This window comes from Coregonus lavaretus (genome assembly GCF_964263955.1).
Source record: "Coregonus lavaretus genome assembly, chromosome: 5".
Lineage (NCBI taxonomy): Eukaryota > Metazoa > Chordata > Actinopteri > Salmoniformes > Salmonidae > Coregonus > Coregonus lavaretus.
This window is the reverse complement of record NC_139992.1, coordinates 42,134,266-42,206,354: the sequence shown is the minus strand read 5'-3', so window position 1 is coordinate 42,206,354 and position 72,089 is coordinate 42,134,266. Positions and strand designations below refer to the sequence as shown.

The 72,089-nt window shown below is 44.7% G+C and overlaps 1 protein-coding gene across 3 annotated transcripts; it reads right to left on the bottom strand.

Moving 5' to 3' along the window:
• Window positions 1-18,108: 18,108 nt before the first annotated feature.
• LOC311130017 (monocarboxylate transporter 2-like) lies at window positions 18,109-37,153 on the bottom strand. Of its 3 annotated transcripts, XM_084162618.1 has the most exons (7): window positions 35,660-35,773; window positions 30,990-31,048; window positions 28,193-28,342; window positions 25,672-25,923; window positions 21,532-21,675; window positions 20,370-21,179; window positions 18,109-19,351 (listed from the first exon to the last, which is right to left on the bottom strand). In XM_084162618.1, the coding sequence occupies exons 4-7, from the start codon at window positions 25,886-25,888 to the stop codon at window positions 19,077-19,079; spliced, it is 1,446 nt and encodes a 481-aa protein (XP_084018744.1). In that variant the 5' UTR covers window positions 25,889-25,923; window positions 28,193-28,342; window positions 30,990-31,048; window positions 35,660-35,773; the 3' UTR covers window positions 18,109-19,076. The 3 variants fall into 3 exon arrangements, with proteins under 3 accessions (XP_084018744.1, XP_084018745.1, XP_084018743.1); XM_084162619.1 differs by lacking the exons at window positions 28,193-28,342; window positions 30,990-31,048; window positions 35,660-35,773 and adding an exon at window positions 36,754-37,153; XM_084162617.1 differs by lacking the exons at window positions 28,193-28,342; window positions 30,990-31,048 and having other exon boundaries at window positions 35,660-36,143.
• Window positions 37,154-72,089: the final 34,936 nt, after the last annotated feature.

Below are 72,089 nucleotides of genomic sequence, written 5' to 3'. Positions count from 1 at the left end.
CTCCTTCTCAAAGGGGTTTGGTTCAATCAAGAAAATGTGGTTATGTAACTCCCTTGCCTGTGCCGTTTCTGGATGTGTATCAAATGCATTTTTGGAGGGAAGATGCTTCACCGGGAAATCATTTGTTTCCTCTTTGCAATCCACCCTACAGTGGGACCTTCACATGTCCAGCAAAGGCAGTCGTTAAGACTGTCTTTTTTCTCCTGCATTAAGGTCTAATATATCACTTGTGCAGTCAATTATACTTGACAGGCAGCTTCTTGAACTTGAACTGGGTCATCTGGTGACAGATAGCACGGCCTGTTTGTTCAATTTCCTCTTCTGCAATGGCATCGCTCTGAAGTGACTTATTATAAATCACTGTGGTTGCGTTCATCATGTATCTTGTCAGCGCCACTGCGCCAGGGAAAGGCAAGGTGTGCGTGTGTGCCTGTGTGTGTGTAAGTGTCAGAGAGAGAGAGAAAAGACAGTGAGAGAGATTGATTTAGGACACAAATAGGGAGAGTATCGTGGTATGAGGATATTAAAGAGAAGGTAAGGGTATGTTTACATCAATGTGAGCTTGAAAGAGACAAAAACCTCATGCATTGGATTCTGAATAATACCGCATATGCATGAGTGTAGGTGTGGTACCTTTAAGTTGATGTGGCAGGTAATACCAAGAGGATATATGTGTGTGTGTGTGTGTGTGTGTGTGTGTGTGTGTGTGTGTGTGTGTGTGTGTGTGTGTGTGTGTGTGTGTGTGTGTGTGTGTGTGTGTGTGTGTGTGTGTGTGTGTGTGTGTGTGCGTGTGTGTGTGTGCGCGCGCGCGTGTGTGCGCGCGTGTGTGCGGTGCACATGTGTGTCTGAGTGTGGGCGCGCTGTGAGTCGCATGGTAGGTTGAAAGAGATGAAACCCTTTACTTGGCCCTTTGCCCCTCATCACCTTGAGCGGGTTCTGCTGGCTGCCGCATATCAGTTTTAATGTGACGGAGAGATAATGAGGATCTTTCCATCCCAGAGAGAGCAAAAGAGCGAGAGAGAGTGAGGGGGAGCGAGGGGGTGGGGGGGAGACGGGGAAAGAGACTGGGAGAGAGAGAGCGAGTGTGTGTAAGAGAGAGAGAGAGAGAGGAGGTCAAAGGACAATGTCTGAAGTGGAACGCAAATCCCAAAGGAAGATGGAGGAGCTCCTGGCAACAGCATCCACACATGAGATGAGAGAGAGTGTTGCACTGCCAGCACAACAACTATTTGTTCCCCTTTAATAGTGCAGCTGGTATTTCAGCGAAATACTGGTGATACTATCAACTAGACTGGCCTTGCCTCCTGACTTCAGCATGGTTAGATAATAAGGCTTACTGTCACTTTCAGACTGTGTCAAATGGATGTATCTGTGCTCATAGGTAAACATTTGAGTGAAGGAATGTATTTATCTAGAAAATATACAAATTTTTTGTTGGAGTGTTTGATATTGAAATAGTTTTTTTTAAAAGTCTGGTTGATGCCAAGCTGAAATTTCGATTGAACAAAGAATGGGAGCAATAAACAGGGTAATGAACGAAATCCAAAGCACTCTTCGGATCATGTTCGTAGTTTCTCAGTTTCCATGGAAAAGGCTATCCGTGCATTACAGGTATCAACCAATAAGTGAAGTGTCAATCTGTCTTTGACAAGTGGACTTGATCCTATTACAACATGCAGAACACTCAAACCCAATGATGTGACCCTTTGTGAAGCTGACATCCCAAGAAGTGCTTTTTCAGATTTAGTTACCGCAGCTTTGAAGCTTCTGACCTTGCATCGGTCCAGTGTCACAACAAAGTACATTATTCAAAAGGCATTGTCTTCCTCTTCAGGGGTTGCCAAATGGTAACGCTAAACGCTAATTGACTGAATGGTGCAGAAGTCTATCGCTCATATCTGTGTTTATGGGTGAATTGAGAGGACCCAGCTGGCTAATATATGACGTAGATTAGTGTCTGTGCCAGCTGTCCCTTACACTACGCTGATAGGGATGCCCCTGATGCCCCATTCCAGTTGTGAGCAAACCTGTTCCCAAAGCTAGTCAAGGGCATGTTCGCACACACACACACTTACTTGCTTGCTTATGGTAGTCCATCACTTATGGTAGTCCATGATGACATCCACTTCTGAGGTAACGGTGAAGTCTTTGGTGGCTGTAGAGTCCAATCCGAGATCCACAAGCTTTATTGCAGGTGGGGCATGTGTATTCTGTGTTGGTGGGGGCAGGCATGGTTGTTTTTGCTGTCTCTTTGTGTTCCTCTCCTCCTCACACCTCTGTACACCGCTCTGACAGAGCTGCCTCCAGGTGGGATGGTCGGCAGCAGCGTCCTCCAGGTCTGTGGGTTTGATGTTGCACTTCTTCAGCGATGTCTTCAGCTGGTCCTTGTAGCACTTCTTCTGCACCCCTGCAGACCGCCGGTCACGGTGTAACTGGCCATACAGAATCTTCTGCGGCAGGCGCTCCGGAGACATCCTGATGACATGCCCGAGCCAGAGCAGTTGGTGTTGGGTGACTGTGGCCTCCATACTCTTGCAGTTGGTCTTGGCAAGTATTTCTGTCACGTCAGGTGATTCCCAGGATAGGAACACACACACACACTCATACACACTTCACTTATTGCTCACAGGTTATTTCTAGAGCAACAGGAGTGAGTTCATATAAACAACACGGACATGACCACAGTAAAAGCTGAAGGATTCAACCAGTACACATTGTACATTCCAAGGCAGTCACAAAACTCTCACAGTAACTAAAAATGAACTCTACACTGCCATTTTGGTTGATCATACCACATTGTCCTGGGATTACAGTGAACAAATAGGTCTGAGATGAACAAGTGCATGATAATATTCTGGACAATTGGCTTTTTAGAGACAGGAGATGTAGAGGAGAATCCTTACTCTCTGATCAGGTTAATATGTATTATGAGGGGCTCTGAACAAAACTAATTACAACGATTACAAGAATAAGTCACCATGTTTATCTGATTGCTTTGCGGGCCCTTTGATAAAATCAATTTTCATGGTTTCAATTGCATCCCTTAATTAAGAGAGGACCTCTCCATGTAACAGCAGCCCTTGGCTCCCATTGATTGATGCCTAATATAGCAATTGTGTGTGGGGGGGGGAGACAGCGCCAAAGCAGCAAATATGAAAAATGGATACTGCAGCAGACAGGACAAAGTGAGAGATTAAATTAAGTTGCACCGCCACTAGTGTGAGTATGTGTGAGGTCTCGTGTGTGTGATCTGTGTGTGTGTGTGGTGTGTGGTCTGTGTGTGTGTGTGACAGAGTATCCCTCTTTCTAACACGTTCATACTCTACATGACCTTGACAGGTTATTTCCTCGCCATCCTTGAGTGGAGGGACAAAGAGGAGTTATAGACAACACAACATCCAGTTTGATATGCTGTACACATTGAAGTCTCTCTGGAATATTACGTCTTCATGACTATGACAGTGTTTTGCTAATTAACAGTTATATACGCACACACAAATGCACAATAATAATCAGAGAGGCCTTACAAATCTGTGTTTCAGAATTCATCAGCATCGTCACAGTTTGTACAGATTATGAATGCATGTAGATTAATTTGGCTTGGGTAATAATTATCCACAGCCTACAGTACATTTCATTTATGTAAATGTTTTCATGCGTGAGCGCTATTTTCAGACGCTCTCTGTTTGGAAAACAAATTGGTGAAGCAATCAGGCTAATATATTCCTATTTGTGAGGCAAGTCATTAAGGGAAGGGTTTCCAAAGGCCAATGTTTGCATTTGGCAAATTCACCTAAGTGAATGTAAGCCTACAGATATCATTAATTGCAGTCAGTTTTCCTTAAAGCACTATTTTCTAGAAAACACTATTTGTATTGAATGATGGACTGGTGTGTAGGACATGGCTCAACCTCTGTACACCCACCACACACTCTGAAGAAATGATCCAGAGAGACCTACTGCAGAGACTGTCTCATCATATGTTCATCAGGGATCAGGATCGCACACCACTATCTAAATATAGAGATGTCATTCACTTAGAAATTAAAATTGGAAAAGGAGCCTGAAAGAGTTTAAATGAGCTGCTGGATAGACAGTCTTCATGTGGAAAAAGTTATTGTCCCCATTTATCCGACAAAGTCCAGAACTTCATTATATTACTGTAATAGATAGGAGAGGGTAATATTTGATTAATGGCCAGTGCTGTGACATGTACTCTGAATTGATTAGAGAACTTTCCGGGATAACTTTTCCCTCTCTCTCTCTCCTCCTGCTATCGGGCTTTAAAAGATGTAGCCGACCCGAGGTGGTACTGTAGGCTACTAGGATGTCAAGAAGCATCCTCCAACGCAAAGCTAGCTTTACAGTCTATTGTTATGTACAGTCAGTTCTGACAAGTGGAACACTGAAAACCAGGGTTCAATGCCAGTCGGTTACACTCCCATAAGCTTTTATAAATGCAGCACATTTTGGGAGATGAATAGCTGAACACATGGACCAACAATGAGGAACTGGATGTCGCAGACTAGTGGAATGGCTTTATGTGACATCAAAACACAAACAAAGCGTTCACTTGCTATTTTATACACATGATATCATATAGATCATGCTCCTTGTAAGTATCATATGTTATTAGCTGTAGCTCAGTTGGTAGAGCATGGCGCTTGCAACGCCAGGGTTGTGGGTTTGTTTCCCACGGGGGGCCAGTATGAAAATGTATGCACTCACTAACTGTAAGTCGCTCTGGATAAGAGTGTCTGCTAAATGACTAAAATGTAAAAATGTAATTAGCTAGTAAATTATCATTCATTAGCTAATGCATAATTTATGACACGAGCTGAGCGTAGGCCTATATGACATCACTCACATGTGGATAATAGCATACATTTATTTTGACCTGAAATGATTGCACATTTAGGATATAAGCATGCCCCTGCGATAACAAACAAAAGCTAATCTAGCATGAATAGCTCATGAGAATAACATTAGCATGAATTAGCTTTGAAATATGGTGAGCCGTTTGTCTTACACAGCTGCACGAAAGCAATCTTGTGTAGGCCTAGGTAACACTGAGCATTCCTCTCAATTACACATTAAATATGATAAGCAAATACAACTTATAAATGCAACTTAAGGCAGAAATAGGGACAGGAAAGGATAAGATAGCATTTACCCTGACATTTAGAACTGAGCTAGGCAGAGTCATTGAACTGTGAACCATAGATGACACGACCCTTTTAGCTGACCAATGCAACACAGTAATGGCAGAATTTACATGAGCCTCTGAATGTTTCACTTAGATGGCAGCAGATTTGGAATGACAAGACCAGACAAACAGAAAACAATGAATCCCTAGTGTAGCACCGTATGTAACAGCATATGTTCCCCCAAAATCAACAAACCTCTCTGAACAATGAAGAAAAAAGAAGGAATACGGAAAGTGCAACAGAAAAAGTCAGAGTCTTTGAGTCAGATTCTTTGAGTAGAAGTCAGATTTTTCTTGTGGAATAGAGTGGAGGCCTCTGCTCTGCTCACTCTAGGGAACCTGTTTGGAGTGTAACTTTATTTTGGCCTGTGGACACATCAAGTTCTGCCTCAACAAGAAGAGAAAGAGAGCCGAGGAGGAGAGAGAGAGGCTTTTCAAACAGCATACATTACATGTCTTCTCTGTACTGTCTTCACCTTCCGTGTTTGCCTCTCCTTTGGGTCTGTCTCACGTCCTAGGGCAATGGCACTAACAAGACTCCCTTCTATGGTCTCTGGTCACACCAGATTTACCTCACTGTCAGTTCAGCTCCCCTTCAAGGAGAGGCTATCAACACATTGGTCACAGTGTAAGCAAAGGCCAAGTGTTCAGATAACAAACTTTAAACTGAGAACCTGTATCTAGTGGAAACTAGTGCTAAATGGAGGTTAAACATATATTTTAAGAAGATTTAGCTATAGACATTCCAAATGGACAAGAATTGAGTACCAGCTGCGAAACATGTATTTCCAGAAAACGAAAGGTTGACTTTTGAAGAATGTACTGTATACCTGTATATCCTTCCAGACATCCCTTCATCCCTACTCTCACATTGTTCTTACACTGCTGAGGACAGGCAGCGGTTCAGCTCCATTTGAAGATAAATCCATTTGAATGCATGGTGTGCATCATAGCCAGATAATACTTAGTGACGCATCGAAGAGGAGCGTTCCTTGCTGAGCAGAGTGCACAGACATTCTCCTGGGAGGTAGTATTAACAATGGGTGAGCTCCTTCCAGAAGAGGACCACGGTGAAAACATGAAAACCACCAGCAGAACCAGGGAGGAGCTGCTAGCATGGGGTCTGGCCTGAGTCAGGGAAAAGCATGGATGCTGAACTCACCTCAACCCTCTCTAGAGTAGCTTGTGCACGTTCACTGTGTCATCGAGATCATTGGTACTACAGCACTATACATCCTGTGTGATGACATGAAGCTAAAATGAATGGGGGGGGGGGGGGGGGGGTGGAGGGTTGGGGAGATTTCAGGATGGGTTTGTAAGGTTTGTGGGACATGGTGTATTTTAGTCATGCCCCTGTAGACATACATGTGGACGGATGAGGAACAGTGCAACTCTCATGCCTGTGTTGGCAAAGGGCTTTTGCAGACACTTAAAACTAACTGATGGCTTGTAGCTAAAATGGTGGAGATCCTTCAGCTGTTTTAATGATGAGGTAGCATGGCAGGCACTAGAGGTGGAGAGGACTAGCCTCTCTCTCTGTGTTCGTTCATAAGATATACCATATAAACCACAGTAAAATATCAATAGATGTAGATATCTACTGGATAGACAGACACTGTACGTATCTCAGAATTCTGACAAGGCATGATGACATTGAGCTAATGATATGCCGTCGTGTCTCTCACCTTAGGGATGATGACAAAGGGTTATAGCCAAGTGCGCTATCAAGTAGTCACCAGAGGGTAAATGCTGCTGAATCGAGTTTGAATACACAAGGTTGTAGTTACTATGCTGCTGTTATCCACAATTACCTACTGGTTAATTAGCATTTAGTAAGTGTTTAAAATGATTCCCATGTATGCCTACAGTGTCTCCTACTCAATATTACCCACCACATTTTACATTTACAGCTCTGGGGTTGTGTCCAAAATGGCAACCTATTCCCTACATAGGCACTACTTTGACCAGAGCCCTATGAGCCCTGTTGAAAAGTAGTGCCCTATATAGTGAATAGGGCTCAATTTAGGATGCAACCTGGGTTTAATTCCAGCTTCATCCAACAGTCAACAGAGCTGTAACACCTCCCAGAGAGGTGACTGCAGACAGAGGTATAACCTTTCTACCTAATGACATGGGGAGAGAGCCAGAACCTGCTGCTAGTTGAATCCAGAGCAACCTCGCCCTGCGGAGAGGACATGCTTAAGTGTAGCCACCTGCAGCGTGATAGCAGGTCGGCGGGTAGCCTGTCTGGGTTACCTCGTCAGAAAAACTGACCGGGGCTTCCTGCCTTCTTTGATTTAGATGTCCTCTGACTCTTTTGTAAACCCAACCACTTACTGTGTTTTCACTTGGAGAATACCTGGAACATCTGAAGATTCTCCTCAATTTAATTCGAAGCTCCTACCTTGGAATGTTAAGTTGCCAAATGCAGGTATTGAATGAGGCTGAAATATTTTAGGAGAAATATCTGTTATAGCTTGGAAGGAGGGAATAAACCATCATTAACTTAGTTGAGACTGTGTTTCGAGAGGCTCAGCACTGGAGATAGCCTTTTAACCTTGCATCATGGGAGGGGGTGGAGACACGCTGGCACTTGATTCTGGAGTGACCCCATCCTGTGGATTCTGCTCGCCCAAGGTAACGGCCCCGACAGTGCAGCCATAGATAATTACCAGGGAGTGTTTGATTGAAGATCAAAATTCAGCTCAGAGCTTCCAACAAGCCTCACATTGCCAATATCCTGGTTAGGATTCTATTAAAATCTGCCAGGTTATAACTATTCACAACTAATACTGTAGCTTTTTAAGTTCTGCATGCGTCATCATGATTAGAATAGCAGACCTCACTAAGAAGCATATCTACAGGAAATAAAATGTGTGATTAGACGAGTCAAGGTTATCTGATAGCTTTTGTGACAACAATTCTGTTGTCTGGGTAGGTAGCTTGCATAATACATGCATGTGGATAATTCCTATGTGGGTGAAATAGGGTAGAATTACAAATGACCCAGTACAAACAACGATAAGGTGTTTTTCTCTCTCTCTTTTGGATGGTGCAGAAATGTTACAGAATGTGCTGGGACTTGCAGCATGTTAGTTTGAAGTCAGCAGTTTGATTGTAATTAAATAGCAGAACTGAACGGAGGTGTCCCAGTTTTATCCAAGTTTGGCAGCCGGTGAATAATCAGTGCACAGTTGAGTTGAAGGACATAATTAATGATATGGAAACGTAAATAAAAATATGTGTCATCTATCTGCATGAGAACAGTGTATTGTTATGGGAGTATTGTCTAAATGATTTATTTCCCAGACGGACTGTACCAATAATAATATAATAATAATATGCCATTTAGCAGACGCTTTTATCCAAAGCAACTTACAGTCATGTGTGCATACATTTTTACGTATGGGTGGTCCCGGGGATCGAACCCACTACCCTGGCGTTACAAGCGCCATGCTCTACCAATTGAGCTACAGAGGACCACAATTGAGCTACAGAGGACCACTAGTCTGCCTCTATAAGGCACAAAGCACAATTCATTCTCCAAATAATTATACAAATATAACTCTATCATTCCTGTACCCATATATTATTTTACCAAGTACATACTTTGATTGACCGTTTGTTATTGCAAATTTCAATTATCCCCATGCAACAGTTTAACAAGAGAAAAGGTGTTTGCACTTTCAGAACATCTCTCCCAAAGACAGCCTTTTGAAATCCTTCACAGTACTTCAAACACTTTAAATACTCTGTCTTGCCACTGATCAGTATGAGCACCATTAGTTTCTCATCATAGGGTCTATTTATAGTCATCTATGCTGATGAAGTTTATAACATAAGACAGTACTCATGGGAGCTATAAGAGGAGAGACATAAATGCTTTGTAGCTCTGCTGACATGAAGAAAAATCACCTCCCCAAATATAAATATATATTTTTACTTATTTTCCTTTCATAACGCTAAGTGTAGACTCTTTGGATGACATCCTCAGCATCTGCAGGCTGAGCTTACAGAGAGACCGTTTAAACAAGAGAGGAGTGCCCCCTGTATGTAAGCTATGTTTTCCTCCTTGGTTTTATAGGCATATTCTGAATGATTTCTGAGTGGCATTTAGTTCTGCAATAATCAAACTGCTTTCAAACATCCTATTACAATTTATTCTAAATTATCAGATAACAACTATAATTGCTTTTATTGAGACAAGGGTTTTCATTTTATGCATTTCCTGACATTTCTTGCTTAAACCAACAGCCAATAACCAATAGCCCAGATACTCAGTTTTAAACTAAACATATTTTGGTATTTTCCTCAGATATAAGGGTGTATCTAAGGTGAAAGATACATCAGAAACTTTCCCATTCAAAATGCCCTTTCTAAGTGCAGTGTCAACTGGAGTTAAATGAAGAGACAGGTCAGATCAAAGAGCTCCGCCAGCAGATCTTCACTGTCTTATCCACTAAACCAAGAGAGACCCTGTCAAGACCTCATCCACGACGTGCCTGGTAAGATAAATCACATATTCCTAATATTGATTAGAAATGAACTCATTAACCATTCAGGTAGTCTACAATAGGTGCCCTTATCTGTGAAAGAAATGCTCAATTAATATTACTGCATTTTATATCATGCCTGAGTAACCCAGATATACAGTATAGTCCCATCACATACAGGCTATTTTATATACATTTATACAATGCAGTAGAATTAACAATAATTCAACAAATGGCTGTATCCAATAAGGCACATAAGTGGACTCCCAAATCAGGTTATACAGTATTACCAGGGATCTTCTTGAAAAGCATAATGATCATGATAAGGAAATAATGGTTCGCTTAGAACATATGGTCTGTGTTGTTTTATACACAATGCAATGTGCAGACCACGATGTGCTTTTGAGTGCTTTTGTCATGTGCTCTCTAGAGGGCTATCAAACGGCTCCAAATACACGTATCACCTTTAAACATTCCCTTTTACACATAGAAGAAGTTAAGCTAAATTAAAACTCACACTGCATGGTTGATACTAGTAGGGAGCACATGATGCACAGAACCTGAGCAAACAAACAAAGAACATTGTAAGCGTTTGCATTTAAAGCAGAGGAATTAGCATGTAAACAAAATGCGAACAAAATGTGTTCATATGTTTTACCCCGGCATGCAGTAAAACTCCTACAGAAAGAGAAAAGACTTCAACAGATAGACTCAAGAACAGGATTGAGATTAATAAAAGGACCAGGAGAGTCGACCAACAGCAGAATAATGTGGCGCTTCCAGTTCCGAGTTGGAACCTGGCGCAGCAGAGGAGACAGATGTGCAGCGGAATATGCCATTGATTGCCCCCAGGCATTTCCAACAGTTCTAAAGGCTTCCACTGTCAGAAACGAAGCACAGGGGAGCGCACAACACAAAAGTTAAATGAAGGTTAAATGGAAGCACTTCAAAGTGGGAGATCCTCCACAGAAAAATAACAAAAAAGGTTAATGTGTGTCTTGTTGAGACAGCCGAGCAGCTTGTAGCTTTTGGGCATGGCAAGTCTGAGGTCCAGTTTGGGCCGACTGCCTCAGGGCCTGGCAGTACAGGTTTCATTTACCCAGTAACAACGACGACTAGCACACAAATAGGGTTTTTCACAAATGGCTTGAGACAGCTTGTTTTCACCCAATCCCCTCTTGGTTGATGCTGCAACTTTTTCAATGCCTCAACACCTGGGATGATAACTCAGCACCACTGAGGGATGGTCACAAAGCCTGTTCTACCTTAAGTGTCCAACATCCCCTTCTGCTACTGGCGATACTGACCTGTCACTATCAGGTGGGGAAAGAGGAGGGGATGATGGTGGTGTAGGGGTATCAGGTAGATGTAGTGGTGTAGGGGTATTAGGTAGATGTAGTGGTGTAGGGGTATTAGGTAGATGTAGTGGTGTAGGGGTATTAGGTAGATGTAGTGGTGTAGGGATATTAGGTAGATGTAGTGGTGTAGGGATATTAGGTAGATGTAGTGGTGTAGGGTTATTAGGTAGATGTAGTGGTGTAGGGGTATTAGGTAGATGTAGTGGTGTAGGGGTATTAGGTAGATGTAGTGGTGTAGGGGTATTAGGGAGATGTAGTGGTGTAGGGGTATTAGGTAGATGTAGTGGTGTAGGGATATTAGGTAGATGTAGTGGTGTAGGGGTATTAGGTAGATGTAGTGGTGTAGGGGTATTAGGTAGATGTAGTGGTGTAGGGGTATTCGGTAGATGTAGTGGTGTAGGGGTATTAGGTAGATGTAGTGGTGTACAGGTATTAGGTAGATGTAGTGGTGTAGGGATATTAGGTAGATGTAGTGGTGTAGGGGTATTAGGTAGATGTAGTGGTGTAGGGGTATTAGGTAGATGTAGTGGTGTAGGGGTATTAGGTAGATGTAGTGGTGTAGGGGTATTAGGTAGATGTAGTGGTGTAGGGGTATTAGGTAGATGTAGTGGTGTAGGGGTATTAGGTAGATGTAGTAGTGTAGGGGTATTAGGTAGATGTAGTGGTGTAGGGGTATTAGGTAGATGTAGTGGTGTAGGGATATTAGGTAGATGTAGTGGTGTAGGGATATTAGGTAGATGTAGTGGTGTAGGGGTATTCGGTAGATGTAGTGGTGTAGGGTTATTAGGTAGATGTAGTGGTGTAGGGGTATTAGGTAGATGTAGTGGTGTAGGGGTATTAGGTAGATGTAGTGGTGTAGGGGTATTAGGTAGATGTAGTAGTGTAGGGGTATTAGGTAGATGTAGTGTTGTAGGGGTATTAGGTAGATGTAGTGGTGAAGGGGTATTAGGTAGATGTAGTGGTGTAGGGGTATTAGGTAGATGTAGTGGTGTAGGGGTATTAGGTAGATGTAGTGGTGTAGGGGTATTAGGTAGATGTAGTGGTGAAGGGGTATTAGGTAGATGTAGTGGTGTAGGGGTATTAGGTAGATGTAGTGGTGTAGGGGTATTAGGTAGATGTAGTAGTGTAGGGGTATTAGGTAGATGTAGTGGTGTAGGGGTATTAGGTAGATGTAGTGTTGCAGGGGATTTAGGTAGATGTAGTGGTGTAGGGGTATTAGGTAGATGTAGTGGTGTAGGGGTATTAGGTAGATGTAGTAGTGTAGGGGTATTAGGTAGATGTAGTGGTGTAGGGGTATTAGGTAGATGTAGTGGTGTAGGGGTATTAGGTAGATGTAGTGGTGTAGGGGTATTAGGTAGATGTAGTGGTGTAGGGGTATCAGGTAGATGTAGTGGTGTAGGGGTATTAGGTAGATGTAGTGGTGTAGGGATATTAGTTAGATGTACTTCAATGATCTGTGCATTTCTTATCGATAATTAAGACATGGACAGATGGGTCCTTTTCATGCACTTGTTATATTTGGCACATCCAGAATGAATTTGAAAATTAGTATCTGATTGAAGTGTTTTGCTTGGAAATATGGAGCAATTGACTGTTACACAATTGCTACATGAGATACCTGGAGCCGAGTCATTGTAAAAAGCCTGTCCTGTCTGTCACACATATGCTCGCTTGTCATCGTTTCTGTGCTGATACAACTGGCCTAATGTTATTACCAAGTCAATTCTCCATTAAAGAAATGTGTAACTTGCCCCAATTGTACCAGGGGGCCCCCTTTAGTACATGAACTTATCACAACAATGTCAAGAAAATAGGTTCTGTGTCTACGTCGAAACACAATGGGGACAATTAATTGCGAACTATGATGACTAAATGAAGCTGTGGGGGAATGGTGTTGAACTGAGGCTCTGCAGCTTACCAGGGAATAGTTTGACTGTTTTGAAGGTCAATTTCTCCTGCATTCAAACCCCATACCATTCCCTTGGGGTCCCCTGCCCTGCTAAAACACCTATCACAGGAAACTAGAGAGGCTCATTGTTCTCCCCTCTCCTGTTGACCCTTACCACCCCATTAAAATCTAGCCTGAAACCCAGCCTGAGGGTCTTCAGCCATCAACGGCACGCATGCCTTGCTAAACAGTTTTGCATACTAACAAGAGGGTATGCACAGAGTTGGAGGAGACTGCGACTTGCATCCTAAAATGTAACAATAGAAATGATCTCTCATTCTTATAGGCAAATGCTGAATCAGAACTGGGGACTGACGTGCTTAAAGCTTCTATGCACTTTCACATTGACCATTGATTGAATACAAATGTAAAGTTTCCTGTATGGTGAATGTTAGGGAATAAAAGTAAATGCTACTTAACACACTATTAATTGATAGGGTTATCAGGTGGTTTGGAATGTTTCAGGCCCTAGAAGGGTGAAAGCTGATTTGCCTCTCTCAAAAGACCACTTCACATTTTGATATTGAGATCATCATAAAGTGTCTATCAAAACTATAGGTTTAAAGGGATAGTTCATCAACATTTCCAAATGACTTATTTATTTCCTTACCTGAAAACCACCCCTTATTTATTTTTTTATGGGGGGGGGTGGGGATTACTGTTATAATATTCCAGGTATTCCTTAAAGAGGTAGGGTTTCAAGTGTCTCCGGAAGGTGGTCAGTGACTAAGCTGTCCAATATTAGCATTTTCATTAACCAATTCATGAAAAATAAATGTCACATTAAAAATAAATGTCACATTAAGGCTGGGGTAGAAGGATTACTGTTAAAATATTCCAGGTATTCCTTAAAGAGGTAGGGTTTCAAGTGTCTCCGGAAGGTGGTCAGTGACTAAGCTGTCCAATATTAGCATGTTCTTTCATTAACCAATTCATGCCCAAATGATCAAGCAGAGATTCACACCAATTAGACAAACAAAATAAATAAAACACTGAGCAGTGAACAGAGGCTGTGTTCACATAATCTTTTATTTGACTATTGTGATGCAACTTCTTTATATTACAATTACAAACATTTTATCAGTCGTCTGTATACCCATGTGATACTTATCCCTGCTTTAAAATGACAATTGCAGAGGTAGTGGAATTATTGACACAATCTGACATATAGTATGATTTGCTATGCTATTACAACACTAAGACTCAGCTATAGACAGGAGCTAATGTATGCCTCAAGTGAAATCGTGGAACTGGGTATACAAATCCATATAATATACATCATTCGCTCAGAATCGGTGCATTAAACTTTCTGACGTGCTTGCATCCTTAGACTAGTATGGTAATGTATGTGTTGTTATACATACAACCAACGTGGTTGAAAACATTACCTTCTATATTCATGTTTAAGAAGCGTTATCACCAAGGTGTAATGCTCATTGACTTCTTTGTGTCCATATGTAAGGCAAACATACAGGTACTGAAATGTTATGATTTTTGTTTGTCCCTGTGGCTGGGTTCCCTACCACATAAATCAAAGGGTATGTTCTCAAAATGTGCTGAATATAACTGTGGAAGCCTGGAAGAAAAATAAATGTCACATTAATTTGTCCAAATGAATTACTCACATGAGATCAGATGATGTATGAAAGAAAATGTATGCACTCACTAACTGTAAGTCGCTCTGGATAAGAGCGTCTGCTAAATGACTAAAATTTAAAATGTTAAAGTAAAATGTAATGATGGAAAAGGATTTGAAAACATCAAGGAGTAAACGGAGAAAAAAATACTGTCACAGTTGACTCTCTCGCAAAATGCAGCGTCAACACCAATTACACAATGTTGTTTATAGCCAAACCCTTACTTGCTTATGGATGGATGATATTTAAATGCAATATTCATCAGGGTCTAATAAGGCACAGTAACTTGATAACTTAAACATTTATTGATAATACTTTTTCAATAGTGTGAAGTTAATGATAGCTTTAGCCTCCTAGTACAGCAAGACACTTCAGCAATTGCAAATCATCTGCAGTTCCTTTAAGTTTTTCATCCCTATGTTGATATTCAGATCCATCTGTGAAAACAGATGTGTGAAATAAAAATTGATTGCGGCAAAATATGTATTTTCATACTTATAGTGTTTCCCTTGCCACACCAACACTGTCCATTGCACGGTTAAGCTGCTAAGTGCTTTTAAGCCCTTCTGATTAAAAAAGAATGACAATTAAAGTGTTTTGTCACAAGTCTTGTATGAGTCATAATTGAAATGCAGTGTAAACTGTGAACTAATCAGAAGAGGATTGTTTTACTTCCAAAAACAATTTCCGTTACGCTATGACACAACCCGAGTCGATTACATTATGTACACAGATTCAGCACATCAAGAGAACTCCTTCTTTAAATACATAATTACTAGAGTTACAACCTTATCATAGTAGGCAACATTTTCATTAGCTACAGTAGAATAATAAACATGTGCGTATAAGAGATAAAAAAGGAAAAATAAACAACAAAGAGAAAAAGTATAAACATTCATTGAAATTCTTTCTGATGACGCTGTTTGGTCATCTGATTCCATGTGTACCTATTTAGGCTTAACATTTTGTTCAGATTAACCTGTACTGATTTTTTTTTAAATTCATAAATCAAAAAGTGTTAGTATTGTGATAACCCCCACCAAACATGCCCAAACATGCCCAAAATACAACATTATAATACATAATACAAAGGAGCCAAGTGTATTTGATAAGGCTAATGGTGCATAATTGTTATTCAATTGATCCTAATTTAAATGTTTACATTAATAATAATTGTCTGAAACAAGATAATTTCCTTTTGGTCCTTAAATAATACTCAAATAATTTCAACATGACACATTTAAAGTAAAATAAAATAAAATGCATCACATTGCCATGTACAGAACAATCTGAAAAGATTAATGGTATATAATGAGTATAGTGAAGTGTTATATGTTTCAATATACTTACAGATTACAGATTATACTTAATTGTGGCACAAATCAAAGTTACAGCTTGATTATTATACTGTGTTGCATTGAAATAAAGAGTAGACTATATAAGTGAAAGTATTACACCCTTATTTGATTATGTTTCCTTCACAATAAAAACAGGATATAACTTATAAGAAAAGGAAAGCAACTGTTGAATACTGAAGAGTTAATCATTCCAAAAATAGCACAACACATCCTTTAGTGTATTGTCTATGGAATGACAATAAGCTATCGATATGGTAACTAAAAGGAAAAGCAACACTATGATTTTTTAAATTTAGAACTAATGTTTCTGATTATACAAAACACAATCTTACACATCATACACATTCTACACATGGATGAAAATGGAAATGAACATGATTTTGCTCCAGAACAATCATAATTGCCTACAAATGGCTTTGCCACAGCAGCACATGAATGCAGTGTGTTTATTAAGTCAATCTACCATTAATGTACACCCTGTGAAATACTATTATATACACACGGTTGAAGCTATAGAAGGGAAATAAAAGTACAAAGAGATATTCAATGGCCATAAAAAATAAAAACTTAACTTAAAATACAGAAAATTTAAACTAAAGATAAATACTTTAAAACATATTTATTTTGGAATTTCTTATCTTTTGACATCACAAAAGAGCAGCCACTGAGAACAATGTGTTGGTTTGCTATTTGAGGGCAGCTCAGATTGTTACATTTGGCCTAGGTCTTTTGAAACCAGTAGGGGGCAGTGCTATTTGATATAAAAAAGTGATTGTACAGCACATTCCTCCTTTAAGAACTTCTGACCCCTGTTGTCAGTGACTGGGAATAGAGACCCTGCAGCCACAAACAAAAAGTAGGCTGGATAACAAGTGCCAATGTTATCCAGCCCACAGTCAAGTTAAAAACTACTAGACACGACATAATCATAATGATATAAAAAAACGTATTTCTAAATATGAAATGCTGATAGGCTACACTCAAATTGGGACAGTAAGCAAACTACCGCAATCTAACAAGTGCATAAGTCTGTTTCAAGCTACGTGTTGAGCTAGTTAACCAGAACACAAGAAGTGATGCATGTTAAGATTTCTAAAAAATATGAATACTTTTCTGTGGACAGCATCCAACCAATGGAGGATTTAGAATCAATGTCAAACAATGTTATGGTATATTGCACATTAAAATATATTGCATATAACATAATTTAGTTAATTATTGTTAATTTAGTCAATTATTTGTACAAATTCTAATTAAACATTTAAATTTACATTTTAGTCATTTAGCAGACGCTCTTATCCAGAGCGACTTACAGTTAGTGAATACATATTTATTTTTTATTTTTTTATACTGGCCCCCCGTGGGAATCGAACCCACAACCCTGGCGTTGCAAACGCCATGCTCTATCAACTGAGCTACATCCCTGCCGGCCATTCCCTCCCCTACCCTGGACGACGCTGGGCCAATTGTGCGCCGCCCATGAGTCTCCCGGTCGCGGCCGGCGGCGACAGAGCCTGGATTCGAACCAGGATCTCTAGTGGCACAGTTAGCACTGCGATGCAGTGCCTTAGACCACTGCGCCACTCAGGAGTTTATTAAACATATAATAAATCATATTGACATGTATAACCTTTTTGTGGTGCAATGAAAGAGATATTATTAATTAAGTGAAGCTCTACTTTGAATTGTGTACATACAGTACAGTACATAGTTGGTTAAACGTTGTTCATTATTGTGACAATAGAAATTGCTGACAACATTCCTCAAGCAAACATTATGCTTAGTACAACTTCCCTCAGAAAGTCATTTCAGAGAGTTAGATTTGAAATGAAGAAATACTGTACTGAAAATATAAATGTCACACAAGAAGCTGTTTAACCGTTTCACAATAGGCATGTTAATTTGTTATAACACTTCAATAAATACTTTTTAATGTATGTATGTATATATATATATATATATATATATATATGACACAACTTAGTTGCATTCTTTACATAAGGCAATGTATCATTGTTGAAAGTTAAACAGCTCCTCCCAGAAATGACCATTGACTACACAAATGAATATCCCTGTATATACGTACATCAATACAATGGCTAGGTATAGGTTATATTGCTCATGGATTCTTTATTTGGTATAAACCAGCAATATGCACATTTCTAGATGATTTTGATCATGAATATCAAGTATTCTTAATAAGGCCGTTGGAAATACAGCCAATAAAACGAATTTACATTCAACCTCATTAAATATGATTCAATTGCATTTGTTTCATTGTTTTTTTGGATGAGGCCTAAACATGGCCTGTTTAGAAGTAGTGCAGCGTATAGACTCCATGTGCAATATGCAATAGTGAATAAAACAGTGGGTGTGTTATCGTTAGAGTTGAAGCATGGCAGTAGTGCAGGTTTAGCTAAGGAACACAACAGACACAGTGCGCTAAAGGAAAGCATAATATACATGGTCATTGGAGCCACCAAACCATGAACTCATCTCTGTCTGTTCCTATGTTGCAATGATATCTGTCTCTTACCATAACCCCGGTACTAACGGACATTATGTGTCCTTACATGTCAGTTCCCAGCATAGGAAGCTGGGATATTAACCTGTATTGATTTCAATCAGAACAGTTGGATTGGGTTGCTGGTGTGGTAGGTTTAGTGGCACAGGCTAATAAATACATGAGCAGTACTAGATTTCTGTTGACAGGTCCCATTTCACATATTCCTAGATACGCGACAGATTCCAAGCCTTGTGGCCTAATAACATGCATACTGTATCTTACACCATTATCTCCGGCTAGTCTGATGTTTGAGTAGTAGTCAGGGCTGTCACCCCTTCATCCAGCAATACATACGCCTCGCAGTATCCCACGACATGGTTGTCGTTGTTACTTTGGCAGTTTGAGTGTCTCTGAAACAGAGGGGCCCCTGCGGGGAGACCCCGAGCGGAACCCTGGAGAGTGAAAGACCAGGAGGCACCCCCCTTGAGTTCAGTCTGCAGTTTGATAGTGGCAGAGGGGGACGTGAGGGTGGTGGTGGAGGGGGGGTGTGGTTGGCAGGAGGGAGGGGCTCTAGATGTTGGTCTCCCTCTGCATGGCGTCTTCATCTTTGGGGTCTATCATGTCCTCCAAGGCCTGGGCGTCCCCGTCTGCCTCCTTTTGATCCTGGTCCCGGTCAGGGTCCTCAGTTTCAGTCCGTTTGTACATCTCCTCCTGCTTGCGCTCCTTGGCCAGGAGTCTGTAGTTGATGAAGTTGCCGATGAACAGCCAAATACTGGCCATGATCACCACAGCCCCACAGCAGAAATACATGTACTTGTAGTTTTTGGTGATGTCCACCAATTTACCTGTAAATAAGAGCACATTTCTTTTATTGAGTGATGAAGGTCTGTTATATTGCTATTTTCTGCATTTCCAAATATGTCTTTATCAGTTTCTTCATGTCTACTGATCTATAATGAGGACATTGTGTTAAATAAATTAACAAACAAGCATTTTGTTAAGGACCAGTAATCACAGAATCAGTGATGTAAAGTACTTAAGTAAAAATACTTTAAAATAAAGTACTACTTAAGTCGTTTTTTGGGGTATTTGTACTTTACTTTACTATTATTATTTTTGCCAACTTTTAGTTTTACTTCACTACATTCCTAAAGAAAATAATGTACTTTTTACTCCATACATTTTCCCTGACACCCAAAAGTACTCATTACATTTTGACAGGAAAATGGTCCAATTCACACACTTATCAAGAGAACTTCCCTGGTCATCCCTACTGTCTCTGATCTGGTGGACTCACTAAACACAAATGCTTTGTTTGTAAATTATGTCTGTGTGCTGGAGTGTGCCCCTGGCTATTCGTCAATAAAAATAAAAATATAAAATGGTGCCGTCTGGTTTGCTCAATATAAGGAATTTGAAATGGTTTATACTTTTACTTTTACTTTTGATACTTAAGTATATTTAAAACCAAATACTTTTAGACTTTTACTCAAGTAGTATTTTACTGGTTGACTTTCACTTTTACTTGAGTCATTTTCTATTAAGGTATCTTTACTTTTACTCAAGTATGACAATTGAGTACTTTTTCTACCACTGCACAGAATGAACTTTCTTTTTGCTGTTAATGTAATTAGACAAATAAGCACATATTATAAGAATGCCAAAATGTAAAATTGCTTTTCCACTCTTAATCAGAAAACTGTATCACCAAGATCAAACCAAGTGAATGGCTAATAAGCAACAGCACTCCTTAAATTAATTGGGTGACTTTAAGTTATTCCTTTGGCATATCAACTGCTTAAAAAGTAAACAATGTCTCACAACTGAAGTAAGTAGCAATGAGTTGAGGGATCAGTGACATACCTGCCAGAGGTGGACCAATGAGGACAGGGCAGCACTCCACAATGGTGGTGAGCCCCACAGCACTGGAGAACCTCTGAGCCCCCACCAGGTCCATCAGGGTCTCAAACAGCACCGAGCTGACCATGCCGAAGGCAAAGCCAAAGAACACAGCGTACACCACCAGGCCTGTGTAGCTCTCCACCAGGGGGCAGAGGATGTGGCACACCCCGTTGTAGAGCACGGCGAAGCTGAAGAAGTACTGGATCCTGGGTCGGATCCACTTGGAGTTGGCCAGGAGCCCCATGGAGGGCCGGGCAAACATGTCCACGAAGGCCAGGATGGAGAGCAGGAAGGCGGCCGAGTACTCATCCACGCCTATGTCCTTGGCATAGGCCGTCAGGAAGACGATGGGCGAGAAAAAGCCCAAGAACATGATGACGTTGCCCGACAGGTAGATGAGGAAACCGCGGTGCTTGAAAAGCGACAGGTCAATGAACTTGTTGACAGTCCCCAAACATGTGGTCGTCTCCTTCTCCTTGGTGGCGGTTTTCACAATGACCAACTCCTCATCCTTCTTGATCTTGCCCATCGGTGGCCCCAGGGGCCTCATCAGGGAGCCAGCCACACAGCAGTTGAGCAGTATACCCCCCAGGATGAGGAAGCTGCCCCTCCAGCCGAAAGAGTTGAACAGGTACTGGTTGAAAGGGGCTAGGCTGCTCAGGAACACTGGGCTACCGGCCATGGCTATTCCGTTAGCGATGGGACGCTTCTTATAGAAGTACTTGCCAATCATAGTCAGGGCTGGCTGGAGGTTAAAGGCTAGGCCCAGGCCTTTGTGAGGAGAGAGGATCATGTGATTTAGAGTTAAAAAGAACATACATTTCTGACAAGATAATTATCTGATAAGATAATTCAGGCATATATGACATTAAGCATGAAGTATACATTCAGAATAATATACATTTTCTACAAGTAGACAGAGTGTGGTCATTAAACGATTTGACAAATCAAGCTTCACTGTAATCTTGTAAAGTATCTATAGTCTTTTACTATGACCTTTGTGAAACACTGAATGGAAAACTCCAAATCAGTTGTAGGCCTATTTTTAACCAGTCACTTAAGGAGTTTGATACTATAATCAAATTAACTCTGAATGGGTTTAAATGGATTTCATCGGAATTACCTCCTATAAGGCCGATGCAAACATAAAGCTCCACCACGCTGTTGCAGAAGGAAGCGGATATCAACCCGATAGAAGACAGTACTCCCCCCATGATCATGACAGGTCTGCAGCCATATGTGTTTACCAGTATACTGCTTATGGGACCTGGAAGGGAAACAAATGAGATACTAAAAACATGCTCTTCCATCCAACCCAAACATTCAGCCTGTAATAAACTAGGGTAATCATGTAGTGATTACTTAATGATTTAAGCTTGTTAGCATTGAAAGACAGCGTGAATCTTCCCAGCTCTGGAAATAGAAGTACTGTAAATGTTGATACAGGTAAACAATGTACAACATTGTGTTATGTGTGCTGCATGTATTCGTAAGGGGATGAGGGCTGTATTGAGAGATCAGTAACAAACAGGTACAGGTATAACACAGCATTATCTTAGTAGTCAAACAAAAAAATGCCTTATTGCCAATAGGTACAGAGCACGTTGGCAAAACATCTGTTATTTTCCAGCTTTGCTACATATGTATCAGAGATCCCATCATGACAAGCAATACATTTACTGTAGGACCAACAAGACCAATGACACAGAGTGCAGGTGAGGTCTTGGAAATAACTCTGCACCTAGACAATTAACCAATAGGTGCCTGTCAGCCTTGGACAGGCTGCACTGAGAGCTGAGGGCCAAACTAATAATAGAGAGTTAGTCAAACGGAATGAGTCAGAATCGATCAGGCCCGTCAAGCATCATAGACACGCTGAGTGAAGACATTGAACTGAGCTTTGGTTGGACACGCAATGGGCCCTTCTGTTTCATAAAGCTTTCATGGCACAGCTGCCATGCTTATGTAAAACAGAGACACAATGTGGCAACCAGTTATGTTATGAAATGGATAATAGACATTGACTGTATGAATACACACTGTATGGGCATAGATAGGTTTCAGATGTGATAGTGAGAGAACGCTGGTTAACGTAAATGGACTCCTTTGAATTGGTCTGGTTACACTGTGCATTAAAGCCTCAAAAGATGTATTTTCTGAAAGTGCACTGCAATGCAACGTTTTCATATCTAAAAAGGGGGGGGGGGGGGGGGGGGGTCAGGAACTATGACACACACAACTGCAAGTGATCAGAAGACCATGGCCCCATGGCCCATTTGTCCCTGAATTTCTTTTTAATTCACAATTTTCCATGAGTAACAGTAAGCACTTGATATTGGTAGTATACACACAGTTGAGCTGAGTGGGGCCGACCAGCATCACGCTACATTTCCATTTCCTTGTTACCTTCAATAAGGGCTTGCCACACACCTTCTTCTTAATGGCATACAACACAAGACCACTGGCAGCTAGTGAATCTTAGCAGATTTTGGTTTTAGTGGGTCAAACCCTGTTATTGAACCCTCTATCGTCATTGATAGTATATACAATCTGACAGGTCCAAACAGTACCTTTTTAATTTTGTCCTTGTCAAATTTCAAAAAGTTATTGTTGGGGGAAACTTTATACTTTGTATTTCTAAAGTCTTGTTATGTTTGAACCTCTGGTCTCCATTACTTGATAGGGTGAGGAATGACTCTGCTTCTATGGCACGTCACAATGTCCCCTTTCATGACAGACTTTCAGCAAAAGGAAGAGTAAATTGAATAAGAAACGATAAGAGTAATGAAAGATTTTCCCCTTTTTGAATAATGTCCCCATTAGCAAGCAGAAGATGTGCCGTATCTGTGTCGGACCCGGGGAGCGGTGCTATTTAAAAAGCAGGTTGGGGAAGAAGTCGCCTGACTTCATTTGCTCTGCGTGAATCTTTTTCCGACCTTGAGGAGAGGAGCCCTCCTCGTTTGCATACAGAGCACTTATCAGTATTCTCCTGAGTCTGGTGGTGAAACCTGGATAGGCCAAGTGGAGGGAGCCGTTGAGGTTTCATATTAGCTCCTTTTAAAAAGGAATTCATAAGTTACGTTTAATTGCTGCAATAGCTGGACACACTTTCCAGGTTACCAGAAGCAAATTAGGAGTTTGTTTTGACGGTAACTTTAAGGATAAATAATTAGGCTACTATTGACATTCAACACACCATCTTTGAACATACTGTATCTCAGCCCATTCCAATATGCTTGGGCTCATTGAAACATTTTAATGAAGCATGATCAGATACCATAACTTAACATTGCTTGAATGTGTCTAGACTTGAGGCAAAATATGGGCTCAATCATGGAATCAAATACATAGAAGAGGATGGGTACACCCGTCATTTACCCTTTCAACTGTGATTTATTTCACAGGACCTAAAAGCTAGTTTGACAGCAGAAATATGGACGTTTGTGTAACACATTTCCTACCACTACCTGATTTGTGAGGTTAGAAAAGAAAAGGTTGATAAACTGTCAAGATAGCTGACTACGCAGTAAACTGATGTTTGCAATCCATCATACTATTAATGTCACTCTCATTACGGAATAAGGCGCTGACATGAAGCTTAGAGTTGTTTTCCAGAGCAGTTATACAAGGACACAAACATGAATTCTATAAGTGGTTGATCGACTAATAACACAGCTTAGTTAGCCATATTTCTTCTGGACAGTTCAGTTAGCATTGAGGCTAATGTGCCTGGCTGTGAGAGAGCTCTGCTGTGCTGACTGTCAACAGAGGACTGTCCTGTACGTGGCCACGCTGCCTAGCCTAGCCAAGGTCAACTCTCTCTCTGTGTGGATTAGTGACATTGATCCAACACTGACACACACACAGCCTCCATATTAGCACGTCACTGCAAAGCGACACTCAGCCAGGCTAGAAGGGAGGAGGGAGGAGAGAGCAGGTCATCTGCAGTGTGCAGTAGGTGTCCATATAGCTGATGTCATTTTATGCACCCATCATTACTAACCATTCATCTCAGTGTCTGTGTTACACCCTGGGTTATAGAGACACACAACATCCAGGAAGATATGAAATAGTTGTCTTCACTTCCAGTTGTTGCGCATTTGTGGTCGTATCTAATATGTGTCATTTTGGATGTGGCCGTAAATCATAAAAATAGGTTGGCTGCTGTTGTTTGAAATCAGCAAGAGCCACACATTGGCATATCCTGATGTTTGAGGATATGGCATGCACTTCCAGTTTGTTTGCTCTGTGATTGACGTCCAATCAGCATCATAAGTGGCTATCTTATCAGTTAGGGAGTCTGCCTGATGACTGCCCTGGAGAATTCAGTAAGTGTCTGACCTCTGAACTCGTGGTGGTGGTGGCAGTTGCATCAACAACACAGATGGCAGGCGGTGTGAAAAAAAACAGATGCGTTGTAAAAGAGCCACAAGTCTCATTTCTCTCCCAAGAGGACAAATACGCTCAATAATCAGCTGTCTGATTGGGGTAAATATTTGGTGATGCGTGATTGTTTTTCCGCCATGCTATTCCTGAGAGCAGCAGATACTGCACAGGGCTGTCCGTTGCTTGCAGAAATTAAGAATGCATTAAACACTGAAAGGACAATAGCTTTATCAGCCTACAGCTGGTGCAAACACATAGGACAAGAGAGCAGGTGTTTAATGAATAGCTGATGAAGCTCTGTTCTCCCCTTTGCTCAGAGATCAATATGAATGAATTACACTAAACATTTTAATGAGGGACAAGTTCCTTGTACAGGATTGTCACATATAGTGGATGGTATTGGGTGTCCTTGGCTCTCTATAGCCAATTGGCCATCACTGTCACTGTCATCACAACAATGGTCTAGGATACAACAAACCCTGTTGACAGCAACAATTAGAAATGACTGGACAGGATGGCATTTGCTAACAGATGGCCAGCGTGGCAATGCCAAGCAAGGTGCCTACTGGGTAACCTAATAGTGAGGGGTAAAGTCATGCTGAGAAGGAGAACGTGTGATGCATGACTACTACAATATGCTGATGACTAGTCACAGAAACCATGTGTTCCTCTTGAATGTAAATCTAAATACAGTCATAGGTTATCATAGGAGACACACAATCAGATCAGTACAGGTACCTTGCCCCATACTTAGGGCCTGAGTTTTCACTGGACAGGTCACGTGGTGAGGATAAACTCAGGGCCCTACATATACATATACAGACAGACGACTGCATCAAGAGACTACCTGAACACCATCTTATTGTCTTAGTCCTACCTCCTGCGTACATGACGGCCAGCATGATGGAGGAGATCCATGCTATCTGGCTGTAGGAGCAATCGAAGATCTTCTGGATGTCCTTGAAGTAGACGGTGATGGCCTTGGGGAAGGCATAGGAGAAGCCGATGGAGATGAAGGATCCCAACACCACGGCCCAGCCCCAGCCCCCGTCCGGAGGGGTCACTGCTGGGGGACCTGCGGCAGGGGGTGGCATCTCTGGCCCGGCTGGCTCTCAGCGCTCACTGTTTACTGGGGGGAAGAGGAAGGAGAGGGTCAGTACAGGGGAAATAAGAGGAAGAGGGGAGGCACTGTTGAAAAGCTCCCTGGGTAGGGGAGCTGGACAATAATGATGATGCTGATAATTACGTCTCCGCTCCCTCTAAGATGAATTGCTGTACTGTAAACTTATGCTTGAAAACTAATAACAAGTTATAAAAATAAAGAATAAAAAAAGCTAATGGTCCACAAGGACTACTTGTGGACCATTAGGCACAATATTCAAGGTTACAGAGGTTGTTTGGAGACCTTGAATTACTGACAATTGTAGCTAACACCAATACCACATTGACAATGGCATATTTTAAGTGTATGCCCTACTGAAAATCAGTTTCCAACCGGTTGAGGCATGTCCCTTTTGTCATTTAAACTCTTGACTGCTGGGTCATAAGACCAGATCTCAGCTCCAGAATGCACGTTAGCGCACACACACTGACAGAGTTAATCACCCTTCTCACAAGGTTGAGTTTCTACCTGAAACCAGACCAGCCCTTGCCCCACCCACTTTTCACCTTGAGGGTAGCCCCCTCCACACCCCCCTCCCCATTTCCAGAAGGTAGTAATGGAAACCAGATTGGGTGGAGAGTGGAGTGACAGGGTAGAGGTGTGCGGGCAGTAGTGACCAAGATCACAGGACTTTATTGACAAAGCAAACATGTCTCTGATCGTAAATACACACAAACACACAAGCACACTTTCTAAATTGTTCAAGAGATATCATGGGTAAGAGGCAGCTGCTTTATTCCAGGCACACAATCTATAACCACTGATGAGTGATATTAATATGTGCCTTCGTGATCCAATGATCTTAATCAACAAACCAAAATATAAAAACATGATATATATAATTCTGATCTCACATACATTGACATAACACAACCACTGGTTTGTAGAAAAAAAAATGGCTTATGAAGGCGTTTCAGCATCACAAGTAAAAGCTTATTCAAATGGGATTATCGTAGTTTAGAAAAACATGCTCAGCCATACTCCAGACGATACAGCTTAACAGCGGTATGGCATGGCTTTGATTAGGTGGGTTAGAAGACTGACGGTAGACATATAGGTCTAAAGGCGACCCATAGCACACTAACTCTATTCAAGGAAAAGTGTATTGAGGAAAATGGGGGTTGTTTTCCCCAGTTTTTGAAGTTCCAACCAAACCAGAAAGGCACAAAAGCACAAAAACTAGAACCTTCCATTTCAATCTCAAGAGTGGCTGTAAAACGGACTCCATGACAACAACAAGGTGCAGTGAAGTCAGTGGCATCAATAAATTATATCGGTCTCTGTCTCTCATCAAGTCGTGGCCAGATCAGATTGCACTGCTGTGGAGCCTCATTCATATTCAGCCACGTCTCAGCTGTCAACGGCAGGCAATTAGCTAAACCAGTCGCCATGTGCTGTGATTGGTTGACCTCTCAGAAGGAAAAAGGAAAACTTGAATGAAGACAGTTACTCAATGTCACTATAAAGACCTTAGAAAGCATATTTTTATTTTATGCTAAAACTGATAGTTGAAATTCTAGATTTTATCAGCTGGTTTATGACTACTACACTACACGACTCCTGACACACACACAACATTGTTTAGGTAAGGAATACCTCCAGCCTAGCTTTTCTAAATAAAGGCGTTGTTTCATCATTACTATGTAAACACAGTTCTTATTTAACAGACACCATGAGTATTTATGGCCTGTATTATGTGGGCCTAACGGAGGGTGAAGTGTTACAGAAAATGTATTCTTACAGGCATTCCGGGCATCTTCACGTCACTCTGTTCAAGTGCTTAACTTACTTTTTTTTTTACATTTCTAATTTAAGCAAAAATGTGTGCAAATCACAAAAAAATATATAATCCTCTGTGCATATTCCCATGTGTTGCTCTTTTAATTAAACACAGAGATGATTTATTTTTCAAACATCCATATGGTAATACAGTCTAATCTGATTATTGGCTGGGGCTGATAGTGGGGTTGATTGATTGAACGTGACGACAATACATAACGGAGTCTCAGGACTCATAAAGCTGCTTAGGTTTATAAGTCTGAATAGTATACTGAAAATACCAAAACACACAGTGTAAGCGACGATAATAGTCACACAAAAATGTGCAGTCACGCACAAAAAACGTTCTGTGAGTAAAGAAAACAAGTTTGTTTAGGCTATTTGATTTACATGAGCCTACTTGTGTTTTTTTCAAGATAAGTTTATTTGGTCTAAGTGCTTCACAGAAGTTTCTCACCTCTCCCCATGATGTCATCATGTGTCCTCTGTCATGTGTCTTTCCTCTGTTTGATGTCTCAGAGTAGCAGCTGACACAGAGGGATGAGCAGATGATTTCACAGCCAGAGACAACCAACCAGTCCCGCCCAACCAGAAGGATGTGTCCCGTCTAAACCAATCACAAGACACTTCAGATGCCTGTCCTTGCCGTTGTTGAACTGAGCAAACAGTGTGCCTACCTTTGGTCTACATGTGCTCGAAACTCTCCTGTTACTTTAAACTTCAGGGAAGGTTAAATGTACAATGGAGCCTTAGAATTAGAATGCAGAGGCAGGCAGCCAACCACTACAACAGCATTCCTCTAATCAAATGATCTCAATGACAAGCTGATCAGAGCATGTAACACAATAGTGTGTGTGTGTAGTTTGTCAAGCGGGTAGGTCTGCATTTTCCGTTGTAAATCACAAGGCTACTTCCTCCAAGGTCGAACCTGAGGGATAGCTTGACAGGCTGCCTTAAGTCTGCCCTCAGACAGCCAAGGCCAAGATAAACTGATCCTAGACCTGTGCTGACTAAGGGTTACAACTTCTGAGCCTGTGTTTGTGTTCTGTTTCAGGTGAGCTACGCTGAGTAACCATGGAGCCTGACACAGAGAAGGTGTGTAACTGAGTTAACGGACACAATGCACCACCTGCAGCAACATGACTGACTGCCCAAGAGCCACATGATGAGCATGATTGGTGGCTTTGTGGCTCTTGGTACACCCAACAGGAGTATGTGGGATAGAGTGTTCAGAGCGTGGGATAGAGTGTTCAGAGTGAAAATGAAAATGGATAGGCAATCCACTCAGAGTTATCTTGGCACCACGTTGACAGAACAATTTTAGTAAATATAGAGCCACTCTGAGGCTGGCTGCAGTTTTGAGCTGTGCAAATTATGGGATAATCACACTTTGTTTGATTGAAATTGTGTTATAATCTTTGTTTTATAAATAGCAGCTACTCCAATTGCCACGGTCATAGAGGTGAAGTAGAACATTGATAAAAAACACAAATTTTTCTCATATCTAGTAACTGCATTTGACTAAATGTTAAACAGGCAGTGTAGAAGTTTCTTGTTGGGTCCTGGTACAGAGGTACAGTGAGGGGGAAAAGTATTTGATCCCCTGCTGATTTTGTATGTTTGCCCACTGACAAAGAAAGGATCAGTCTATAATTTTTATGGTAAATTTATTTGAACAGTGAGAGACAGAATAACAACAAAAAAATCCAGAAAAACGAATGTCAAAAATGTTATAAATTGATTTGCATTTTAATGAGAGAAATAAGTATTTGACCCCCTCTCAATCAGAAAGATTTCTGGCTCCCAGGTGTCTTTTATACAGGTAACGAGCTGAGATTAGGAGCACACTCTTAAAGGGAGTGCTCCTAATCTCAGCTTGTTACCTGTATAAAAGACACCTGTCCACAGAAGCAATCAATCAATCAGATTCCAAACTCTCCACCATGGCCAAGACCAAAGAGCTCTCCAAGGATGTCAGGGACAAGATTGTAGACCTACACAAGGCTGAAATTGGCTACAAGACCATCGCCAAGCAGCTTGGTGAGAAGGTGACAACAGTTGTTGCGATTATTCGCAAATGGAAGAAACACAAAATAACTGTCAATCTCCCTTGGCCTGGGGCTCCATGCAAGATCTCACCTCGTGGAGTTGCAATGATCATGAGAACGGTGAGGAATCAGCCCAGAACTACACGGGAGGATCTTGTCAATGATCTCAAGGCAGCTGGGACCATAGTCACCAAGAAAACAATTGTTAACACACTACGCCGTGAAGGACTGAAATCCTGCAGCGCCCGCAAGGTCCCCCTGCTCAAGAAAGCACATATACAGGCCCGTCTGAAGTTTGCCAATGAACATCTGAATGATTCAGAGGAGAACTGGGTGAAAGTGTTGTGGTCAGATGAGACAAAAATTGAGCTCTTTGGCATCAACTCAACTCGCCGTGTTTGGAGGAGGAGGAATGCTGCCTATGACCCCAAGAACACCATCCCCACCGTCAAACATGGAGGTGGAAACATTATGCTTTGAGGGTGTTTTTCTGCTAAGGGGACAGGACAACTTCACCGCATCAAAGGGACGATGGACGGGGCCATGTACTGTCAAATCTTGGGTGAGAACCTCCTTCCCTCAGCCAGGGTATTGAAAATGGGTCGTGGATGGGTATTCCAGCATGACAATGACCCAAAACACACGGCCAAGGCAACAAAGGAGTGGCTCAAGAAGAAGCACATTAAGGTCCTGGAGTGGCCTAGCCAGTCTCCAGACCTTAATCCCATAGAAAATCTGTGGAGGGAGCTGAAGGTTCGAATTGCCAAACGTCAGCCTCGAAACCTTAATGACTTGGAGAAGATCTGCAACGAGGAGTGGGACAAAAACCCTCCTGAGATGTGTGCAAACCTGGTGGCCAACTACAAGAAACGTCTGACCTCTGTGATTGCCAACAAGGGTTTTGCCACCAAGTACTAAGTCATGTTTTGCAGAGGGGTCAAATACTTATTTCCCTCATTAAAATGCAAATCAATTGATAACATTTTTGACATGCGTTTTTCTAGATTTCTTTGTTGTTATTCTGTCTCTCACTGTTCAAATAAACCTACCATTCAAATTATAGACTGATCATGTCTTTGTCAGTGGGCAAACGTACAAAATCAGCAGGGGATCAAATACTTTTTTCCCTCACTGTATGAATGGCATTCAGGCATTGCGAGGTCACTAACGTCATCATGCTGTGGTCTGGTTTGTGTATCCACAGACCTTCAGGCAGGTACAGGCCACTCCTGTGACTGTCTAGTCCTCAGGGAATCTTGTGTCACCTTGGATGAAACCGACAAGAAGATTTGAGCCAAGTGTTTTCATTAGCATCGTACACGACCTGATTATGTGGTCTGAATAGCCTGTGGGAGAGGAAGACATGAGGAAGCGATGGAGAGCAAATAGATTGATAGAGAGGGAGAAAATGAGTGCTTGTAAAGGTGACTTTTCAGGTGAACAAAATGGAGAACAGTTATTGATCATATCAATCAAAATCATTTTGGTTTATTACAAGAATTCAGGGAGAACATCTCCAGAGCAGAAGCCAAGAGAAAGGTCTAATCCGCCTTCTCTAAATGTCGCTGGTTCGAATACCTGAGCTGACAAAGGTGAAAAACCTGTTGATGTGCCTTTGAGCAGGTACAGTACTTAACCCTAATTTGCTCCAGGGGCACCGTACTACTATGGCTGACCCTGTTAAAACAACACATTTCACTGCACCTATCTGGTGTATGTGACAAATAAACATATTCCCCACCGCCTTTTTTTTTTTTTCTCACAGCACCAATGTTCTCTAAACAACAGCCAGAGAGTCTTGTACAAAGTCACAACAAAAGACAGTAACTTTGCCGGCTGCTTTCCACCAGACACTGGGTGACGAATTCACACAACGCTCATAAGGTCATCAATACAATATCTGTGTGCCCTCAGCTCAGTGTACCTCCAGTCTGACGTCCATCACTATCAACTTATATGAGTTTAATACATCACATACAGCAAGGAGTCTAGTGACCATCAACCTGTGACACAAATGAGTGTCACAAATAGAACACTGGAAATCATGTGTATTACATAAAGAGACTATTCATAAATATGGTAAGTATTGTGTTAATTACTCTTAACTGAATATTAACTTTATTCATCTGAAATATTCAGTGCTCTATACAACTCTGTGTAGTCTGTCAGAAGCAATTTTCATTGGCCATTGTCATATGTCCGGCCATACTGAAGGTGTCCAGCCCTGGCCCCAATCAAAACATTTTCCTATACAACATGCGTTCCATACTTCCATACTGGTTCCACACCCAAGACATGCTTTGGTTGAGGTCAAAGTGGCAGTGGAACATGGTGACATAGGATTTAAAATTCCACCCATCAGAGTATGATTTCTTTGATCCTCAGGTCTATTCACTGTACCACTACCACATGGTGAGCTCTTTTAATGATGAGCGTAGAAATAGCACACATAGAACAGATATACCGCTTCTTAGACTTGCTTTCAATGCGATTGACAGATCTATAACTCACATTTCTATGTGAATTTGGTCAGGTCGCCCAAAAAGTTACATATTGCAGTTTTAATGATATAAGCTATGCACAAAATAAAACTGTTGAAACAAATGAACTCTCATTCTCTCAATACATTAATTATAGGACTTGCCATGTAAAAAGTGTAAGCCAGGGTGGTGTTGAAGGGGCTTGTAGCCTTTTCGATAGCAGGCACCTGACCTCAAGAGGTCACCTTAAAGTAATGTATGTAGCTAACGTGTATCCTTACAACTAGTTCATCATTAACCACAACTGCCAACTCTCACTTCACACAAAACGATTCAATGTTGACATAAACATTCGTCAAGATGGCAAGTAATCGAACAGAAACAGTGATCCAGGATACAGCTGCCTCTTTGAAGACCTGTATAGTAAAGACGCAAAAGGAACAACCTCCATGGTTTCTCAATATAAGAAAGACTACAATGAGACAATGGGGCCATTGACAGCCAGAGTAGACACACCCTGCACAGAAAGACAAGCAGTCAGGGGTCTTTCCATGAAAATAATCAACAAGGTGTTTGATAACCTATTATTGTAGTTTCTGCTTTCTAACTTCTATGGCAACACACCCAGAACGTAGTCTTACAGGAACAACTGGTAATGGCAAAGCACACATTAAGTCTATCTACCACTTTTAGGAGATCTTTTGAGTAACAACAGACATGTTAATATAATGGCATTACAAGAGTAAATACCAAGTTACTACACAGGTTTACAAACAACTTGGTATAAAGTGTTACCGGATACATTTTACTACAGGTTCTCTTTACCGTTACCGAGCTTATTTTGTTCAAATGCATGGGTGGTGAATTATCTACCATTATCTACCAGTTAACCACACCCACTTAGCAGCTGAAGACATGTCTAACAAGTAGTGTAAGTAAGTACCTTTAATTACCATGGAAGGCATTGAGCGGTGCCTGTGCATAGTCAGCAGGTGCGATTGATTTAGCTCACCCAGCGCGCCAGGTGGGTGGTGTTCACTTTTGAAACCATTCCATTGGTCTTTAAGTGCCAACCCTGCCCTCCTGGTGTGCAGGGTGAGCTACATCAAGTGGTGATTTCTGTCTAGGCAGAGTGTCATGGCCCCTGGAGAAACATCCAGTGCCAAGAACCATACCCTGATGAAGACAGCTTGTCTGTCCAAACGCTGGTTATTCAATTATTGCATCTGAGCTCCTAGAGTGAGCGGCTCTCCTTTTCTTTTCAAGTGCCAAAAACCAACCTGTTAATCCATGACATTATTTTCTGCAGCATCAACGCCTAAGTAATGGTATAGGAAAACATTGCATATTACACCACAACTTTGACGTGTAAAGTTTTAGTAGTTGGATAATGGTGTGTAGATGATTATTCTAAATTATTCTACAACAAACATTTTTTAATTAGCTTCCATTGATTTGAGGGACATTTAATCCAAGCATTTGTTTGAGAGGGGGCCAAAGGGGACCACTGAGTAAGGGTTAGGTTATGTGAACGTCATAACTGGAGAAAAAGCATAAACAAACCGGGCTCTGACCGAACATGAACTGTCTCTTACAACTTCTTTTAATAAGCTACGGCTGTAGAGGACTGCTCAACTACTCACAGGGGATTAGAGTCTGAGCTCCACTTCCCTCCCTGTTTACTACTACAGCACCATGGGACTAGAGCGTTGGACGCAGCACCTAAGCTACGTTGTTGCTCAAGGGCTCTTGTGCCAGGCTAGGGACTTACAGAAGGTATGCAACCTAATACATACCTGACTCCAGTAGACATATTACACAGTATACTTCAAAGGCATTTGTATGCCTAATATACTGTGGTGAAGTACACCGGAAATTGCTTCATACTGAATCTTGTGAGCACTTATTAAACATCAAAAACACCAATACTGGACAACGGTAACAGCATAATACATTTTATAAACTGGGTGGTTCCAGCCCTGAATGCTGATTGGCTGACAGCCGTGGTATATCTCGGATATGACAAAACATTTATTTTACTGCTCTAACTACGTTGGTAACCAGTTTATAATAGCAGTAAGGCACCTCTGGGGTTTGTGGTATATGGCCAATATACCACGGCTAAGGGCTGTATTCAGAGCTTGCAACGCCAGGGTTTTGGGTTCGATTCCCACGGGGGGCCAGTATGAAAAATGTATGCACTCACTAACTGTAAGTCCCTCTGGATAAGAGCATCTGCTAAATGACTTAAATGTAGGTTACAGTACACCAATGTTGCAAAGGTTTTTCATGTCTGCCATGTCTACATATTACCCTGTCTTTAGTAACCCAAAGAAAGTAGTCCAGTACCACTGACAGAACCAGCCTACTCCAGTACCAAAACTTCTCCAATAGGCCTACCATAGAGCAAAGTAATGACCAGGGGACGAACGCGAAAACCTGAAGTGTATTATTAATTCATAATCAATATGTGCACACAGCCAAATCTATGTCCCATTGTTCTGTGTCTACATGTCTTTATACAATGCAAGCCATATATTGTCCCATTCACCATAACATCTCGCATTACCCAAGAACCAGGCAGACTTCGCTGGTCATTTATTTTATATTTTTTATCTGGTGCTGTTTCAAGTCAAGGGGGAAACAAGACAGACCAAATGTGACTGAGCGTGTTATATTTAAAGCCCACCAGCTAACCCGGAGAGTGAAACATCCTCTGCCTGGGCCAAACCTGCTTATGGAAAAACCTTCAGATCAGATCTTTAGATAGTAATAAACTTGGAGGATTTGGTAACCGTGTCATCCCTCTGTGGGAAAATGGCTACATCACATTAGGCATCGAGACGCACAGGATGAGAAGAGAGATGTATAGTAGCCCTACTGATCAGTGATGACTCAAACTATGATGCAATACGCGCGTGTAGATTCTCATCCGTGTAGTCATACACTCTGTGTGCGTGCGCTGCTGATACAAACCGGATGGAACCAGCCAAATATGCATATCATAGACTAAGCATGGCCTACATTAAAAATAATTCATAATTCTCTAGGCTAACGTACTGTAGTCTATAAGCAGCATTCGCACAATATTGGGAGTAGGCTAAAAGTAACGAAGATAATGTCTGTCGGTGCCACATTGGGTTAACTCCATGATTACACACAATATGTGAATTTCAAGCTGAAACATAATGTAATTCAAATCCAGCCTATTTTTTTTATAAAGCATGTAGCCTACGTGATGTCGTCTATTGTTGCCCGGATGACCAAGCAGCTCTCTAAATGCCGAAGCACAGCATATCATTGTAGGACAAAATAAATCATCGTAAAACACACGAAATGGCCGGAGTTTCGTAAGCATTATTCCATCACGCATAACTTTCAGTAAACGCATATTACCTTCTGTGAATATAGGCGCGGTCTATCCCCAAATGTGGTATGTGGTCCTTGGTCGCTGACCTTGTCAGTGTTGCGGGAAGATGGGGCTGTATTGTATTTGAATTCGCTTACTATGAAGCTGATGTGACGTAGCAGCGTTAAAAGAGGGCGGGCCAACCTGCTGCTACTGTTGCTGTTCTGGACCACCGGTAGCCTAGCGCTGGAGACAAAAGACCGGCCAGAGCATCAAGTAAAGCCAGCCGGCTTGCGCTCCAATACGAGTAGGGAGGATAGGGGGGCGTTCGACAATTTTTTTGAGGGAGTTTCTCATTCTTTTGTTATTGAAACATTATGTGGTTTAGCGTCTGCTTCCACTGGAGAACGCTCCGCGTGTTGTGCCCCAATTCAACACTTCAAAACAAGCTCGAAGTAGGTCATCCGATTTATCCCAGGGATTAATTTAAACAGTCACGTAATGAGAGAGTTGTCTAAACGCTTGTTTCATGGTAGTAAACTATGCGTCAAAATATTGTAGCGAATAGGATTTCACATCACGGTGTGCCTTCAGCCTGTAGATGGAAATTATGTCAGCCAATTTGACCAGTTTACCTGTTTGAAGAGCAATTGAGTCCTCGAAAGCTAATCGCCCATAAAGGCGTTAGGGGTAGCGCCCAATTTGTGATACAAATGTTTTATATATACACAGAACAAAAATATAAACACAACTTGCAACAATTTCAAAGATGTTACTGAGTTACAGTTCATATAAGGAAATCAGCCAGTCGATTTGTCTCATCTGACCACAACACTTTTGTTTCAATATGCTTTGTGTTGTAGTCACCACAGACAAATATATATAGTTGAGCAAACTTTACTAGGCATGTTGTCAACCCGCACAGTCATACAGCAAGTCCAAGCTAGTTTCTGTTTCCTGTGTAACAGCAATATGAGTAGCATCAATATTGCTACATGTTCTCTTTTTTCTTTTCTTTTTTACACAAAGGCAGACTCCACCTAACTTTGGATTGTAGTCCATGTCCGCAATAAACTGGAATGTGAACTGAATGTTTGTTTACTGTCTGACTGTCCATTAAATATGTATTTATTTATTTTACCTTCCCACAAAGTCTTTCAGGTGTATAGGTCTTCGGATGGCCCTACCAGACCTTGTGTGGAGAGTGTTGATTACATCAGGAGGTGCTTGACCTGAGATGTTTGGATCTTCTTGTTGAGGCGCAGCATCCACCTCTAGGTTGTGTTCAGCACCCTACTGGGTGTCAGCTGGTGCTCTGTTTACTGGCTCTGTGCCAGGCTCCTCAACAGTGGGGAAATCCTCCTCTATTTCTCTGCTCTTCCTCAGGTGTCACCTGTTCCTCCTGAAGACTTGTCCCTGTTCTGTCTTCACCTCATAGGACCTTTCCTCTACTGGTCTGACTACTGTGGCCCTCTGCCACCAGTGTTTCTGTCCTGTGAGTGGCTGACTCTCACCCTGTCATCTCGTTGCAGCTCTGTGAGATCCTTAGCAGAGGTGTCGTAGTATTTCGCCTGTTTCTGCTGTTGTTACGTTCTCCCCTCGGGTGTAGTTCGTCTGAGGAGACGTAAATGCCTGGGCCTGCGCACACAAGGTAAACTAGATGAAGGTGGGAGAAATGTGGGGTGTAATGAACTAAAATAACCAGACAACAACCAGATCTCAAGCTTAGCCCTCGGGGGACGTTTAGTAATGTACTTAAACAAAGTAAACAACACCCATAAAGAAACAACAAATCAATCAAATAAACCAGGGAAGGTAAGAGAAGGGAATATTTGGGAACGGGGTCCAATTAATGAAAATAAACAAAAGGTCCCTCCTCTTCTACACACCTAAACCTTCCTATCACACTCTAACCCTAACCCACTATCCTACCTGTTTACCAAAAATACAGGGGTGACACCCGCCCGGCTAACCTAGTGTGTAAACAATGGGTTATCTATGTGTGAATGTACACCCATGGGCAGATCTACCTTTCCCTTCTCCAGGACATAGGTAGGGTGGAGTACATCAGGAGGACAGGCTGGAACACAAACAAAGATAAATTAACACAGCCAAATAACAAGTGTCCTCTCGTCAATCAGCTACAGCTGCCAGGACTCCGAACCGAAGCCACGCCCACCATCGTCAGCCGCAACTCAGCACACCTGTAATGCCCAGAACACACAAACACACTACAAAGGAAAATGGGGAGAAATAAAAATACGTCACACGTAACACGCCCCCCCCCCCCCCCCCCCCAAAAAAAGAGTAAACCCCGGGGTTTACGATAAGAATCTTACACATACATATCTTTATTTTTTTAAATAATAGCAAATACTTACAACACATCCCCCCTAGTTGTCAACGCCATGTTTTATTATTTTCTGAACTAGGCACTGGACAGAGCATCCGCAACCACGTTTTCTGCACCCTTTATATGCTGAATTTCTCAATTATAACCCTGTATAAACAACGCCCAACGCATAAGACGTTGGTTGTGGTTATACATGCGGCTCAAAAAAGTTAAAGGGTTGTGGTCTGTGTATACCACAACAGGCAACACACTGGAGCCAACATAAACCTCAAAGAATTGTAGGGCAAACAACAGCGCCAGAGTCTCCTGTTCGATAGTGGAATAATGTGACTGACAGCTGTTGAATTTGCGAGAGAAGTAACAAACTGGGTGATCTAGACCATCGTGTTCCTGTAATAGTACAGCACCTGCACCCACTGAACTGGCATCCACCTCCAACTTAAATGGTTTCTGGAAATCAGGGGCAGAAAGAACAGGAGAAGTACACAATAGTGCTTTTACAGAGTCAAAAGCAGACTGACACTCAGCAGTCCACTCAAAGGACACTGAAGGACTGAGTAACCTAGTCATTGGGGCTACAACAGTTGAGAAATTCCTACAAAATGTACGATAATAACCCGTCATGCCTAAGAATCTGCGTAACTCCCGTCTAGTGGCAGGGGCAGGAAACCAGGTGATAGTACGACCCTGCCTTACACAGGAAGCGGCACAGGTCCTAATCCAGGCACTTGTCATCTCCCGTCTGGATTACTGCAACTCGCTGTTGGCTGGGCTCCCTGCCTGTGCCATTAAACCCCTACAACTCATCCAGAATGCCGCAGCCCGTCTGGTGTTCAACCTTCCCAAGTTCTCTCACGTCACCCCGCTCCTCCGCACACTCCACTGGCTTCCAGTTGAAGCTCGCATCTGTTACAAGACCATGGTGCTTGCCTATGGAGCTGTGAGGGGATCGGCACCTCTGTACCTTCAGGCTCTGATCAGTCCCTACACCCAAACGAGGGCATTGCGTTCATCCACCTCTGGCCTGCTGGCTCCCCTTCCTCTGCGGAAGCATAGTTCCCGCTCAGCCAGTCAAAACTGTTCGCTGCTCTGGCACCCCAATGGTGGAACAAGCTCCCTCACGACGCCAGGACAGCGGAGTCACTCACCACCTTCCGGAGACACTTGAAACCCCACCTCTTTAAGGAATACCTGGGATAGGATAAAGTAATCCTTCTACCCCCCCCCCCCCCCCCTAAAAAATAAAATAAAAATGTAAAGTGGTTATCCCACTGGCTATAGGGTGAATGCACCTATTTGTAAGTCGCTCTGGATAAGAGCGTCTGCTAAATGACGTAAATGTAATGTAAATGTAATAGCGTCCACCTTAGCTGTTACGGTACGCACCTGACCCCGACCCACCTCTTTACCCAAATAGGTAACAGTAGCCTTTCCAAACTCACATTTGGCTAGGTTAAGAGTCAAAGAAGCGCTGGCCAAGCGTGCAAACACAGCCCTCAATGTGCTCATGTGATCAAGCCAGGTAGTCGAATGAACAACCAGGTCATCAAGATATGCGGTACAATCAGGAACATCAGCCAACACAATATTTACCAAACGTGGACGGGGCGATCCTCATTCCAAAAGCCATTACCGTGTACTGGCAGAAACTGTCAGGGGTTAAAAAAGCAGACACCTCAGAGGCACGAGGGGTTAAAGGCACCTGCCAATAACCTTTTAACAAGTCAAGCTTAGTAACATACGCAGCCGATCCAATAGTGTCTATACAGTCGTCCATGCGAGGTAAAGGGAATGAGTCGGGTATAGTAACATTATTCACTTTTCTATAGTCAGTGCAAAATCTTTGAGTCCCGTCAGGCTTTGGAATCAGCAGACAGGGGGAACTCCAAGGACTGCCACTGGGGATTGCCATCTCATTTCCCACTAAATAAGTTACCTCTTTCTTCATCACTCCCCTCTTGGTTGAATTGACACGATAAGGGTGCTGTTTGATTGGAGCAGCATCACCTACATTTATATAATGTTTCAACACATTTGTACGACTGGGAACATCCTTAAAGAGACTCGGAAAATCAGTGATTAGTAATTCAATATCAGCCCTCTGCTGATCATTTAAGTGCAACAAATGGGTTGGGAGAGACGCTACCATCTCCAAATTACACAAACGAGCACACTGCTCAGGAGTATTCCGCATCACCAAACCGTCCTCATCATTTATGCTGACTCCTGGGTGAGTAACCATGCTCACAGAAGCAACAGAGGATACAACAGGATTTTCACTGGTAATGGGAGATTCGATACCACCTCTAACATGATAGGCTTTAATCATGTTTAATGTGACATACCCGAAATGGGCGTCTACGGTCTGCCGTTTTGATAACATAATCAGTATCACTGAGTTTTCGCTCCACCACATATGGGCCAGAGAAACTGGAAGAGAGACACGAGCCGGGTACCGGCAACAATACCAAGACTTGGTCACCTGGTTGAAAAGAACGAGACACAGTGTTTACATCAAAATGACGTTTCATTTTCTTTTGTGTGGAAGACAGATTTTCTCTGGCTACAGCACATGCGTCATGCAACCGCTCCCGGACTTGACTAACATAGTCTAGTACATTAGTAGAGGACCCAACTGAATCATCAGCCATAATTTGTTATTTCAGTACCTTTAGAGGCCCTCTCACTGTGTGACCAAAGATTAGCTCAGCTGGGCTAAACCCAAGAGACTCTTGTACGGTCTCCCGAATAGCAAACAGCACGTACGGCACCCCCTCATCCCAATCTTTTTCTGTGTCCATACAGTATTTACGCAACATGGCTTTTAGCGTCTGATGCCAACGTTCCAGCGCACCCTGACTCTCCGGGTGGTAAGCGCTAGACATCTGATGGGACACTGACAAGGACTTCAACACACTTCCAATCAATCTCGATGTAAAATTAGTGCCTTGATCCGTCTGTACGATTTTTGGAAATCCAAAAGTAGAGAAATACTTCATCAGCGCCTTCACAATTGCCTTACTTGTGACTTTACGCATAGGAATCGCCTCTGGGTACCTTGTAGCAGTGCACATTATTGTTAACAAGAATTGATTACCCGACTTAGTCCTGGGCAATGGACCAACACAATCGATTATTACTTTCTCAAATGGCTCTTCCATGACCAGAATCGGGCAGAGAGGAGCCGGGGAAATGACCTGGTTAGGCTTCCCCACCACTTGGCATGTACTACAGGTACGGCAATAGCGAGCCACATCCTGTTTCATTCCCGGCCAGAAGAAATGACGGAGGATTCGATCGTAGGTTTTAGTCACCCCTAGATGACCAGACCAAGGAATATCATGAGCTAGGGACAACACCTTCATCTGAAACGTGGCAGGAACTACAATCTGGAAAACGGAACTCCAATCATTTTCTAGGTCAGCCCGGGGAGTCAATTTTCTCATCAAAAGACCGTTCTCGAGGAAATACATCACACCTTTCCTTTTTGCCTCACTCAAAGGTAATATGGATGAAAAACATTTGGCCAAACCCACATCCTCTTTCTGGGCAGCTATTAGCTTCTCCCGCGTAACTGGCAACCTTAAACAGTCCACCGAGGAAGCCATTGTCTTGTCTTTATTTCCATCATCATGATCAGAACTCACTGGGAACACAGGAGTAGAACACTGGGTATCTTCCCCCTTCAACATAGGTGCAAGCACAGAGTCAGCTAAGTCGACCATGGTACCTAAGCGACGCGACTGTGCACGCGTAATGGCACACGCTGGAAATGCTTCGGGAAACGTAGTGGCCAAAACATCAGCACTTGACTGAGCATCAGGCTTGTCCAGCACTTCTAACACAGGCACAACTTTGCCTCCTGCTAGATCGTTACCCATGATTAAAGCAACCCCATTTACGGGAAGCTCGGACTGTACACCGATTCTGAAACATCCACTAACTAGATCAGAAGTCAAATGGACAGTATGTAACGGAACAGGCACACAACCCATTTCGATCCCCATTAATAATACACTAGAGTCACAATAAGACTCCTCTGACCAGGGCAGAACACTTGAGATAATTACAGACTGAGCCGCACCAGTATCTCTCAATATCAAAACTGGCTTTTGTTCGCCAGAATCACCTATCAGTGAAACAAAGCCTTTAAATATGAACGGGTCGTATGTGGGATCGGGACGATTTACTACAACCCCAGGACTCTCCTTTACAGAGCTCTTAGAGTTTACCTTAATCAAACCCACACTTTTATGGGGTTTAGGGGTTGAAGGTGGTGACTTGCGTTTTAGAGACATACATCCCGAAATTACATGTCCGACTTTATGACAGTAAAACAGGCGCGTTCCTCCTTTGGATTCAGCCGTGTACTTCCTGAGTAACGGTGGGAATTGTAGACAGGAGAAGATACAACCGGTCTATTCTCACTACGGGGTGTGGGAAACACTGTTTTATGTGTTAACACAAATTCATCTGCCAGCACCGCGGCTTCAGATAACTTTAACACTTTCTGTTCATTAATGTATATAACCAACCGCTCTGGGAGGCTGTTTTTAAATTCTTCCAATAACATTAATTCACGAAGACCTTCAAAGTCATTGATTTTACTCGCCGAGCACCATTTGTCAAAGAGAGACTCCTTCTCTCTAGTGAATTCGACAAAAGTTTTTAGAGGATTTGGAGTGCTTTCTAAACTTTTGTGTCAGCGCGTGCTGTAGGTGGGTGCAGTGGTGGAATCAAACGCAGGACACAGACGGATAGTCCAACAGACTTTAGTGATCGCCAAACACGGCAATAGGTCAACTCTTGCCCGAAGGCGAAATACGCACGAAGGCGAACAAAACAAAAGCGCACAAACAGGTGCGTAAATACTCCAACAGTGGAGGGAAGCTCAACCGAGCGAAATACAGGAATCACGCCCTATACACGAATGACAAAAATCAATAACACACAACACTAGACACACACACAACGAGAAACTTATAGAACACTAATTAGGCTAAACAAGAACAGGTGTGACAACAAACAGACAAAAGCAAACGAACATGAAACATACAACGATGGCAGCTAGTATTCCGGAGACAACGAACGCCGAAGCCTGCCCGAACAAGGGAGAGAGGCAGCCTCGGCCGAAACCGTGACATTTTGTCTATATGCCTCCGGCACGAGCTCATACCCACGGAGCACAGTAGCCTTAACAATGTCGTAATTAAGACTATCAGCGAGAGAGAGAGTACCCATCACCTCCTGCGCTTTACCGGACAATTTGCACTGCAGTAACAGCGGCCACACATCCCTAGGCCAATTCAAAGCCACTGCTATGCGTTCGAATGCACAAAAGTAAGAGTCAACCTCAGACTCACGGAATTGTGGAACTAAAGCAATATGCCGGCTAATGTCAAATGTAGAGGCAGATCCTGGGGTGGAAAACTCACTATTGAAAACGGCAGGGACAGCGGCCAGCCTCGCCATCTCTGTCTCAAATTCCAATTTGCGCATTTCGAAGTCCATCTGCCTTATCTTAACATCTGCTTCCAACTCCAGTCGGCGCATCTCCAATTTGAGATGTAAATCATCCTTTCGGATTTGTGCTCTCTCTTCTGCATCCAGCTGCAAATGTACAGCCGTAGGCATAGGAGAGAGAGGGTCAAATCGAGGCAAGGTGGCCGGGGCCTTATACTCGACCTCATCGTCGGGCCTATACGGGGTACTCAGCGCATCCACCACCTCTCCAACCGCAGGCCGAGGCAAAACCAACACCAATGCCCTTACCTCCGCCTTAACAAAACCCCTTGGCACAGAGATATCGAAATGGTCTGCCAACGTCTCTAAATCCACTCGCCTACAATTCTTAAAACCCTCCCACGTAGGGTTATCCAAAAAAAACTTCAGGTTAAAGGTGGCCATTTTCTACATCCACCACCTAAGTACAACATCCAACACAGAACTAAACACTACACCCAACACAACAACCACACAATCCACATCTACTACCAAATTGTGCGGGCACAAGCTGGATCAAAAAGATCCCGGACGAACCCCCATGTTACGTTCTCCCCTCGGGTGTAGTTAGTCTGAGGAGACGTAAATGCCTGGGCCTGCGCACACAAGGTAAACTAGATGAAGGTGGGAGAAATGTGGGGTGTAATGAACTAAAATAACCAGACAACAACCAGATCTCAAGCTTAGCCCTCGGGGGACGTTTAGTAATGTACTTAAACAAAGTAAACAACACCCATAAAGAAACAACAAATCAATCAAATAAACCAGGGAAGGTAAGAGAAGGGAATATTTGGGAACGGGGTCCAATTAATGAAAATAAACAAAAGGTCCCTCCTCTTCTACACACCTAAACCTTCCTATCACACTCTAACCCTAACCCACTATCCTACCTGTTTACCAAAAATACAGGGGTGACACCCGCCCGGCTAACCTAGTGTGTAAAACAATGGGTTATCTACGTGTGAATGTACACCCATGGGCAGATCTACCTTTCCCTTCTCCAGGACATAGGTAGGGTGGAGTACATCAGGAGGACAGGCTGGAACACAAACAAAGATAAATTAACACAGCCAAATAACAAGTGTCCTCTCCCCTCTTCTTCGAGCTCACATGGCAAACAGGTATACTCTCGTCAATCAGCTACAGCTGCCAGGACTCCGGACCGAAGCCACGCCCACCATCGTCAGCCGCAACTCAGCACACCTGTAATGCCCAGAACACACAAACACACTACAAAGGAAAATGGGGAGAAAGAAAAATATGTCACACGTAACAGCTGTCTTTCTTTGAACTTCTCCAGCTGACAGTTTGCCATCCCCGGTCTCAGAAGATTTTCACTCATTATAAGTAGTGTCTTTGTACATCTTCCCATGAGCACCATTGCAGAGCTGCTGTCTGTTCCTTGTGACGGGGTATTTCTGTGATCCAGCATGGCCAGGTATGGGTCAGCACCTGCTCTCTTTGTTTTTGCCATCAGTCTTTTGGCTGTTTTCACTGCCGATTCCACTTTCCCATTACTTTGCGGGTATCCTGGAGACTATGTTTTGTGTGTAAAGTCCCAAGCCTTGCTGAAACTTCGGAACTCGTCTGAAGAGTACTGGGGACCATTGTCTGAGTAAAGGATGTCAGGTATCCCATAGCGTGCAAAGTGTGTCTTCAGTTTTCGAATGACCGTTTTCGACTGTGTGTTCTCCAAATGGTTCACTTCCCAGAAGTTGGAGAGATAATCAACTGTGACCATGTAGTCTCTGTCGTTGAACTGGAACAGGTCAGTCCCTATTTTTTCCCAGGGACACTTTGGTGCTTCGTGGGGCCTCAACGTTTCTTTCTGCTGCTTCATACCCCATGCCATGCAGGTGCTACATTGTGCCATGTATGTTCTCAGCTGTGCATTCATGCCTGGCCAGTAGACACACTCGCGAGCTCTTCTCAGACATCCCTCTGTTCCTATGTGTGAGGAATGGATTCTCTGCATTATCTCTGACCTGAGGGCAGTAGGCACAACGACTCGCTCACCTCTGAAGATAACTCAATTTTGCACACTCAGCTCATCTATGTTGTGAAAATACATGGCTACTTCCAAGGGTACATGTCCTTTCACTTCAGGCCACCCCTGCAGGATCACATTTTTCAGTGTCTGGAGCTCCCGGTCCAGCTCAGTGGCTCTCTGGATGTGCTTTAGTCTCTCGCTTGACACAGGGAGGTTGTATACCATATTGATTGATTCCACTTCGACCTCCACCGGGCCTCTGTTGTCTTGTTCTGTGAGGTACGCCCTGCTCAGGGTGTCGGCCAGAACCACATGTTTTCCCGGAACGTATCGGAGACTGACCTCATGGTTTTGGAGTCTCATGAGCATGCGTTGTAGTCTTTTTGGTGCGCTGAGGAGAGGCTTTGTCATGATGCTCTCTAGAGGCTTGTGATCTGACTGCACTTCCACAGTTCGTCCATATGTGAATTGGTGGAACCTCTCCATGCCAAACACCACTGCAAGCAGCTCCTTCTCTATCTGTGCATACCCTTTTTCAGTCTCTGTCAGGGCTCTGCTGGCGTATGCTATTGGTTGTCCTCCCTGCATCAAGGCTGCTCCTAACCCACTCTCTGAAGCATCACACTGTAGTACAAGCTGCTCTGTTGGGTTGTAGTATTTCAGCATAGGGGTCTGTGCAATGGTATCCATGATTTTATTGAAAGCCTGCTCATGTCTCTCTGACCACTCCCACAGTGAGTCCTTGTGTGTTAGCTGCCGCAGTGGCTCACAGAGCTCCGTGGCATGGCTGCAGAACGTGGCTAGGTAGTTTACCATGCCCAGGAAGCGCTGCACCCCCTGCACATCTGTAGGCCTAGGCATCTGTTTGATGGCTGTCACTTTTCCTGGGTCCACTTTCAACCCCTCTGATGTTAGCAGGTGGCCAATGTAGGGCACTTCCTTCAGCCTGAGCTGCAGCTTCTCCGGATTCAGCTTGATATTGAGCTTCCTGCATCTGTCCAGGAGCATTTTCAGGTTTTTGTCGTGGTCCAGAGTCGCCGCTTCATCGTTGTCTCCTTCTCCCACAATCAGGATGTCATCTGCAATGATTTTGACTCCTGGAAGACCTTCCATTGCCTGGTTCAACTTCCTCTGAAAGATCTCTGGGGCTGGACTGATTCCCATTGGCATGCGCAGCCACCTGTAGCATCCCATGGGAGTAGAGAACGTGGTGAGATAGCTGGATTCCTCCTCCAGTTCCACATGCCAAAATCAATTTTTTACATCACAAACAGAGAACACGCGTGCTCTGTTCAGATCTGGCAGCACATCTTCAATAGTGGGAAGTGGGTAATGGCTCCTCTTGAGCGCCTTGTTGAGAGGTTTCAGATCAATGCACACTCTTAGTTTTCCAGACGGTTTCTTAACTACGATCAGGCTGCTAATCCAATCTGTGCTTTTTTCAACTGCTTTGATCATCCTTCTTTTCTCAAGACCACTGAGCTCCTCTTTGAGTGGTTTATGTAGTGCTACTGGCACTCTTCTCTTTGGCAGCTGGACGGGCTCCACTCGCTCATCCACTTCCAGCTTCAGTTTGCCGGGTAAGCATCCATCTCCCCGGAATACATCAGAGTACTCTTGTTTAATTTGCTCTTTAGTCCAGGATCCAGTTGTTTTCTCGATGGCCAGGATGTTGTGATGCTGCACAGTAATCAACTCCATTGCCTGGATAGCCCTACTGCCTAGAATGGGCCTGTGCACATTCTTGTTGACTACGATGAACTCAACACGGTAGGTTTTCTTATTGCGTGGATTGATCACTTTAAGTGTGCACTTCCCCAGTGGGGTCAGAGTACTCTTATTATACATCACCAATACCTGACTGCAGGGCTCTAGGTGACTGGCTTTTATGAGGTTTGCAGGGATAACATTACAACTAGCACCACAATCTAGCTGAAATCTGACTGACTTTTTGTTGACCAGCATGGTTGCAAAGAGAGCTGCATTGGGGTCTGTGGTTCTCTCCTGAACCACGTTGATGCTCTCTGACTTTGGCCCTAGTGTGATGCAGAGAACATCTTCATCGCTCTCTGAGTCAGCTAACGCATTTTCCATTGCCAGGACTCTGTTTCTCTTGCTGGTCCCTGCACTTTTGCAAACCGTAGAGAAATTATTGTTTTTTCCACAGGATTTACATTTTTGTCCATATGCAGGGCATTTTTCCTTTTTTCTCTCATGTGTCCGTCCACAGTATCTGCATTGTATAATGCTCTGTCCCTCTGTAGGGTCTCCTCTCCCTCTCGGTCTCTCTTTCTGTGTGACTGCATGCACTGCTACAGGGCCCTGCACATTTATGACTTTAGCTCTCTGTCTGGACAGTTCTGCAGCTCTTCCAATCTGTATGCATTTCTCTAAACTGAGATCAGTCTCTCTGAGTAAGCGCTCTCTTAAGTGTGGGTCACATGTGCCACACACAATCCTGTCCCTGATAAGAGAGTCTGTGATTGCTCCAAAGTTGCAGGTGGCCACTAGAGTCCTCAATTCAGTGAGATATTTGTCTAAACCCTCATCTTGGCCCTGACTTCGCATGAAAAAATTATATCTCTCAATTGTTTCATTTTTCTTGGGATCACAAAATGCATCCAGTGCTGCAATTACTTCCTCAACAGAGAGATTGTCTTTTGTACTGCCCACACATAGAGTCTCACAAATCTCTCTGCCTTTTTCCCCAATGAGATAATACAGTAGCTTCACTTTGTAATCCTCTGGTTTTTCTCTCATTGTAAGAGCCATGTACAAATTGAATTCCTCTTTCCATCTTTTCCAGGTCAGTGCTAAATTACAATCATCAAAGTCTATTTTTCCCGGAGGTTTCAGTGCATTTTCCATGGCGATTTATTCGTAGAATGGAACGTCAGCTACTCACGAATCTGCTCTTATCCAATAGCCAGCTAGCTATTGCATACGATAGCTAGCTAACGTTAACGTTCGGCGCGATGACTAGCCTGTAAACGCGGCACTTTTTCAAACTGCCGCCTGGGATGTATTCTTCCTTTACATCGATGAGATCCAGGTTCTTTTGAGTACCGCTGTCACCATGTTTCAATATGCTTTGTGTTGTAGTCACGACAGACAAAGATATATAGTTGAGCAAACTTTACTAGGCATGTTGTCAACCTGCACAGTCATACAGTAAGTCCAAACTGGTTTCCGTTTCCTGTGTAACAGCAATATGAGTAACATCAATATTGCTACAACTTTCACCCAGTTCTCCTCTGAATCATTCAGATGTTCATTGGCAAACTTCAGACGGGCCTGTATATGTGCTTTCTTGAGCAGGGGGACCTTGCGGGCGCTGCAGGATTTCAGTCCTTCACGGCGTAGTGTGTTACCAATTGTTTTCTTGGTGACTATGGTCCCAGCTGCCTTGAGATCATTAACAAGATCCTCCCGTGTAGTTCTGGGCTGATTCCTCACCGTTCTCATGATCATTGCAACTCCACGAGGTGAGATCTTGCATGGAGCCCCAGGCCGAGGGAGATTGACAGTTATTTTGTGTTTCTTCCATTTGCGAATAATCGCACCAACTGTTGTCACCTTCTTACCAAGCTGCTTGGCGATGGTCTTGTAGCCCATTCCAGCCTTGTGTAGGTCTACAATCTTGTCCCTGGCATCCTTGGATAGCTCTTTGGTCTTGGCCATGGTGGAGAGTTTGGAATCTGATTGATTGATTGCTTCTGTGGACAGGTGTCTTTTATACAGGTAACAAACTGAGATTAGGAGCACTCCCTTTAAGAGTGTGCTCCTAATCTCAGCTCGTTACCTGTATAAAAGACACCTGGGAGCCAGAAATCTTTCTGATTGAGAGGGGGTCAAATACTTTTTTCCCTCATTTAAAATGCAAATCAATTTATAACATTTTTGACATGTGTTTTTCTGGATTTTTTTGTTGTTATTCTGTCTCTCACTGTTCAAATAAACCTACCATTAAAATTATAGACTGATAATTTCTTTGTCAGTGGGCAAACATACAAAATCAGCAGGGGATCAAATACTTTTTTCCCTCACTGTATATATATATATCTTCTAAGAGTTTAATTTGGGAGATGGTAACTCATTAAACAACTTATTCTGTGGTGCCCCAAATTCCTAATGAGTTAATTGTTACATGATTCATTTAATCGAGTGACAACTAAACATAGTTAGTTGATTCGAAAAAATAACAGTCATCACATTAATGTAAGTCACGTCACGACAGTATCTCTGTGCATTCAAATTACCATAGATAAAATGCCATTGTGTTTTTTGCTCGTAGTTTCTGCCTGCCCATACCGTAAGCCCGCTGCCACCATGGGGTACTCTGTTCACAACGTTGACATCAGCAAACCGCTCGCCCACATGACGCCATACACACTGTCTGCCATCTGCCTGGTACAGTTGAAACCGGGATTCATCCGTGAAGAGCACACTTCTCCAGCATGCCAGTGGCCATCGAAGGTGAGCATTTGCCCACTGAAGTGGGATACGACGGCGAACTGTAGTCAGGTCAAGACCCTGATGAGGACGACCAGCATGCAGATGAGCTTCCCTGAGACAGTTTCTGACAGTTTGTGCAGAAATTCTTCGGTTGTGCAAACCCACAGTTTTATCAGCTGTCCGGGTGCCTGGTCTCAGACGATCCCACAGGTAAAGAAGCCGAATGTGAAGGTCCTGGGCTGGCGTGGTTGCATGTGGTCTGCGATTGTGAGGCCAGTAGGACGTACAGCCAAATTCTCTAAATGATCATGCTGTTTAATCAGCTTCTTGATATGCCACACCTGTCAGGTGGATGGATTATCTTGGCAAAGGAGAAATGTGCACTAACGGGGATGTAAACAAATTTGTACACAACATTTTAGAGAGATACGCTTTTTGTGTGTCACAAGCTGGGCTTGAACTCAGGTCTCAGATGTGGAGAGTTGGGTGTTCTACCCCTTAGCCACAGAGGAGGTATAGTAGGACCCAAACGAAACACCCAAGGCAATACTCCAGGCAAAGTAGATTTAATATAAAAAAAGGTATTCTTTTGCACTTCAAAAATAATCCAACAAAAGTTCTTCTCAGAAAGAGGTATACTAACAGAGGTACAGTAAACAAAACAGGAGGACCAAACAAAATAACTCCACGAGGGGAGAAAAACAAAATAAAGATAAATTAGAAAAGCTTACTCGGAAAGACTCTGTGGGACACAGCAGGAGACACATAGCCAGGACTCAAAAACCAAGTGAGGAACAAGGGGAAAAAACACAGCTAAAATACTCTAGGGGAAACAAGGCACAGGTGACCTGGATAAAGCTAATAAGGACACACGAGGAAGAACTAAGGCAGAGGGGAACACAGATGACCTCTAGAGGCCCGGAGACAAACAGGAGGCAGGAAGCTGACAGGACCCCCTCCTCTAGGAACGACTCCTGACGTTCCTTCCAGAACACCCTGGCCTCAGGGTGCGAAACTCTCGGATCAAACCTGGGTCCAGGATGTCCTTGGCTGGAACCCAGGAGCGCTCCTCTGGCCCGTAGCCCTCCCAGTCCACCAGATACTGCAGAGAGTTCTGGACCCTCCGGGAGTCCAGTATCCGGCGCACTGTGTAGGCTGGCTGGCCGTCAATGATCCTGGGAGGTGGCGGGGGTCTGCGTGGGGGGGCAAAGGGAGAAGACAAGACAGGTTTTCGTAGTGAAACATGGAAAGTGGGGTTAATTCTAAGGGAGCGAGGGAGAACCAAACGATAAGAAACAGGGTTAACTTTCCTTGCTATGCGGAAAGGGCCGATGTATTTCTGGGAAAGCTTCTTGGATTCGACCCGGAGGGGCAGGTTCTTGGTGGCCAACCAAACTCTCTGACCAGCTCGGAAACTAGGGGCCGTCCGGCGGCGGCGATTAGCCTGACTTTGGTATCTCTGGGAGGTCCGAAGGAGGGTACGCCTGGCCTTCTTCCAGGTCCGCCTACAGCGTTGGACAAAGCGCTGGGCCGAGGGAACACCAACTTGCGCCTCTTCCTCTGGAAATAATGGAGGGGTGTATCCGAACTGGCATTCGAAGGGGGACAATCCGGTGGCTGAGGACTGGAGGGTGTTGTGGGCATATTCCGCCCAAATGATATAGGTGGCCCAAGACGTGGGATTACTGGCCGCCATACACCGCAGGGTGGTCTCCAGATCCTGATTAATCCGTTCCGTTTGGCCATTAGACTCTGGATGGAACCCAGACGATAGGCTGGCTGTGGCCCCAATAAGCCTGCAGAAGGCCCCCCAAAACCGGGACGAGAATTGGGGACCTCGGTCGGAGACAACGTCCAGGGGAATTCCAAATATCCGGAAGACATGGTTCATGAGGAGCTCAGCAGTCTCCTTGGCCGAGGGCAGCTTGGGCAGGGGAATAAACCGGGCAGCCTTAGAGAACCGGTCAACAACCACTAGGATGACTGTGTTGCCCTGGGATGGAGGAAGTCCCGTAACAAAGTCCAGAGAAAGGTGTGACCATGGCCTGCGAGGAACAGGTAAGGGATGGAGCAGTCCCTGGGGTCGCTGACGTGTCGACTTTCCCTGGTTGCACACAGGGCAGGCCTCAACATAGACCTGCACGTCCTTCTTGATGGACGGCCACCAAAACCGCCGCTGGAGGAATTCCAGTGTGCGAGCACTACCCGGATGGCATGTCAAGGGCGACTCATGACCCCACTGCAAGACGCGGGCCCGAACAGAGAGAGGAACGTACAGGCGTCCGGCAGGACCACCGCCTGGATCGGGCTCATGGACAAGGGCCTCTCGTACCCCTCTTTCTAGTTCCCACTGAAGAGGTGCGACGATCCTAGACCTCGGAATAATCGATGCCAAGGGCTTCTCTTGTATCTCGGGAGAATAGGCTCGAGACAGGGCATCCGGCTTGACGTTCTTGGTGCCAGGTCTGTAAGACAGGAGAAACTGGAATCGATTAAAAAAAAGGGACCATCGTGCTTGCCGAGGGTTCATCCGCTTTGCCTGTTGGAGATATTCCAGGTTCTTGTGGTCTGTGAGAACCTGGAAAGGATGCTGAGCCCCCTCAAGCCAATGGCGCCACTCTTCCAAGGCCAGTTTTACCGCAAGCAACTCTCGATCCCCCACGTGGTAGTTGCGCTCGGCCTCAGACAGGCGGCGAGACATGAAGGCACAAGGGTGTAATCTCCCATCCTCACCCCTCTGTGACAGGACGGCTCCCACCCCCACCTCTGAGGCGTCCACCTCCACCACGAAAGGTCTTTCTGGGTCAGGGATCACCAGAATCGGAGCAGAAGTGAAGCGGCGCTTGAGATCCTCGAAGGCCCCTGCTGCTTCCGGACCCCAGTGAATCTTGGTCCCTCCTCCCTTGGTAAGCGTCGTCAAGGGGGCTACCACAGAGCTGAAATTCTTAATGAACTTCCGATAGAAGTTAGAAAAGCCAATGAACCGTTGAACCTCCTTGACCGTGGCAGGTGTGGGCCAGCTGTGGACCGCTTTGACCTTCTTGGGATCCATCTCTAGGTGGCCGGGAGTGACAATAAACCCGAGAAACTGAGTCTGGGAAACATGAAATTCACTCTTCTCAGGTTTAACGTAGAGGTGATTGTCAAGGAGCCTCTGGAGAACCCTGCTAACATGCCCCTCATGCTCCTTCAGTGACCTCGAGAAGATGAGGATATCGTCCAGGTACACGAAGACGAACAGATTAAGCATATCCCGGAGAACATCATTAATCAGGGCTTGGAATACTGCGGGGGCATTGGTGAGCCCGAACGGCATCACCCGATATTCATAGTGCCCCGTGGGCGTGTTGAATGCCGTCTTCCATTCGTCTCCTGGCCGGATCCGCACGAGATGGTAAGCATTGCGGAGATCCAGTTTAGTAAAAATGGAAGCCCCTTGAAGCAGCTCAAAAGCAGTGGCCATGAGAGGAAGGGGGTATCGATTCCGAACCGTGATCTTGTTGAGTCCCCGGTAATCAATACAAGGCCTAAGACCCCCGTCTTTCTTTTCAACAAAAAAGGAGCCCGCCCCAGCCGGGGAAGTAGAGGCACAGATGAGGCCGGCTGCCAAGGACTCCTTAATGTAGGTGTCCATAGCTGAGTGCTCGAGGGAGGATAAGGAAAAGATCCGACCTCTAGGAGGGCAGCAACCGGGGAGTAGATCAATGGCACAGTCATACGTGCGGTGAGGCGGTAAGGAAGTAGCCCGGGACTTGCTGAACACTGCCTTGAACCGATGGTAAACACTGGGGACTCGGGAGACGTCAACAGACTCTTGAAACTGGGTACTAGGGGCTGAGGGACTCTGAAGCATGCAGGTGAGTTGGCAAGTGGGACCCCAGCTTAGAATGGTGCCAGTAGGCCAGTCGATCTGGGGATTATGTCTGCATAGCCAAGGGTGACCCAGGATAATAGGATACTCGGGGGAGTCAATGAGATAGAAGGTCTCCTCCTGCTGGTGTTGAAAGATGGTAAGTCGCAGGGACTGAGTCGCCTCTGTAACCTTTCCTGGTTCCAGAGGTCTGCCATCTAAGGCTGTAACTGCCTGGGGTTGAGGAAGTAGTTGGGTAGGGATCTTAAGTTCCTTAGCCAAGGTTAAATCCAGGAAATCACCTGCGGCACCGGAATCGATCATAGCCTGGACCCGATGCTGGTGGCCCTTCCAGGACAGAGTGGCTGGAATAGCTAAGACAGCGTTAGTAGGAGGAGCTCTAATTTTCCCCATCACAGCCCTCCTGTAGCTAGGCGGGGACAGGCGTTTCCCGAAAGCTCGGGGCAAGTGGAGCGGAAGTGGCCGGCAACCCCGCAGTAGAGGCACCGACGCTCCCTCATGCGACGTTCCCTTTCGTTGGGAGAAAGCCTGGAACGGCCTAACTGCATGTTCTCCGGGGAATCCTGGAGCAGTTCAGGAGCCGGGGAAGCTCTGAATGACGGAGCCCAAACAGGAGCAACAGAGCTGCTCAGAGGAACTTGGGACTGAGACACCCGGCGGCGAGCCGTTCTCCGCTCTCTTAGACGATTGTCCAGGCGGATGGCCAAGGCTATGAGGGACTCGAGATCCCCAGCTGGTTCTCGGGTGGCTAACTCATCTTGAAGGGGCTCAGATAACCCTCCCTGAAAACAGACCCTCAGCGCTTCATCATTCCATCCGCTCCTTGCTGCTATGGTCCGGAATTCAATGGCAAAATCTGCCGTGCTTTGGGGACCCTGACGGAGAGACAGTAGGCGCTTGGAAGCTTCCCGCCCACTGACAGGATGATCGAACACCCGCTTGAACTCTTCTACAAATGCAGCGTAGGAGTCACAACAGGCCTCCTGGGACTGCCACACCGCAGAGGCCCAGGAGAGCGCCTTGTCTGAAAGAAGGGTAATGATGTAGGCAATCTTGGAACGGTCTGTGGGAAAACTTGAGGGTTGGAGCTCGAAGGTGAGGGAGCATTGGGTGAGGAAACCCTGGCAAGAGCTTGGATCCCCAGAAAAGGGCTTGGGAGGTGGTAGTCGGGGCTCCGCCAATGGAGAAGGCCTGTCGTCACTGGGGGGTGACCTGGAGTAAGGGGAAGGACCAGGGAGGCGTTCAAAGAGCTGGCGGAGGGAACTCATCATATCGGCCAGGAGTTGAGAATGACTAGCCATCAGCTCTTCCTGTCGGCTGAGAACGGCTTCATGGCGCTGGAAAGATGCCTCATGTCGAGCGATCACCGCCAACAGGTCCTTGGAACTGAGTGTTTCTGAGTCCATGATTGACTTGGTTTTTCTGTCACAAGCTGGGCTTGAACTCAGGTCTCAGATGTGGAGAGTTGGGTGTTCTACCCCTTAGCCACAGAGGAGGTATAGTAGGACCCAAACGAAACACCCAAGGCAATACTCCAGGCAAAGTAGATTTAATATAAAAAAAGGTATTCTTTTGCACTTCAAAAATAATCCAACAAAAGTTCTTCTCAGAAAGAGGTATACTAACAGAGGTACAGTAAACAAAACAGGAGGACCAAACAAAATAACTCCACGAGGGGAGAAAAACAAAATAAAGATAAATTAGAAAAGCTTACTCGGAAAGACTCTGTGGGACACAGCAGGAGACACATAGCCAGGACTCAAAAACCAAGTGAGGAACAAGGGGAAAAAACACAGCTAAAATACTCTAGGGGAAACAAGGCACAGGTGACCTGGATAAAGCTAATAAGGACACACGAGGAAGAACTAAGGCAGAGGGGAACACAGATGACCTCTAGAGGCCCGGAGACAAACAGGAGGCAGGAAGCTGACATTGTGCACATGGAACATTTCTGCGAACTTTTTTTTAAGCTCATGAAACATGGGACCAACAATTTACATGTTTTTTTGTATTTTTGTTCAGTGTATGTAGCCTATATGTGTTTTAAAATATATATATACTATACCAAGTTTGGACACACCTACTCATTCCAGGGTTTTTCTTTATTTTTACTATTTTCTACATTGTAAAATAATAGTGAAGACATCAAAACTATGAAATAACATATATGGAATCATGTATTAACCAAACAAGTGTTAAACAAATTAAAATATATTTGAGATTTGAGATTCTTCAAAGTAGCCACCCTTTGCCTTGATGCAAAGCTTTGCACACTCTTAGCATTCTCTCAACCAGCTTCATGAGGTTGTCACCTGGAATGCATTTTAAAAGTTAATTTGTGGAATTTCTTTCCTTCTTAATGTGTTTGAGCCAATCAGTTGTGTTGTGACAAGGTAGGGGTGGTATTCAGAAGATAGCCCTATTTGGTAAAAGACCAAGTCCATATTATGGCAAGAACAGCTCACATAAGCAAAAAGAAACGACAGTCCATCATTACTTTAACACATGAAGGTCAGTCAATCTGGAACATTTCAAGAACTTGAAAGTTTCTTCAAGTGCAGTCACAAAAACCATCAAGCGCTATGATGAAACTGGCTCTCATGAGGACCACCACAGGAAAGGAAGACCCAGAGTTACCTCTGCTGCAGAGGATAAGTTCATTAGAGTTAACTGCACCTCAGATTGCAGCCCAAATAAATGCTTCACAGAGTTCAACTAACAGACACATCTCAACATCAACTGTTCAGAGGAGACTGCGTGAATCAGGTCCTTCATGGTCGAATTGCTGCAAAGAAATCACTACTAAAGGACACCAAAAATAAGAAGAGACTTGCTTGGGCCAAGAAACACGAGCAATGGACATTAGACTGGTGGAAATCTGTCCTTTGGTCTGATGAGTCCAAATTTTAGATTTTTTGTTCCAACCGCCGTGTCTTTGTGAGACGCAGAGTAGGTGAACAGATTATTTCCACATGTGTGGTTCCCACCGTGAAGCATGGTGAAGGAGGTGTGATGGTGTGGGGGTGCTTTGCTGGTGACACTGTCTGTGATTTATTTAGAATTCAAGGCACACTTAACCAGCATGGCTACCACAGCATTCTGCAGCGATACGCCATCCCATCTGGTTTGCTCTTGGGACTATCATTTGTTTTTCAACAGGACAATGACCCAACACACCTCCAGGCTAAGGAGAGTGATGGAGTGCTGCATCAGATGACCTGGCCTCCACAATCACCCGACCACAACTCAATTGAGATGGTTTGGGATGAGTTGTACTGCAGAGTGAAGGAAAAGCAGCCAACAAGTGCTCATCATATGTGGGAACTCCTTCAAGACTGTTGGAAAAACATTCCTCATGAAGCTGGTTGAGAGAATGCCAAGATTGTGCAAAGCTGTCATCAAGGCAAAGGGTGGCTACTTTGAAGAATCTAAAATCTATTTTGATTTGTTTAACACTTTCTTGGTTACTACATGATTCCATATGTGTTATTTCATAGTTTTGATGTCTTCACTATTATTCTACAATGTAGAAAATAGTAAAAATAAAGAAAAACCCTGGAATGAGTGGGTGTGTTCTAACTTTTGACTGGTACTGTATCAGGACTGGTACTGTACATATAAATGTGTGCATTTTCCATAACAAGCTGTTCAGTTAGGCTACTTACTATTCTGCCCCTCAGTGACTGCCAGCTCCACCTCCGTGGGCGCATAGGTCATGTGAACACTGCTTTGATTGTTTTGCCAGCTATTTGCTATGAGGGGGAACTGCCCCATTGAAATCGCAGGATTTCATAGCATAAATTATAACAGCAGAAAGTAAATGGGCCTTCATGGGGTGCTCAAATATGCATCCATTTTGTCAGAACTGCTTTAGTCTCCTCCTCCCAATGAGTCTCTCGCGTCAGACGGCTTACTTCTGCACGTGAGACTAGATGTGCTCTATCAGGTACAGATGGTGCTAAAGCAAAAAGCTAATTGTAATGAACTTGTAAATAAATAATCATAACAGTCATGGGAGCCTGGGACCTGATAAACCGGACAACTACATTCAACAAGAGTCAAAGGACAGAGGGATACACTAGCTAGAACCTTCTTGTTGAGACATGCAGTCAGCATTCAACATCTGATGGATGTTTTGATACAGCCTGTAGTGGAGAAGATTCTCTCAACACTATGATGGCCCTTAGTAATCAAATCAAATACAATTTCATTTGTCACATGCTTCGTAAACAACAGGTGTAGACTAACAGTGAAATGTATCACATTTCAGGAGAAAACCTAGATGCAGACAGTGTCGAAGTAACAAAAGTTTATTACAAAAATAGGGGGCAGGCAAACGACAGGTCAAGGGCAGGCAGAGGTCAGTAATCCAGATCAGAGTCCAAAAGGTACATAACGGCAGGCAGTCTCAGGGTCAGGGCAGGCAGAGGTCAATAATCCAGGGTGGTGTGACAAGGTACAGAACGGCAGGCAGGCTCAGGGTTAGGGCAGGCAGAATGGTAAAAACCGGGAAAAATAGAAAACAGGAACTTGAGAAAGACAGGCGCAAGGGGAAAACCGCTGGTAGGCTTGACAAAACAAAACGAACTGGCAACAGAGAGCAATGTGTGTTTCGTGCCGTCGGAGGAGGGGTGGTTCGTTGGCAGAGAGCAATGGCTAACTAGTATGCTAACTATTCTTGCTAACTAACTGGCTGAATAAGTTGACGACGTACTCACTCAAACTGTCAAAACTAAACCAAAACTTTACACAACGTGAGACACGGACACGAATTATCTGTTTGGCGTGTTAACACATTGGTTTGTTGTAACCGAGTATTGGTGCTAAACCGTGTTATTGGAGGCTGGCATGCTAGTTGGCGATGGCGTCATAGGATTCGGTGCCCTGGACGGTTTTCACAGAAGAATACTGTACCAAGTTAGCTAGCTGCATAAACGAAGTTAGAGTCTATTTCTAGAAAACATTGAACCGCTGTAGTTTACAACAATTATCATTTCTAAAGTGGAATTTGGGAGAGTTATATTTGAGTGTTTCAGTGAAACGTAAGTGAGGGAGGCCCCGATCTCCTTTGCATTATTGTAGCCTTTTTCTGTAGCCTGTCAACTCTGTGTCTGTCTATCCCTGTTCTCTCCTCTCTGCACAGGCCATACAAACACTTCACACCGCGTGGCTGCTGCCACTCTAATCTGGTGGTCCCTGCGCGCACGACCCACGTGGAGTTCCAGGTCTCTGGCAGCCTCTGGAACTGCCGTTCTGCGGCCAACAAGGCAGAGTTAATCTCAGCCTATGCTACCCTCCAGTCCCTCGACTTCTTGGCGCTGACGGAAACATGGATTACCACAGAAAACACTGCTACTCCAACTGCTCTTTCCTCATCTGACCATGTGTTCTCGCATACCCCGAGAGCATCTGGTCAGCGCGGCGGTGGCACAGGAATCCTCATCTCTCCCAAGTGGACATTCTCTCTTTTTCCCCTGACCCATCTGTCTATCTCCTCATTTGAATTCCATGCTGTCACAGTCACTAGCCCATTCAAGCTTAACATCCTTGTCATTTATCGCCCTCCAGGTTCCCTTGGAGAGTTCATCAATGAGCTTGACAAGTTCCTTTCCTGAGGATGGCTCACCCCTCACAGTTCTGGGTGACTTTAACCTCCCTACGTCTGCCTTTGACTCATTTCTCTCTGCCTCCTTCTTTCCACTCCTTTCCTCTTTTGACCTCACCCTCTCACCGTCCCCCCCTACTCACAAGGCAAGCAATACGCTTGACCTCATCTTTACTAGATGCTGTTCTTCTACTAATCTCACTGCAACTCCCCTCCAAGTCTCCGACCACTACTTTGTATCCTTTTCTCTCTCGCTCTCCTCCAACACTACTCACTCTGCCCCTACTCCGATGGTAATGTGCCGTCGCAACCTTCGCTCTCTCTCTCCCGCTACTCTCTCCTCTTCCATCCTATCATCTCTTCCCTCTGCTAAATCCTTCTCCCTCCGATCTCCTGATTCTGCCTCCTCAACCCTCCTCTCCTCCCTTTCTGCATCTTTTGACTCTCTATGTCCCCTATCCTCCTGGCCGGCTTGGTCCTCTCCTCCTACTCCGTGGCTTGACGATTCATTGCGAGCTCACAGAACAGGGCTCCGGGCAGCCGAGCGGAAATGGAGGAAAACTAGACTCCCTGTGGACCTGTCATCTTTTCACTCCCTCCTCTCTACATTCTCTTCCTCTGTTTCCGCTGCTAAAGCCACTTTCTACCACTCTAAATTTCAAGCCTCTGCCTCTAACCCTAGGAAGCTCTTTGCCACCTTCTCCTCCCTGCTGAATCCCCCTCCTCCTCACCTCCCTCATCCCTCTCTGTGGATGACTTCGTCAACCATTTTGAAAAGAAGGTTGACGACATCCGATCCTCATTTGTTAAGTCAAATGACACCGCTGGTCCTGCTCACACTGCCCTACCCTATGCTTTGACTTCTTTCTCCCCTCTCTCTTCAGATGAAATCTTGTGACTTGTGACGGCCGGCCGCCCAACAACCTGCCCCCTTGACCCTATCCCCTCCTCTCTTCTCCAGACCATTTCCGGAGACCTTCTCCCTTACCTCACCTCGCTCATCAACTCATCCTTGACCGCTGGCCATGTCCCTTCCGTCTTCAAGAGAGCGAGAGTTGCACCCCTCCTCAAAAAACCTACACTCGATCCCTCCGATGTTAACAACTACAGACCAGTATCCCTTCTTTCTTTTCTCTCCAAAACTATTGAGCGTGCCGTCTCTAGCCAACTCTCCTGCTATCTCTCTCAGAATGACCTTCTTTATCCAAACCAGTCAGGTTTCAAGACTGGTCATTCAACTGAGACTGCTCTTCTCTGTGTCACGGAGGCTCTCCGCACTGCTAAAGCTAACTCTCTCTCCTCTGCTCTTATCCTTCTAGACCTATCCGCTGCCTTTGATACTGTGAACCATCAGATCCTCCTCTCCACCCTTTCCGAGTTGGGCATCTCCGGCGCTGCTCACTCTTGGATTGCGTCCTACCTGACAGGTCGCTCCTACCAGGTGGCGTGGCGAGAATCTGTCTCCGCACCACGTGCTCTCACCACTGGTGTCCCCCAGGGCTCAGTTCTAGGCCCTCTCCTATTCTCTCTATACACCAAGTCACTTGGCTCTGTCATATCCTCACATGGTCTCTCCTATCATTGCTACGCAGACGACACACAATTCATTTTCTCCTTTCCCCCTTCTGAAAACCAGGTGGCGAATCGCATCTCTGCATGTCTGGCAGACATATCAGTGTGGATGTCGATTCACCACCTCAAGCTGAACCTCGGCAAGACGGAGCTGCTCTTCCTCCCGGGGAAGGACTGCCCGCTCCATGATCTCACCATCATGGTTGACAACTCCATTGTGTCCTCCTCCCAGAGTGCAAAGAACCTTGGCATGACCCTGGACAACACCCTGTCATTCTCCGCTAACATCAAAGCGGTGACCCGATCCTGCAGGTTCATGCTCTACCACATTCGCAGAGTACGACCCTACCTTACACAGAAAGCGGCACAGGTCCTAATCCAGGCACTTGTCATCTCCCGTCTGGATTACTGCAATTCACTGTTGGCTGTGCTCCCTGCCTGTGCCATTAAACCCCTTCAACTTATCTAGAACGCTGCAGCCCGTCTGGTGTTCAACCTTCCCAAGTTCTCTCATGTCACCCCGCTCCTCCGAACACTCCATTGGCTTCCAGTTGAGGCTTGCATCTCCTACAAGACCATGGTGCTTGCCTACGGAGCTGTGAGGGGAATGGCACCTCCTTACCTTCAGGCTCTGATCTGACCCTACACCCAAACGAGGGCACTACGTTCATCCACCTCTGGCCTGCTAGCTCCCCTACCTCTACGGAAGCACAGTTCCCACTCAGCCCAGTCAAAGCTATTCGCTGCTCTGGCACCCCAATGGTGGAACAAGCTCCCCCACGACGCCAGGACAGCGGAGTCACTGACCACCTTCCGGAGACACTTGAAACCCTACCTCTTTAAGGAATACCTGGAATAGTAAAAAATAATCCTTCTTCCCCCAACCCCCATAAAAAATAGGTGGTTGTCCCACTGGCTATCATAAGTTGAATGCACCAATTTGTAAGTCGCTCTGGATAAGAGCGTCTGCTAAATGATATAAATGTAAACAGAGAACACAGGTATAAAGACACTGGGGATTATGGGGAAGATGGGCGACACCTGGAGGGGGGTGGAGACAATCACAAAGACAGGTGAAACAGATCAGGGTGTGACAGAAATGCTTACTTCCCAACAATGCAAAGATAAAAAAAAATTGAAATAGTAGAAAATTATAGTAAAAAAATGTGTAAATAAATTATAATAACACAAGGAATAAACAGAAAAATAATAACACAGGTAGTCTATAGTAACTATAGTAACTTCTGAAAGTATTCACAGTCCTTGACTTTTTCCACATTTTGTTGTGTTACAGCCTGAATTTAAAATTGATTAAATTTAGATTTTTTGTCACTGGCCTAAACACAATACCCCATAATGTCAAAGTGGAATTGTGTTTTTCTAAATGTTTACAAATTAATTAAAAATGAAAAGCTGAAATGTCTTCAGTCAATAAGTATTCAACCCCTTTGTTATGGCAAGGCCAATTCTTTTGTTTTTTATCTGCTTAACAAGTCACACAATCCGTTGCATGGACTCACGCTTTGTGTGCAATAGTAGTGTTTACCATGATTTTTTTATGACTACCTCATCTCTCTACCCCACACAGACAATTATCTGTAAGGTCCCTCAGTCGAGCAGTGAATTTCAAACACAAATTCAACCACAAAGACCAGGGAGGTTTTCCAATGCCTCGCGAAGAAGGGCACCATTGGTAGATGGGTAAAAAGAAAAAGCATGGTGAAGTTATTAATTACACTTTGTATGGTGTATCAATACACTCAGTCACTACAAATATACAGGCGTCCTTCCTAACTCAGTTGCTCGAGAGGAAGGAAACCGCTCAGGGATTTCACCATGAGGCCAATAGTAGGGTTGAATGGTGGGAACCCGGTTACCGTGGTTTACCGCCCAAAACCACTCCCTTTTACTGAGATAAATAACTGCGAGAAACCGGAAAATTATAATAAATTATTTAAATAAACAGCATGGTGTGAACTGTTAAATTATATGCAATGTCTAAATCCGGCTTCTCTATGGCCTCTGCATGATGAATCAACGCTCAGGGTGGGGACAGACCCATCTCAGGACGGAGCGCAGTTCACAATGCATGTAGACCTATCATCTCATCATGGTAACTTTTTATCTTGTGACGATAGGCCTACATTTGCTGTAGCATAGCCTGTAATACAGTATTATAAAGACCAAATGTGCTTCTAATTTACCCATTTCCATCTGACTTTCGGGGTCACCTTGTTTTTTAATTGTAAATTATACTTTTTTTTATTGCAGCTGCAGATTTTTAAAACAGCCTGTCACTCAAATATTGTTGCTTTAAATCAGTGCACGCTCGAGCTCTCTCTCGCAGTCTTTCTCTCTCTCCATCAACTCCATTCAAATTGCATCTAAAATAGATAATCCTGTTCTAGATTCATATACAGTGGGGAAAAAAGTATTTAGTCAGCCACCAATTGTGCAAGTTCTCCCACTTAAAAAGATGAGAGAGGCCTGTAATTTTTATCATAGGTACACGTCAACTATGACAGACAAATTGAAGAAAAAAAATCCAGAAAATCACATTGTAGGATTTTTATGAATTTATTTGCAAATTATGGTGGAAAATAAGTATTTGGTCACCTACAAACAAGCAAGATTTCTGGCTCTCACAGACCTGTAACTTCTTCTTTAAGAGGCTCCTCTGTCCTCCACTCGTTACCTGTATTAATGGCACCTGTTTGAACTTGTTATCAGTATAAAAGACACCTGTCCACAACCTCAAACTGTCAAACTCCAAACTCCACTATGGCCAAGACCAAAGAGCTGTCAAAGGACACCAGAAACAAAATTGTAGACCTACACCAGGCTGGGAAGACTGAATCTGCAATAGGTAAGCAGCTTGGTTTGAAGAAATCAACTGTGGGAGCAATTATTAGGAAATGGAAGACATACAAGACCACTGATAATCTCCCTCGATCTGGGGCTCCACGCAAGATCTCACCCCGTAGGGTCAAAATGATCACAAGAACGGTGAGCAAAAATATCCAGAACCACACGGGGGGACCTAGTGAATGACCTGCAGAGAGCTGGGACCAAAGTAACAAAGCCTACCATCAGTAACACACTACGCCGCCAGGGACTCAAATCCTGCAGTGCCAGACGTGTCCCCCTGCTTAAGCCAGTACATGTCCAGGCCCATCTGAAGTTTGCTAGAGTGCATTTGGATGATCCAGAAGAGGATTGGGAGAATGTCATATGGTCAGATGAAACCAAAATATAACTTTTTGGTAAAAACTCAACTCGTCGTGTTTGGAGGACAAAGAATGCTGAGTTGCGTCCAAAGAACACCATACCTACTGTGAAGCATGGGGTGGAAACATCATGCTTTGGGGCAGTTTTTCTGCAAAGGGACCAGGACAACTGATCCGTGTAAAGGGAAGAATGAATGGGGCCATGTATCGTGTGATTTTGAGTGAAAACCTCCTTCCATCAGCAAGGGCATTGAAGATGAAACGTGGCTGGGTCTTTCAGCATGACAATGATCCCAAACACACCGCCCGGGCAATGAAGGAGTGGCTTCGTAAGAAGCATTTCAAGGTCCTGGAGTGGCCTAGCCAGTCTCCAGATCTCAACCCCATAGAAAATCTTTGGAGGGAGTTGAAAGTCCGTGTTGCCCAGCGACAGCCCCAAAACATAACTGCTCTAGAGGAGATCTGCATGGAGGAATGGGCCAAAATACCAGCAACAGTGTGTGAAAACCTTGTGAAGACTTACAGAAAACGTTTGACCTGTGTCATTGCCAACAAAGGGTATATAACAAAGTATTGAGAAACTTTTGTTATTGACCAAATACTTATTTTCCACCATAATTTGCAAATAAATTCATTAAAAATCCTACAATGTGATTTTCTGGATTTTATTTTCTCATTTCTTCTGTCATAGTTGACGTGTACCTATGATGAAAATTACAGGCCTCTCTCATCTTTTTAAGTGGGAGAACTTGCACAATTGGTGGCTGACTAAATACTTTTTTCCCCCACTGTATAGCCCTATATATACTGTAGATGTCCTAGCCTACCTCTTTCAGGTAATACATTCAATGCAGTATTAGCCTTCTATTTAGCCAATTAATGATGGGTTATGCATAATAAGCTTCTAACTTATAGTATCTGTCTCTTGTGCAATACGCAAGCACCTGTGCTCCGCTGGCCTCTCCTTAAAAAAAGCTCCTTAGCTCTTGGAGTCCCATGCAGGAAAAGCTAAACTAGAATAGCTTGCTGGGCATTATTTTTTTGTTGCATTTCTTATACCAATAGACTATTCAAAGAGGGACGCAAGCTCTTTTTTGCTGAATGTTAAATACAGCAGCCAATAGAATTCACGGGTAATTTGAAAGAAGAGTGAACACGCAATGGCAGTAGGCTATAGCAGTTATTTATTCAGATCCATAACCATTCAATCTTCGTGAAGAGAAGTGAAAGCCTTCTGCAGCTAATTATAGTGCTATATGATTCAATATGTCATTAGAATGATTAAGATAAGGACAATTAAACGTATTTAATTGAACTGTTAAAAGCGAGGAAGGAATGAAGCAACAATAGAGAGAAAACTGAGGTAGGCTAATAACATTAGTGGAAATATTATGAAAGGTATATATGTGTCAGCCTACTAACTATACAAATAGGCCCTATTTATTTCAAAATTAAAATTACATTTGCTAGCCTATACTTGTAACTTTGTAGGCCGCATGTGCTGCACCAGAATCGCATGTTCTCTCCCTGCTTTATCATGGTTTGAACAATGTGCGTAAATCCAGTCAATACAGTATAATACAGTATTGTCAGTTTGGCACCGATGTGGATGTGATGAGGAGTCAGGCGCAGGACACAGAGGTTTAGTTCAACAAACTTTACTATAGTAAAGTGAACAATAATCACTACACGACCTCGAAATACAGAGGCGAGAACAGTACGCAAAATGCGTAAAACAAAACATGTAGAGCGCAAAACACGCAGCTCAAACGACACGCGGACAACAACACACAATATAACTAACACAAAACAGGGAACTTATAGGACACGTAATTAGGACACAAACAGACACAGGTGTACCAGACAGACCAAAGCAATCAACACACGAAACATACAACGGTGGCAGCTAGTATTCCGGGGACGGCGAACGCCGAAGCCTGCCCGAACCAGGAGGAGGAGCAGCCTCGGCCGAAACCGTGACAGTACCCCCCCCCTTGACGCGCGGCTCCAGCCGTGCGCCGACCCCGGTCTCGGGGACGGCCAGGAGGACGCGGACCCGGGCGCGTGGGATGCCCACGGTGGAACTCTGTCAGGAGGGATGGGTCGAGGATGTCCCTCCTAGGCACCCAGCATCGTTCCTCCGGACCGTACCCCTCCCACTCCACGAGATACTGGAGACCACTCCTCCGGCGCCTCGAGTCCAATATAGTCCGGACCCTGTACGCCGGTGCCCCCTCGATGTCCAAAGGGGGTGGAGGGGTCTCTCCTATCTCCTCCTCTTGGAGTGGACCAGCTACCACCGGCCTGAGAAGAGACACATGGAACGAGGGGTTAATATTTTTGTACTCAATAGGCAGTTGTAATCTGTAACACACCTCGTTCAATCTTCTCAGGACTTTGAAGGGCCCCACAAACCGCCGACCCAGCTTCCGGCAGGGCAGGCGGAGGGGCAGGTTTCGAGTCGAGAGCCAGACTCGATCTCCCGGTGCATACACCGGCCCCTCACTGCGGTGGCGATCGGCGCTCGCCTTGTGTTGACGGATGGCACGCTGCAGATGGACATGGGCAGCGTCCCACGTCTCCTCCGAGCGCCGAATCCACTCGTCCACCGCAGGGGCCTCGGTCTGGCTCTCGTGCCACGGTGCCAGGACCGGCTGATACCCTAAAATACACTGGAAAGGTGTTAATCCGGTGGAGGAGTGGCGGAGAGAGTTCTGGGCCATCTCTGCCCAGGGGATATACCTCGACCACTCCTCCGGCCGGTCCCGGCAATAGGACCTCAAAAACCTACCCACATCCTGGTTCACACGTTCAACCTGCCCATTGCTCTCTGGGTGGTACCCCGAGGTAAGGCTAACCGAGACCCCCAGGCGTTCCATGAACGCCCCCCAGACTCTGGAGGTGAACTGGGGACCTCGGTCGGACACAATATCCTCGAGACATAAACCCTCACATCCCTGGCTAACGTTGGCCACCAGTATTTCACGCTAAGGCAGTGCACCGTCCGACCAATACCAGGATGTCCAGAGGAGGGTGATGTATGAGCCCAAGAAATAAGCCGATCACGAACCTCGAGCGGAACGTACGTCCGCCCCACAGGACACTCGGGGGGAGTAGGGTCGGTACGCAGCGCCCGCTCGATTTCCGTATCGACCTCCCATACTACCGGAGCCACCAGACAAGACTCCGGCAGTATGGAAGTAGGCTCAATGGACCTCTCCTCTGTGTCATACTGCCGGGACAGGGCGTCTGCCTTACCGTTCTGGGACCCAGGGATGTATGTGATCTTAAAAACAAACCGGGTCAGGAACATGTTCCACCTAGCCTGACGAGGGTTCAATCTCCTAGCTGCCCGGATGTACTCCAGGTTACGGTGATCAGTCAGAATGAGGAAAGGGTGTTGAGCCCCCTCAAGCCAATGCCTCCACACCTTTAGGGCCTGGACTACAGCTAACAGCTCCCTGTCCCCAACGTCATAATTGCGCTCCGCCGAGCTGAGCTTCTTAGAGTAGAACGCACAGGGGCGGAGCTTAGGTGGCGTGCCGGACCGTTGTGACAGGACTGCCCCAATACCGGTCTCGGACGCGTCCACCTCTACTTGGAAAGGCAAAGAGGGATCCGGATGCGCCAGCACCGGGGCCGAGACGAACAGGTTCTTCAGCTTGACAAATGCCCTGTCCGCCTCAGCTGACCACCGCAAGCGCACCGGACCCCCCTTTAGCAGGGACGTAATGGGAGCTGCAACCTGTCCAAAGCCCCGGATAAACCTCCGGTAGTAATTAGCTAAACCCAAGAACCGCTGCACCTCTTTTACGGTGGTTGGAGTTTGCCAATTACGCACAGCCGCTACCCGATCTACCTCTATCTCCACGCCAGACGCGGACAACCGATAACCCAAAAAGGAGACGGACTCCTGGAAGAACAGGCATTTCTCTGCCTTGACATACAGGTCATGCTCCAACAGTCGTCTCAATACTCGGCGCACCTGGGCTACATGCTCGGCTCGTGTAGAAGAATACACTAGAATGTCGTCAATGTACACCACTACACCCTGCCCATGCATGTCCCGGAAAATCTCGTCAACAAAGGATTGGAAGACTGAAGGAGCATTCATTAACCCGTATGGCATGACGAGATACTCGTAATGACCCGAGGTGGTGCTAAATGCTGTTTTCCATTCATCCCCCTCCCTAATGTGCACCAAATTGTACGCGCTCCTGAGATCCAACTTTGTGAAGAACCGCGCTCCGCGTAATGACTCCGTCATCGTCGCAATCAGTGGAAGTGGGTAACTGTATTTTACTGTGATCTGATTGAGACTACGGTAATCAATACACGGGCGCAATCCCCCGTCCTTCTTCTTCACAAAGAAGAAACTCGAGGAGACCGGAGAAGTAGAGGACCGTATGTATCCCTGTGCCAAGGACTCGGCTATGTAAGTCTCCATAGCCGCAGTTTCCTCTTGAGACAGGGGATACACATGACTCCTGGGAAGAGCTGCTCCGGTCTGGAGATTTATCGCACAGTCCCCCTGTCTATGAGGAGGTAGCCGTGCTGCCCTCGATTTGCTAAACGCTAGTGCTAAATCCTCATACTCGGGGGGAATGCGCAGTGCGGGCACTTGGTTCGGACTCTCTACCGAGGTCGCCCCTATGGAAACACCTAGACATCTCCCTACACACTGGGCAGACCACTCTATAAGAGCCCTCTGTTGCCACGCTATGGTAGGATCGTGGGTGCTTAACCAGGGAAGCCCCAACACCACTGGGTACGCAGGAGAGTCAATCAGATAGAACTGAATGATTTCCTCATGACCCCCCTGCGTCGTCATCGTCAGCGGTGCTGTGACATCCCTGATCAGACCCGACCCCAACGGCCGGCTGTCTAATGCGTGGACAGGGAATGGAACTTCTACCGGCCGAAGGGGAATTCCTAACCTAGCACAAAATGCCCGATCAATAAAGTTCCCAGCTGCGCCTGAATCTACTAGCGCCTTATGCTGGGAATGAGGTGCCACCTGTGGAAAACGCACAGGAATACTCATGTGACCAACAGAGAGCTCTGGGTAAGTGGGGCGCCTACTCACCTGAAATGACTCCCCAGTGCGTGACCTGTTGTCCCCTCTCTCAGAAGACCCTCCCCAGCACCTGGCCGCGGTGTGTCCTCCACGGCCACAGTTGGTGCAGGGGGTGGCCCCCCTCGGGTTCTCCCTCCTCCTCTCTCTAGCGCCAGCACCCCCGAGCTCCATAGGAATTGGCTCGGAGGTGCTGGAGGATGGAATGGACGACCCCCACTCGGGACGTCCGCGGGTGGCCAGCAGGGTGTCAAGCCGGATGGAGATGTCCACCAGCTGGTCGAAGCATAGGTTGGTGTCCCTGCAGGCCAGCTCACGACGAACGTCCTCTCGCAGGCTACACCGGTACTGGTCGATGAGGGCCCTCTCATTCCATCCTGCATCCGCAGCTAACGTCCGGAACTCCAGTGCGAACTCCTATGCGCTCCTCTTCTCCTGTCGGAGGTAGAACAGACGCTCCCCCGCCGCCTTCCCTTCAGGTGGGTGATCGAAGACTGCCCGGAAGCGGCGGGAGAACTCAGCGTAGGTGATGGTAGCTGCGTCTATTCTCCTCCATTCGGCGTTGGCCCACTCCAACGCCTTTCCGGATAGACAGGAGATGAGGGCGGAGACGCTCTCGTATCCCGAGGGCGCTGGGTGTATAGTAGCCAGGTATAGTTCTACCTGCAGGAGGAACCCCTGACACCCGGCTGCAGAACCGTCATATGCCCTCGGGAGCGAGAGCCGAATACCACTGGGTTCCGGCGCTGAGAGAGGAGGACTGACCGGTGGTGATGGGATGGTGTATGAGGACGTGGGCACCTCTCCATTAGCCAACCGGTGCAGAGTGTTGGACACCTCGCCCAGAACGGCCTCCAGTTGCCGGATCATGGAGTCCTGCTGACTGAGCCGTTCTTCTAGCGACCAGGTTGTCGTCGCTGATCCTGCTGACTCCATAGATGGTGTGTTGTTCTGTCAGTTTGGCACCGATGTGGATGTGATGAGGAGTCAGGCGCAGGACACAGAGGTTTAGTCCAACAAACTTTACTATAGTAAAGTGAACAATAATCACTACACGACCTCGAAATACAGAGGCGAGAACAGTACGCAACATGCGTAAAACAAAACATGTAGAGCGCAAAACACGCAGCTCAAACGACACGCGGACAACAACACACAATATAACTAACACAAAACAGGGAACTTATAGGACACGTAATTAGGACACAAACAGACACAGGTGTACCAGACAGACCAAAGCAATCAACACACGAAACATACAACGGTGGCAGCTAGTATTCCGGGGACGGCGAACGCCGAAGCCTGCCCGAACCAGGAGGAGGAGCAGCCTCGGCCGAAACCGTGACAAGTATAAAACAATACAGTACAGTAATACAGTTCACACTCTAAAAGATTAGCCTACTGGAGCTAGCTTCATTTATTTACCGAAGAGAGCATATAGCTAGAGTGGCTTGCGAAAGTATTCACCCCCCTTGGCATTTTTCTAATGTTTTGCCTTACAACCTGGAATTAAAATGGATTTTGGGGGGTCTGTATCATTTGATTTACACAACATACCTACCACTTTGAAGATGCAAAATATTTTTTCTTATGAAACAAACAAGAAATAATACAAAAAAACAGAAAACTTGAGCGTGCATAACTATTCACCTCCCAAAGTCAATACTTTGTAGAGCCACCTTTTGCAGCAATTACAGCTGCAAGTCTCTTGGGGTACGTCTCTATAAGCTTGGCACATCTAGCCACTGATATTTCTGCCCATTCTTCAAGACAAAACTGCTCCAGCTCCTTCAAGTTGGATGGGTTCCGCTGGTGTACAGCAATCTTTAAGTCATACCACAGATTCTCAATTGGATTGAGGTCTGGGCTTTGACAAGGCCATTCCAAGACATTTACATGTTTCCCCTTTAACCACTCGAGTGTTGCTTTAGCAGTATGCTTAGGGTCATTGTCCTGCTGGAAGGTGAATCTCTGTCCCAGTCTCAAATCTCTGGAAGACTGAAACAGGTTTACCTCAAGAATTTCCCTGTATTTAGCGCCATCCATATCTTTCAATTCTGACCAGTTTCCCAGTCCCTGCCGATGAAAAACATCCCCACAGCATGCTGCTGCCACCACCATGCTTCACTGTGGGGATGGTGTTCTCGGGGTGATGAGAGGTGTTGGGTTTGCGCCAGACATAGCGTTTTCCTTGATGACCAAAAAGCTCAATTTTAGTCTCATCTGACCAGAGTACCTTCTTCCATATGTTTGGGGAGTCTCCCACATGCCTTTTGGTGAACACCAAACGTGTTTGCTTATTTTGTTTTATTTTAGCAATGGCTTTTTTCTGGCCACTCTTCCGTAAAGCCCAGCTCTGTGGATTGTATGGCTTAAAGTGGTCCTATGGACAGATACTCCAATCTCCGCTGTGGAGCTTTGCAGCTCCTTCAGGGTTATCTTTGGTCTCTTTGTTGCCTCTCTGATTAATGCCCTCCTTGCCTGGTCCGTGAGTTTTGGTGGGCGGCCCACTCTTGGCAGGTTTGTTGTGGTGCCATATTCTTTCAATTTTTTTGTAATGGATTAAATGGTGCTCCGTGGGATGTTCAAAGTTTCAGATATTTTTTTATAACCCAACCCTGATCTGTACTTCTCCATAACTTTGTCCCTGACTTGTTTGGAGAGCTCCTTGCTCTTCATGGTGCCGCTTGCTTGGTGGTGCCCCTTGCTTAGTGGTGTTGCAGACTCTGGGGCTTTTCAGAACAGGTGTATATATACTGAGATCATGTGACAGATCATGTGACACTTAGATTGCACACAGACTTCTGAAGGTAATTGGTTGCACCAGA

What these genes read in the sequence shown, in the direction of transcription:
- LOC311130017 (XM_084162619.1), bottom strand. Translation starts at nt 25,888, where the DNA reads ATGCCACCCCCTGCCGCAGGTCCCCCAGCAGTGACCCCTCCGGACGGG. An exon ending in GGCCGTCATGTACGCAGGAG is followed by an intron (nt 21,676 to 25,671) that starts GTAGGACTAAGA and finishes TTTCCCTTCCAG; the next exon opens with GTCCCATAAGCAGTATACTG. An exon ending in TTGCATCGGCCTTATAGGAG is followed by an intron (nt 21,180 to 21,531) that starts GTAATTCCGATG and finishes CTCCTCACAAAG; the next exon opens with GCCTGGGCCTAGCCTTTAAC.